This window comes from Varanus komodoensis, unplaced genomic scaffold (assembly GCF_004798865.1).
Source record: "Varanus komodoensis strain SLA01 unplaced genomic scaffold, ASM479886v1 scaffold2, whole genome shotgun sequence".
NCBI classification, from domain to species: domain Eukaryota; kingdom Metazoa; phylum Chordata; class Lepidosauria; order Squamata; family Varanidae; genus Varanus; species Varanus komodoensis.
In genome coordinates, this window is record NW_025335568.1 from 23,940,013 (window position 1) to 24,012,101 (window position 72,089).

Sequence of the window (72,089 nt, forward strand, 5' to 3'; positions counted from 1 at the left end):
TCATTTAGTTTGTACCAGTATTTTCAGAGTGACTATCACTTAATCATAATGCACAGTTGCTTGTAAACATTATACATGACTATTTTGTAGATACTTATTTTCAAATGGTAAACTTTGGAAGAGATGCCTTCTTTTATTCCTGCCAGTTTGTGTGCTTGTCAGTTCATTTCCCTGGGGACAATGAGAAATAAGAGTAAAATAGGTTTGGGACAAAAGTAATCCATAATGATCCCAAAACAGACATCAGATTACTAAATGGACATAGCAATAAATTATTCGCTCTTACCATTTTGTTATCTTGATTCTTTCATTTTTATTTATTCATTATTAAAAAAAATCTGTTAAAGTCATAGAAAATATGACACTCAGTAAAAACAAACATTAAAAGGTCAATAACATTTACAGTGGTTGGCAACATAAAGACAATTGATGGCAAAGTGAATTCATATTGCATGATTCCAGTTTTAATGAACAAAGAACACATATTTCCTCCAGCATTTACAGTTAAGAATATATTTAATCAAGCACCATCTCTGATTTAATTGCGTAAGTGCATTTTAAAATTTGTACTTAAAAAACTTAAACATATAGAGTGCATGTAAATCATGAGCAACACTGCCTTGGCAAAAATAATAGTTTTTACTTTCAGTAATGAATGTTCTCTAACTATACAGATGTGATTTTCATGCATATGGTAGAAATAGGGCAAGCAAAATCATTCTTAAACTTTATTTGATTGAAGAACAAACAGACACTATTTACTTATATTCAATGAAGAGTTTTATTTATGCAGTAATATGTTGAGAAAATATGTTAACATCATGGGAATTTTTAAAATCTAGAGTGACTAGTCACAATTGGTTACACTGAATTACAGTTGAACTATTAATATCAGGATGCCTATTTAAAGTAGGAAGCCAATCTGCTGTATATCTTTTTTCATCCCTCAAATTAAAGCAGTTATGTGAAATTACTAACTCCCAATAAATGCTATTTTTATCAAAGTGTGGCATTACAGGCGAGAATACATGGAAGTATATTTTTTCTACCTATGCAAGAAACAATTAATAGTAAAATTTCTCCATATATTTAAACAATTCAGTATTAGTCCAGTCATATTTAAACCGTATTGAACACAATGGATGTAATTATGGAATACCCCCACCTAAGCATACTATATTTATATGTACCTTTTATGTAAATTGATTTTATCTCAATGTGTTCCTAAATAAAAGGCAGAAATTGTATTATGGAATAATACAATTAAAAAATGTAAGTTTTAATTAACTAGCAAACAAAGTATTTCATGCTGCTGTTACTGCTGTTGTTTATTCCATAGTTCTAAAAAGTGTACTTGTTATTGATTGATTGTATAATAAGTTTGGATCTTTAAAAGCTTATTCAGGATAAGGATGGCACATCTGATTTATTGCTAATGTAAAGTTTGTTATTATGCAAACTGAAAATATTTGTTTTAGCACAAACATGCAGAATAGAAGGTCTTGGTTATTTATCTGATTAAATGCAAAATTGAGATTGCATGAAGGATGATGTTGTGCTGTGAAAGAACTTATTTTACCAGTCACTTTCATAACCTTTAAAGAGCCTTAAATAGTACATATGAAAAACACATTCATATCAGGCTCCCCTTAGGGAATTTTCTTTGGTTTAAGAAAATTTTATTAAAGATTGGCATTGCAAATAACATTTTTCATAACTATATGTAGACCTGTTAAAATTTTTATTAAAACTGGAGTTTGGCCTGTTCTTTTTCATCATTCTATCAGATATTAAACTCTAGAAGCAGCTGTAGGAAATAGAGAAAGGGATTTTCGAAGGGATTTGAGTCTCCCTGTCTCTGTGCCTTTAGTGATCATATTATCATACCTATCACACATAACAAAGCCCTAAATCTGTAATTCAGATAAAGTAGTCAGGACTTTGAAATACTAAAATCCAAACAGATGCTGTAACATTTTTTTTCCTATGCTGGTTCTTTTAACATGGATTTTGTAAACCTGACCAGGCATTCTGCAGATGTTGTATACTAACATATATACACTAAAGGCCATTATCACTTGTTTTGTGTGTATATAGAGGGAGATTTAATTAAAAGGGTACATTTGACTATATCTGCAGTGGTTCCATTAAGAGACTCCCAGGAAAGAGTTCAACTAGACCACTAAAGGTTAATAAGAAAGGATGCAAGGAGATTGTTTTGAAGGGAGTTATGTAAGCTAAAGCAGCTCTGAAGGCAAGTCTGACTTCTCAGCAGTGTGGGGGTCTCATTTCACGAGGACACAACTCAGCATAAAGAAGTACTAAAATGGTAAGTGTGGACACAATTTTCCGCTGAACAAAAGTACAGTATAATGAGAGCTGACTGCAGGTTAACTCTGGATGGGGAGTACAAAAGGAATTGGCTGCAAAGTTCTTTGAATCACTTCTGTGAGATTATTTGCATTGACAAGAGTGGCTTGGGAATTGAATGTTGGGGAATCACAAGCACTGTATTGTAAAAAGTTAGTCAAACTTCCAGTCGCAATTTCAAAACCTGCTTGTAAATGAGCAGTAGCATATATATTTATTGTAACAGTGCCTTCTGCTGGTCACACCTCATTTAAGTCAATGTGCCTCATGATAATGAAATGTTGAATTTCTCCAAAGGAATCCTCACATACAGTTTATTCCTCATTATTATCCTGCATTTTATGTTCTTGAAGGAAAGTGAGTAATGTGGGGATGTTGGCTATGTGTGTGCATAATATATATTTATTGGATCTCTACATTATAGCTTGCTTTTAATTCTGCAGATGATGAGCATCTAAGGCTGATAAATTTACCTTACAAGGGGAATCACTAAAGAAGAATTGATTTTACATTCCATGTTGAAGTTGGATCATGTTTCTTAGTATATTGATTGGGATTCCACTCATTTAACTATTAGTTTTTTCGACCAGAATTCTTTATATTAATAGTTTCTGTTTGAAGCTTTTCATCAGACCTTGATATAAGTGTTCTATTTACTGAAAGAAATGAATAAGATAGGAACCACTGAAATCAAATTTTAAAAGTAACATTTCTGTACACTGAAGCAGAAATATGTCCATATATCTAAACAATTAAACAATATATAATTCAGTAATTGTAATCCTTATGGTAAAACACTAACTAGATAACAGCTAGCAAAAGCAAATGACCTCCTCCAGCACTCTGCTTCAACATGGTATCTTTGCAAGTAAATAGACTATTCTAGAATATTCAAGGAATAATATATATTTCTCTAGGCGTATCCTGATCAGGGGGCCCAGATAGAGGGATTCAAATGCGTTATACAGACATAAATTTATTACAGTGATGATGAATACATGTGTAATTGCACATGACCAGCTATGTGTATATGTTAAGATTAGGAAATACAGTGGAATATTTGGCTATGAACAACGAACACAACTTAAGAAGCTGCTAAAGTAATGTAAATGAATCGTAATTAATTCAGCAACCTAAACTAAAAGTCAAATATTTGGCTGGAATTATCCTGAATTGAATAGACCGTATTGGTTAAACCACACATTTACTCAGTGAAAACAGTGGCTTGTATGTCTGTCTCCAGTAACATTAATGACTGGATTGTGCAGTGTGGGAAAAAAATTATTTTACTTTGGTTTTCTTCAAGAAGTCAAATCCTGCTTCAGTTGCCTGAGGCAACATTTTTAAGCACCTTTAGTGCAGCGCAGTTAAAAACCCAGATATCTGACAAAATGCATTCTACTTTATTACAAAGGATTACTTCAAAAAGCACAATTCTGTATGTGGTAGGGGATAATTGAAGCACAAAGAATTCCCTACTGTATGCTATATCAGAAATAATTACACATAAATGCATACTGGAGTTGCATTTTAATGAGCCATCCTATGAAGGATGAAGCTTCTCCCATCTTCAACACATTTCAGTTTGCTCATTTTGCCATCTAAAAGGAATGGTGTCCCAACTCCATTGCGACTTGATTCTTGACTAAGGAACTGGATCCACGAGGGATTGCAATTGTCCCTTATGATTTCTGGTCCATGCATCTTAAGTCATACATAATCAAAGGCTGGTTGACCCCTATACAGTGTGTGTTTTTAAAAATATCCAGCAGCTATGTTAGGTGTGACATTAATTAAAAGGTCACTTGTTAGATAACACACATAATCAATCTTGTAAATTAATGTACATGTTCAAATCGGGATGCCTCTGAGAAGCATCTTGGCCATGAGGCTCTGTAAAGGACTAAGAATAAATCCTGCCAAGAGGCAAACAGAGCAAACAGAAGACAAAATCAAGTGATACTTGACAAAGCAAGCAATACTCATGGAAGGAACAGAAAACAATTGGAACAGGACTGTGATTTGTGCAATGTTATTCACAAGCCTATTAGGCTTTTTTTTGGAGCAATTGGACTCATTGGCCATATCAAACTAGCACAGAATTAAGCACTTCAGCCAATTTACTCCACTGATCGTAAGAATGCTTAATTTTGTGTTGGCTTGTGGCCATTCGCAAACTGATTCACAGTGCATGCATTGTAGCTCTAAGACTGCACACATGCACAGGACTTCTAGCTTCACAACAGTGTCTGGGGCAGCCCCAAGTGTGCAAAGCTTTCTTCCTCTCCCTTCCTTTGCTGTAATGAATGAAAGAGTCCATTCAGGTTAAAGTGCTTGCAGAGGCTTTGTTGGTTGTTATGGGCACTGTTTTCATTTGGATGGATCTAACTGAACAGACTGATGAACACTGATGTGGAGGTAGGAAAGAAGCAGCAGCTAGATCTTCATGAGCCATACTCAATGGCTTGGTTAACCTAAGGTTTATGTTCCAAAGCATGTTTGTAAGTGGAAAATAGAAAAATGCATTCTAAATACATTTTAGAACATTCTTAAATACCATACATATTTACTATGGGTAAAATTCAATGTAGGTTCTACTTAGACCAGGTTCATCAAAATGGGATTCCGTTAAGTAGAACCTATGTTGATTTTTACACACAGTAAATGTATATAGTTGTATCTTGCCCTATAGCTTGGCCTTTGGTTCCCACAGATTTCTGATCTGTAAGTAGATTAGGAACAAACGGAATTAACAGGACTCGGAGCTTCCCTCTGTGCTCTGGCCGGCACTTTCAGTATTTAACCTACGCTGCCCTATTATTCTAGGATTGGACAGCATATTTCAGGTTAAAGAAGCGGTATGCACCTTCAGAGCATGTATATATACACACCTTTGGGTTTCATTTGTGGCAGATTTTTTGCACTTTATTTTCTTCTATTGAATTCCAGAGTTGGACACATTGTCTTCCATATGAGTTTATTTATTTACTTATTAGATTTCTATCCTGCCTTTTCTTTTCTTTTTCTTTTTTGAAGAAGTCAAAGTGGTTTACATAATGCTCTTCCTGCTGTTCTGAATCTTATCCCCACAACAACAACCCTGTGAGGTAGGTTGTGCTGAGGGCCTGTGACTGGTCCACAGTTGTGTATTAGGGTTTGCACTTTCCCCAGAATTGGATAAATCCACTTAAATGAGTTGTGTGATGCTTTTAAAAAAGGAGAAAGGAAAGAAGGAAGAAAACAAGACTTCACTTTCTGGGGTGTCCTCTGTTAATCTGACTTTGGTTTTTGCACAGAAGAATTGTGCTGCCGATAAATCTTCCATTTATTACCTGTATAAAATACCAGTTGTGTGTCAAGTAGTACCCTTCTGAAGGACTGTATGGATTCCACAATCACATCATGCAAGCAAAAAAAGTTACCATGTTCACTGGAACCACCATCCTGAGAATTTTTGCTTTCCTTTTGTTCCTTTAAAACATGTTTCTAGGTCAGAAGACTGTGAAGTCAGAAAGTGTGGTGAATTGGTTAAAGTGGTGAACTTGTACAAAGGCAATGCAGGTTAAAATCTGAGTTTGGTGACATAGAGGGCCAAATTTCTTCTTAGGAATGGTGGGTCTTCCTGGAACACGTCCAGTTAACCAATCCACCGCAAGGACAGTCTTCTTCACAGCGCTGTGGACTAGAAGCTTGCTTTAAAGGCATGCTAAGAGTCTCATGATGCTGGCCTATTCAGTCTAACATTCCTCATATGGTAGTTGTGAAAATAAATGGGATTACTTATTTAGCAAAAGGGAGATATACAAACATGATAAATAGATACACGAAACTGTTCTTGGAGCTATTGAACAGTATTTTAATAATCATTTTAAATAGTAATAATAGTATAATTCAATAGAGCTAGTAAATGGTATAAGAAAACATTAAATGAATAAATAAAATAAAAAACTATATAGATTGTTGTTTTAAATGTTGGAGAGTGAGCAGGCTTTATAGTATATACTTTGCCCTTTACTATTATCAACATTATAGGCTTATAATAAAAGTATGTGAATCTTCTTATATTGCATAAGATATGAATTAAAGAATCCAGCTTTTGCTTAATAATACTACTAGTCTTATCTGAAATGCAGTTCACTTAACTTTGTTACTGCACAGGGCCATCCTTGCTACATATTTGCACCTTCATACTAAAACACAGTATGGAGAAACAGTCCTTTTAAAAGCAGCAAAGTATGCTATTGGATAAACTATGCTAGCAATACATATTCTGGATTTCTCATACTTGCAGCACAGAAAGCTGGAGAGCCATCTAAATACAGGATACAAGGATCTGGAGAGATCAGATGTTCTGAAGAAAAAAAAAACAAAAACCCATCCAATCTTCCCAAAATGATGCATGCAGATGTATTTTCAGAGCATAGCAGTGGTTGCAAACGTGTCTTGCCTCCCAGTCTTCAGAATGATGGACACATTGTGTTAGACAAATAAAATTATGATTCATATTATTATGCTTGTGTGACTCCATAGCTAGTAATGTTAAATAGGGCAAAACAATACTTTAAATCCAATAGCACTTTTAAGTGGAAATGTGACTGGTGAGGAAGGCTGGAATCTATTGGCATTATCCAGTGTGGCTGGCACACTAGTGTGACACATACTTGTGCAATGGGAAGCTAGTGGAGTCTACCGCAATCAGAAACAAGCTGAATGTTTGTTTCTAGAACAGGCTAGGTCAGTGAAGCTTGCAGAAGAGATCCACTGACTTGTCCCACTGCAGAAATAAATATGTCTGCTCAGGATTCTTGTGGGAACTGCTAGTGGTGTGCAAGTGGTAGATCCTGCTAGTGCAAGAGAAAGACTGGGAGTGCAGCACCATGGATACTGCCCATACAAAGGGAGGGGGATGCCTCTTCTTTCTCCCATCTGTTTTCTGTCCAATGTTCTCTTTCTGGGTTGCCTCTGTTTCGCTGGAGAGCTCTCAAGGGGATAACCATGGTTAGTGCAGGGCAGGAAATGTACCCTCCACAGCCTTCCTTCTGGTCACACACTGTTGGTTACAGGTCAAGATGTGCAGATACCTAAGCAGCGGTAGTGAAATTAGTGTGGCTGTGTGTTCATCTGCTCAGCACAGGATTGCACAACCTTTTCAGTCCTAAAGCTATCATTGCTGATTCATGGTTTCCATGCAAAAACACACATTCATACACACGTCAGTGATCTTGACATGAATAGCTCTTTTTTCACTGTTAGTATTATCGGGAAAAGATCTCTGGGCAGGGAAATGGGTTGCTTCCTCTGCACTCCCTCCAGCTTGGTAGTCTTAGACCCTGGATTAATGTTTTACACCTAGATGCCTTTGGACAGTCATCTATAGTATTTCAATTGGGAAGCACACCTTCAGCATTTATCTTCTCACCACAACTGTAATTCCATACTTTACAATTGCTCTTACACATCCGATGTGTTGGAACAATGCAACAACAAATGTTTCCTGAGTGTGATAAAACAATTGCTCTAAGCAAGTGCACAACAAATGTTTCCTGAGTGTGATAAAACAATTGCTCTAAGCAAGTGCACCTTTGCATGTTATGCCTATCTTAATTATGGCAACATCATGATTATAAGAGCAACATGGAATTTGCCAGCCTAGCTGCTGACCTGTTTGCCGCTGCTGCCTCATTTGCTGCTCTGCGGGTAGGCTTTGAGGAGGGTCGGGGGCTCAAAGCTCGACGGCGCTGGACTTTGGTGCTGAAGTCCAGCCCTAGCTGAACAACTACCCATTTTCCCAGTGGTTCCAATGCAGGCTGCCCTTCCTCACTGCCACTATGCTTTGACATGGGGTGAAGATGCCACAAAGCAGGGTGGTTCAATTCAGGTTCTGGAGAGCTGCACTTAGTCCTCAGGCCACAGCTTGTCCACCCTGGTTTATCACTTAAAATATACATAGTAAAAAGTGATTACAGAAGCTTTGAAAGGCCATTCTCCCTTTCTCAACTATAAGAATATTCTGCAAGCATGTTACTAGTTTTTAGTTATGGCCCAAATTCTGTTTGTCCATTTCTTCCACTTGAATTTGTGCTGTGAAACGTATAGGAAAGAGAACATGCGTGACCTGCATTGCGTCTCGTTGTAACAGAATGAAATGACTACAAGCAACTTCACCCACACCCTTGAAAAGAAGAAGGAAAAGGAGGTCCCGTAAATTGTTTCTTTTCTAAATGGAACAGGATAATTGCAGATTTTCAGGAAAGTTATTCTTCTAAATCCCATAGGCAATATTGTTGTGATCTTTCTTGGGCATCAGACAGGTATTTAACAGTTGAGTTCAGGTTGTCTAGGATAACAGGAATGCTGTTATGCTGAATCTCTCTGCTGCTGGGATGAAATGAGTTGTGACATACCAGTGAAGATTAAATTTGTAACAGATAGAGCACGTCTGAAACACTAGCTTATGATTTCACAGTGGCATTACAAGTCTTACTGCAGTATTTAGGCAGTTAGAAAGAATGCCTGTCATTAGCACTTGAATTTTATAAAATAGGATTTTATTGTCTTTCAAAGAGCCATGAGAACGGTTGGCATGAGCCAAGCACAACATTTATATTGCCGCTTTGTTGCTGTTGGCCAAGTCTTGTTTCACAGCCTTCCATACACAAGTGAGATCCTTAAACAAGGTGGGTGAGTGTTGTTTCATCACCTCAAACAGCCACTGACCTTGCTGAGCTAAATCTCAACGTCATGGATAAGCCTGTACATTTTGGTCAATGGGATGAGTGAGAAGGAACGTAAACCATCCCACTTTTTTTCTTTTGCAGTTGTAAAATTGAATACCCATTAATGTTCCCAGCCTATACGCTTACATAGATACACATTCATTTCTTTCAGAACACTTCTTTCCTTTAAAATGTTAGTTATAGATTCTGCTTATATCCTAAAAAATACTGATGTAGCTTTAGTAATATTTCTTTCTGTTCCTTTATTATGTAGGTAAATGTTGCCCTATGAGGCAATGGAAACTGGAACACCTTCTGAATATATATATATGCATCCAGAGGATCTCTAGAAATAAGAGAGTGATCCAGTAGTACTGGAGAGAGTGTGTCCAGGGACAATAAGGATTCAGCAGATTTTCTTTCAAAGGCCATAGACAAAGTTGTTAGCGAGAGAGAAAAAAATAGGATCACTTTGTTTCTGAGAGAGAGAGAGAGAGAGAGAGAGAGAGAGAGAGAGAGAGAGAGAGGTTTTTAATCAAGGGTTTTAATCCACAGAGTTTAGACAACTGTAAGATTTTTCAGAGACCTAGCTCTAAGTTCAGTAAACCACTTTACTTTGTAGTTCGGTCTCCGAGTTCAGAGGACCTCACGATTCCCTTGGAGCTGGCACAACATGAATTGTTCTCATTGCATTTCTAGATCACAAGAGCAACCTCAGAGATAGGGCTGGGGATGTTCTGGAGACCAGGAAGGAGAGGAGAGAGGTGTCACTATGATATGAAGTATGCTGGTGGTGCCTCAGCCTCATTCTCTCATGACCCAAGGCATAGCCTGCTTAGGATGCTCATAGTCTCCAGATTCACAGGGTTACAAAGATCCAGATGGACTTGTGCCCTAATGTTTTCTTTTTGACAACTGATTATATATATTTGATTCCTTCATGCAAACATGGCATTTCATTCTTGCATAAAGAATTCCAATGTCCTGCTCATACATGTGCATATAATACAAAAAGTGCCAATTAATAAAAATAAATGATAATATATCAACAGTGGCAATATTTTCAGGCTCTCTAATAAGGCCTTTCCTAAAAATACATATAAATTATGCATTCTTCCCTTGGACTTACAGGATTCCAGGTAACATTGCATGAGCAGGCTTCCACCTGGGCAGTGGGATTTCCACTGGGACCACCCTTTCTTCCCCTCATTACTGGACCTTACACTCCTGCTTTCAGATGAGGTCCACAAAGTCTGCAGCCTTAGTGTGCCTGCTACAGAAGGGGCTACAGGAAGACAGGGAAATCTGTTTCACCAGTGCTGCCCCCTCCATGCTGGATGGGCGATGCTGGCTGACATCCTTGGAGTGACTGTAAAGGTGCACAATGCAGTGCAACTCTATGCATTTTCTTTCCAGATGTTAAGTCTCACTATATTGAGCAGGGCATGTTTCCACATAATTGCAGCCTTAAAGAGCACTCGGATGTTTAGCACATTCAACATTCCCAAAGCCCTGCTGAGCTTTTGCTACTGGAATGGAAGAGCCAGTTTGTGCCATTTTCCCATTTCCTGGGGCGGTTTGCCCATGAAGACTAGTCTAAATATTCCCTTGTGTTTAGGGGTGCGGTTGTGGGTTTGGAGGGCTGTATTCACATCGACTTCTCTCCCTCCCCATCACCAACCGCATGAAACCTCTTGCAGTTAGATTTCCAGCTGAAGAATCCACTGTGGAAGTTTCTGCAATGGCTGAAGGGATGGAAAAAGAGTCTGTCTTCCAATTTCTCTCTCTAAAGCCACAGCCTTGCCTTTGGCCTTACAAAGAAAATCCACAAAATCCTATTGCCGTGGGACACTCTCCCCAGTACCAGAGGATCACTCTGTTAGATTATAGTCCTATGATGGTTAGACCAAAAAAGTCCTATGACTCCTTTTTTCCTGTCTAATATGCATAGGATTATATCCTTATACATTTACATGCAATCCCAAGGGATTACTCTAATTAAAGCATAATTCTTTTAAAAAATACTCTTTAATCTGTGTGACTTAAATTTATATGGTAAGTTACCATATAAAAGTTACCTTTGTGTATGTTGCATTGATTGTAATAGAATTTTTAAGGAATTTCTGCAGAGGTTACAGTACAATTCGTTAAACTATCAACTAATTAATCCAATTGATGGGGATGTTCTTTTCTAATCCTGTTTATAGAGAACATTATGAATGAATTATTATAGATCTAAGTAATTTCCCAGACATTTGTGAAATTCCAATACTTCCAACCTGTAAAAAGTGGTGTAAAAAGCTGCTTATTCTTTGAGGCAATGAATCTTTCAATGATTCCATCTGGACTGCCACAGGTTAATTTTTCAATGTGGGTTGGGTTTTATATTTATATTTTCTTAGCCTTGGTCAGGAGAAGTGGGCTTGCTTGCTCTTGTGTTGTGCCAGAGTGATAGGGTTTCATTTGTTTGAAAATCTAGCACATCCCCAGAGGTTACCTTGGTGTAGATTTCTTTCTCTCTGTATTAAATCGCTTATTGTCGCAAACCAGACTAGCGCTGCTGGGCTTTGAAAAGAACTTCTAAGAAGGAGTCTTTCTTTTTCTTTTTCTTTCTTTGGTTGGAGTTAGGGAGCTTCTGTATTGAAGGGCTTCTCAGTTCGGCAGACAGGAGTGCAGTCTGCAGCTGTTTCACTTGTGACAGTGATATGGATCCGATTGTGCACAGTACACTTAGGAGCCATAGATGCAGCTGGAATAGAAGTTATAAATTTTAAAGTAATGCAGATTTTGCCATTAATTGGCCACTAATAAAAGGAAACTTGACTGCTCTAACTGTGGGAGCCCCTATAGCTCTGTATCTGATAACAGGAATTCATACACATTACACAGTTTTAGTGATTCAGACCACGACTAATTGAAATATGAGGCCTAGTGATCAAATTTAGCTTTACCAGCATGCACTCTGTTTTGGGACTGTATGATGGCAAGGTAGCATTTATTACTGATTCCCCATAACAGTGCTTGATTGAAATATCTAGCTATGTTGTCAGCAGGGGCCCAGCTGGGTTTTGGAGCAGCTAATTAAGTCATTAAAAAAGAGGTCAAGCAATCTAACTCTTGCATACTAACCCACAGCAAAACCTGTCTTATATTCTTGAATAAGTCAAGATTTGAATTTTTGAAGAGTTGTTTTACCAAGGAAGATCTTTATTGTCTTTAGTGCTTTACTGAAAGAGGGTCTTACAAGTAAGGAAGTAAACATTTCTGAACCTGTTTTAATCTATTTTTGATCATTACAGTGATCTGCTACACTCAGTGAGGCTGACCAGTTGTGTATTACCAGATAAGAGAAAGTACATCACCAAAAATGGCTACTTGCATAAAATTTGGAGCTACTAATTTAAAAGTATAATTTTAAAAAATTGAAACAATTAATATAATTTAAATAGGAAACAAATTTAAAAAGAGAAAATGGTTTTTCAGCTAGCATTGAAAGTGCATCAACATAAGCATTACGTGAATGTCTAGGCAATTCCATACCTGGGTTGTTGCCAATCTCTCTCACCTCATGCATTGGTATCGAGCTGGAGATCAGGTCCCTAGGACAAAAGCTTGCACAACTGTGCAAATGCTAATTTTCAAAGATATGTGCATAATTAGAAATATTTACTATAATTTAAATTTTATAGAAAGCAAGCCAGTATCTTAATTGCTTTCAGGAAAATAATGAAATGTCCAGAATGCTACTTCCTTAAAACTTACACCCTATTCACCTCACTTTTCTTGGCTCCTTGTGGCTGACTCTAGATAGGAAGGTCAGGGTTTATTTATTTATTTATTATTTATTAAAACATTTTTATGCCGCCCCATTCACCGAAGCCTCGGGGCGGCATACAACATTAAGTTAAAAAAATACAAACGTTAAATTATAACATTCAATTAAAATGTTTGTAAAGTACAAACATTAAGTTAAAATGCAAAAAATAACAATATAAAATAAGTCGCCCTGGCCAGATAAAATCCAATAATATTAACAATTAAAATGCTGCTTAAATAAAAAGGTCTTCGCTTGGCGCCGAAAAACAAATAACGACGGCGCCAGGCGGACCTCTCTGGGGAGCGCATTCCATAAATTAGACGCCACCACAGAGAAAGCCCTCCTCCGAGTACCCACCCTCCTGATTTCTTTCACGGAGGGTTCCCGGAGAAGGGCCTCTCCCGCAGACCTCAAGGGGTGGGCGGGCATATATGGATGTAAGGTACCTTTAAATATTTGCTGAATATTTGTAAATCAGACATGGCACACTGGTAGGGAGAGTGTGGGAATGTCTTGCAAACCGTGCTTTTAGGCACAAACCTATTTAATTATTAGGGAGTAATCCCAATTAAATCAACTGGGATTTACTTCTTTGTAAATCTTCACTTACTCTTTCCGCACCTTCATTACCAACAAGCACAACAACACTGGACAGAGATCCCAGGATGGGAGGACATTGCTTTCCTGTTTCTACTCCATGTAGCAGGTGAGGAGTCAGAAAGAGCCATGGCCAAAGATAACCCCTCATTTATTTCAAATATTTAGAGAATCTAGAAGTATAGGGTTCCTTTCAGATTTTGTAATATTCAATATCCAGCAACCTCAACATCATACAACTATTTTAGGAAAGTTTAAGGAATCTGCTTTGAGGGTAGGAATCCACTGGATTCCCTAGCTGGGCTTCCTGGACTTCTCTCCTCTTTGAAAGGGCCATGGGTCCAAGTTCCTGGTGAGTGTGCCCAGCATTTGTAATTGTCCCCCATGTGAACACTGAAAAGCCACATCCCCTTTCAGTGCCTTTGTCAGTGCTGCTACATGTAATGCAGAGGAAGGTTGCTGCTAATGCAACCTTTGCTCCAGAAGCATTCTTGGACTTCCTCTTGACTCGGCTCACTTTCAAGGCAGGGCCAAGCAAGAGGATGGATGGATCCCACAGAGCTTTGTTGCATCCCTCCTTGAAGTACCGAACTGGATAGTTGGGTACTCAATCCAAATCAGCCCAAATTCCTAATAGAATTATTGCTCAACTGCAGTTTTTTCATGGCTACCTTTGCTTTTGGTTGGTTATTTTTTAAATTTACAAGTTTTCAATCCATGGTATTTTTTTTTTTTTTGTAGATCCTGACTTTGGAACAATCTTTAGGGTGAATAAGAAAAGTCACAGCTCTGAGTACATATGCTAAAAATTAAGACTCCAGTTCTGCATATGCTTGGCCAGGACTAAATCCCACTGTATTCAATATGATGTAACCATGTTTAGAATTACATAGTCAGTGTGATGTAATCCTGAACATGTTTCCCTGCCCACAGAACTCTGTATCCTACATAATTTCTTGTACCCCCTCAGCTACCCTTTCCTACCCCACAGGTCTCAATAAGCATGTTCAGGTCTTGCATTAAAACATTTTTTCTGCCTGAGGCTGAGCAGCATTTGGCACCTCCCCTGGGTCCACAGAGTCAAGGGACAGAGCAATACTTAAAGGGAGGGCTCCCATGACACAGAAGCTCTTGCTAAGTAGAAAGCCATGCAGTGTGTCTTACAACTCCCCCGGATCCTGATGAGCCTGGACACAGTGGGGTTGTGGTGCCTGGCCCTCTTCCTTGTTCTTCCCCACCTCAGTCTTCACACAGGTATCATAGGGATTCTGCAAAATCTCAACCATCAACGCTACCACTTGTCAGCAAGAGTGGGGGTGGTGATGGAGAGTGGCCATTGTTTCAGCCTCCTCATGAGTAAGCTGAAGCAATGTCTGCCACTATGCCCAGTTGAAAGTGGTGGCTGTCATGGTAGCTGGGGGCAGGAGATTCTTTCCTGAGTTGTGCTTGGCCTTCTCTAGAGGAGACTGCTCAGGGGGCACCCTTCTCCCATGTCGAATACCATGGCTCTTTCAGCTGGAAGCCACAGCATAGCTGGCTGGACAACAAAGCCACGCTCTCCTCTGCCCACCAAGCAGAACGGGGCCTATTGCCTGACCGCCTGCCCACTGTGATGCTGGGACAGAGTGCATTCTGCTTGGCTTTATTTCTGCAAGCGCCATTTTCCTGAGTTGCATGACAAGCAACATCTTTCAAAGAGTTTTCGCTACAATGGGCTTCTAGCCCCAAAAGCTGAGCATGGCAAGTAAATTTGTGAGCTCTTAGGATGCCACAAGGAAGTATAACTTTTGAATCCAAAAGAGTGCCTCTATTCCTCCCTCATCTTTCTTTAGCCTAGTCCATTCATACAAAGGAGGAGTGTTGGCAAGACAGGTCTTCGTAGAGTCAGGAACACTCCAAGAAAGCCGGGTGACAGTGGTGCATCAATTTCAGACCCTGAATTTAAAGAAAATAATGAACAGAGTGTGGGAGGAAAGGGGGCAGTCTTCCCTCTTGCTGAAAACAATCCTATAGTACAACAAAGGCAGCTTTGGTTCCTGAAGCCTGACTGAACAGACCAAGAGCATCTTTGGCTGAAGAGCAACCGCTTGCCTGAGCCCCATTCCCAGGAATGGGAAATTGGCCTGTAGTTGTTTAGACTTTTTGGGTGCAGTTACGTTTTTTGGAGCAACCTGAATGTAAGCACATGCAAAGCATTAGTGCTCTCCTGTCTCACGGTGGGATTTTCAACTTCCAGGACCCCCCTGGATAAATCATCTATATCAGATGCAATAAGTAAAACCCAGGGAACTGTGTTCAGAAGTTCTCTGTATCCATATGTAGAAAATTTGTGTGGACTGTTTTGACAACATTTGAAAACATTCCAACTCATTCTGTTGAAAGTATAAAATGTATTGATATTTATTCATTTATTTAGTGTGTGGAGGGGGAAAATGGGGGGGGGACTTCACCCACTTTCTGACTTGCATTATAAAATGCACGTTGCAAAAAGTACCAGGGGATGACATCAAGAATGCAAAGTAGTGAAGCCCTAAATGTTTCTATGGTTTTAAAGTGCTTACTGCAGTCTGTTCAGTAGTGATATCCAATTCCTTGTTCATCCCCTATCTAGTAACATTTTTATAGAGTGGGGCAACCTAGTTTTGGACATGTGCGTGTTTCATTTGCTGTTAAGTCAATTAGAAACACAGGAAACTCCACTATCATAGGTCAGGGGAAATTGTCCACTTTCCAGCAAAAGCTTTCCCATCACTGGCTATCAGGTTCTTTTTTATGTGCATAGAACTAGAAATGTCAGGGTCTGAACGTGGAACCTTCTATGTGCAAAGTATGTGTTGAACCAAATGTTACTTTATTATCAGCTAAGGAAAATAGGAGGAAGCAGTACTTATTGTTTAGTTGTACAGTGATATGCCATCTCTTGCTCTAATATGGTTAAAGAGTGCTTGCAATCAAGTAATCAAAACTCTTTTAAAACCAGATGTGAGAAGGATCTAGTCCAAAGAAAACCAAAAATGACAGCACAATAAAGAATCAGTAAACAAATAGCTGCAGGACCATAACCTAGAAACTGGAAGCACATTGAAACAAAAGTGCATCGATACACCTGAAAAATGCTGAAAAGGAAGCGGCTCAGTTTATCACACTTGGAGCATTTTCTTGAGACTGCTCATCCATTATATCTGCTCTTAGTTTTGTCACAAAACTGAGCTCTGACCATCACACAAAACTGTATCCTTTCCCACTACATAACCTATCAGAGCTTTTCTACATGAGTCATTTATTGTGCTGTTGTAACTTCAGACTCAAGGTTGTTTACAGGTTCTTTAGATGATGTCCCTTTTGTTTTCTAACAGCATCTTTCTATCTGTCCTTACTCAACCTGGACACACAGGTTCGGTATTTATTTATTTAAAACATTTCTATGCCGCCCCATGGCAATAAAGCCTCGGGGCAGCTCACTACATCAATGAATAAGCCATACAATAAAACCCCAATACAATAAAACCCCAGTGCCATAAAACCTCAATAAAACCTCAGTGCATTCTCGGCTAAAAATTTAAAAAGAAAAGGGGAAAAAAACCTAGTTAAATAAATAAATTAACAATTAAAATAAGTTTTAAATAAAAAGGTCTTAGCCTGGTGCCGAAAAACAAGTAATGATGGTATAAATGATATAATTACAGCTAATTCGTACATAATGTCCAATAGATATGGTGTATTGCCCATATACCTCATCTGAACACCCATTTCTAATGTACAAAATGTGTGGTTTTCACTTTGTTTTCTCTGCCCTGCTGTCATCTCCCATTCATAATGCATCATAACTCAGCTGGGGGATGAAGGGGATGGCAGTTCCAGTTTAGCAAATCAGACCTGAAATAAGATTTTTCTGTCTGGCAGCTGACCTTCCTGATTCCTACCATCTACAGGATTATAATTCTTCAGTTAATATGCTTCCAGATCATAATATGAAAGAACCTTCATTAACAGAACTGTGGAAGTTATGATACAATACATGATATATTATGAGATAAATTCTGGAAGAGACTAGTTTGGCTAAAACTTATAGCATTTGCAAGATGAAAACTTTAGATTTATTTATTTTATTTATTTATTTAGAATTTTTGTATGCTGGATGGAATTGTATTGGTGTTTGAAAGTCAGAACAGGTTAGAATTACCATTAGCAGTTTTTTCGTCATGTTGCTCATATATGTAGGTGGGAGAGGGGCTTGTATGAAAAGACTGATAGTTTTTAAATGGATAATTTGGTTCATGGCCTCAACACACATTTTCCACTACATTTTTCCCCTCAATGTTGGGTGCAAGTTTTGAAATGTGTCAACATTATGCAATACTGCAAGTGTTAAATTCATCTTGTTTTACTTATTTAGCAAGCTAGCTAAATTTGTCTCTTCATGCTTTGTAGCGCTGAAACTCCCATGCCCCTGCACTTGCTTTCCTGTTGCCAATGAACTGGGTGGTGTGGTGAGGGCCAAGCCAGAGCTTAATTGTGTGGAGGGCATGCATTTCCAAGCCATGATTTAGAAGCTTAGAAAAGTTTATGTGCACACCATCCAAGCGTACAAAATCTTGAACCTATTTCCAATAAAGGTAGTTGGCTGTCCCCATCTGCTGAGTACAACCACTAATAAATTTATAAGCAAGTGCAATTTGTTTCTAAATGAAAATATTTTTGCTACACAAAAATGTCAAAAAAGGTTAAACTGATCATTCTTAGGACATCCTGCTGAAATAGGGAGAGAAGGGACATGCATCTCTCCCTCTATGGAAATTGCAGGCAGGGCATCATTGTGGGAAAGAAAAGCTCATCCCTGGCTTCAGGAAGGATTGCCTATTTTGTATATTCCTTCTCATGTACTCCAACTGATGTTAAAAGTCTTGTCCTTTGTTCCTCCACTGATTGAATTTAGGCATGAAGCCACAGGAAACAGGCCTTTCAGTTGTGCCAGTGATATTATGGCCTCACCAGGCCTCACTGAAACATCTTTTCTGCATGGCTAAAACAGGTTTGTTTTGGAAGGCACTATCCACTTTATTTCTTTTGTGCACTGTTTTACCGATCTTTCGATTGTGTTACTTGCTATTTGTAGTGTTAGCCATCATTCCTGTACAAAGATTCTAAGAATGAATAAAGAAATCATGTAATGTGCATAGTGCCTTTCTTGAGTACTCAAGAGTCAGAGGTCCACAAGTTTTGGCTCGTGTTGATAGTCTCAGTTTGTGATTGCCTTGAACCCTGTCCTCGCCCAAGGGGTTCTTGACTCCGGCAATGGCCTGAGCTTTAGATACATGTCGAGAGTGAGAAAGATGGCTGTCTTGGATGCTTGTTCTCAAGGACCGATGTCTGGTTTTCAGAAGAATCAGAACCAGAATGTGAGGCAGATCTAAAGGGAGTTGGGTGGGATGGGCCATGCTGAGTCACTGCGAGGCGCTTATCTCAAGGCCAGATTCTGCGAGTAAGCAAGCAGCTCATGGGAATAACCAAGTATACCACTGGTGGGAGGGGACTCTGAGAATGAGTGTTTCACAGCCACAGGCCAGACAGCCCTGGCTCTTGATTCCATGGTGCAGTGTCAGCACAGGAGGATAGCTCAGTTAGAGGATCAGCCTGAAGCAAGGAGGCATGCTTGCTTTCAGAAGATCCCTCCTGAAGGGATGAGATCCAGGCATGTTCACAAGGGGAGTTCCTGGCAGTAAATACTATACTGGGTTCAACAAACTGTTCTGTGCATGCTCAGAGATTCATTCAGGGTGATTTGTGCTTATGGATCAATAAAGAATGCTTTGCAAGAAAAATGGTGTGTGGCTTTCTAATGTTCAAAGGGGGAAACTTGGCATGAGACATTGAGAAGCAGCAAGATGTCTTACTGTTTCTTTGTCATTCCAAAACTCATTGTAGTTAAGAGATGAGTCCCTGCACTTCTATCACTTTGAACCTTGCAGTCTCCACCAATGTGTCCACTAACATAAAATATATGCTTGTCACTGGGAAATGCATGTGTGTTGTCCTGCCCAGCACAAAGTAGATTGCATGTTGCTTGTCTCACTCAGAGACCTTTTACACAAACATTTGAGCTCATGATAACTAAGGACATTTCCTTGTGATGCAACTGGAAATAGGTCATGTAAAGCTTATTAGATTTCTCTCAGGTCTATTTTCAGTTTATTCCAAATTGTAGGGCTGTCACAAACATGCAAGAAGGTCACTCAAAAATGCTCCACCACCCCAAAAATACAAAATAATAAATTAATTACATGATTAATTACATTACATTACTTTCCCTGTTATGTGGTCTTACATTAATTAATTACACCTATGGAATGCGCTCCCCAGAGAGGTCCGCCTAGGGCCGTCGTTATTTGTTTTTCGGTGCCAGGCTAAGACCTTTTTATTTAAAATTTATTTTAAGTGTTAATTTATTGGTCATTTGTAGAATTTTAAAATTATTTTTAAGCCGAGATGTACCGGGTTTTAATATTTTTATTGTATAATTAGGCTCTTGCTGTAAGCCACCCCAAGGCTTTGTTGCGATGGGGGCAGCATAGAAATGTTTTTAATAAATAAATAAATAAATGATATTTGCATTTCTGTGTTTAGATGGAAATTAAGCAATGGTGCTGTAATTTGAGTAAAAAGACAATACATCTTACTAAGTGGGGAAGAGTGATCAAGTAATAGGTGCATCTGTTTGGTTTCTGTCCAGGTGCTAGCTGTTGATGGACAGTTTCAAGGCCCCTGCTTTCCCTGTTATGTGGTCTTATTTATTTATTTATGTATTTAAGCAGAGTTGGGCTGGACAGAACATCAAATACAGGGCAACTTCCAATAAAGGTCTGTTCTCTGTAAAGTAGGAAATTTGTCCCTCCACCTACTAGATTGACTACTTACACCTGATCATAGCTGATACTTTATCAGCTCACAGTAATTTTATGCTTTAAATATCATCTCCCAGAGCAATCTTGAATAGGCTTTATTTCTCAATGGTAAACTGTAGACTGTATAAACTTTTCGCAGACTTAGCAAAAGGGGAAGCGTAGGCAACCTACAGTGTAGGCCTTCTGTGTACAGAGACAGAGAGCCTAGTAATTTAAAATAGTGGGAAATGTTTGCATTTAAGACTGCAGTCCTATACAGGAGAACCTTAGAATATGGCCCATGAAGTCAATGAATAGTCAGAATGAATAGGCAGACAATATTTCTGAAAGGGATTAAATGTTGAACAAAATGTCAACTACCCAAATGGTTTCACTGAAGCTTTAAACCTCTGAAGAGAAAGCCTGAGTGGCACTTGTGAGTGGTGGATGCTAATATAATTGCAGAAATCAGTGAAGCTCTGAAGTGTTTTTAATCCAGTAGTTAGGCATGCAAATGAAGAACTGCTGGCATGAATCTTTAGAAATTAAAATTGTGATACTGTTTGTGCTTTAGGAATCAAACTATAACATTTTAATAATTTAGTGATTTCTTTCTTTGTGTTGCTTTAGACATATGAAATTAATTGCAATATTATGACAAATCAGAATATATTCAGGATAAAACTCAGATATATTTGACATCTGCCAGCTGTTTTATTTAAGGTAATTTTTGTAAGCATTTTTGTTTTGTTAAAATATTTCACGCTAAAAATCAAGCTGCAACAGCAGTCCTAACATTCTTTGTCTGAAAAGTGTGTGTGTGTGCTTTAACCGTCTGAGAATATTTTAAAAAATCAGCTGTGGCATTTTCAGTTATATCATATTTCAAATACCCTTTTATTCAGTGCTTTTATGACCAGTTGCTTGACAACGAATAGATATAGTTACTTCATGTGAACAATACCCTTGTGCAATTGGGGTTGGTATGATTTTTTTCTTTTAGGGTAGACGTCGATATATGCAACAGCTCCCAGCTGAAAGAGGTTTTAAAAGGGCTTTGATGCAGTGAATTTGGCATGGCAAAAATGATGTTTTCACTGAAACCCTTCCATACTAGACTCTTTTGGTTTCATCTGTTTTATGAGCCTGGTTTTATTAAACTTGAGCGTGCTTATCCTAATGGTACAGTAGTTCAGCATCTAAAACATTCTTTTTCATATGCCTAGAAATATTAAATGCCAGAGTTGCATCATTTACCATAAGCATTTTATACAGTATTTTCTAACTGTGCTATAGGCGGAAAAAAGCCCCCAATAATTTTAAAAATCTGTTTTCAAAGTCTACCTTTCTTTGGTTGCTGTTGTTTTTTCAATGTTGAATATGGTAGGAATGTGAAATGAGAAGAGACATAATTACATCTGATCTTACTATTGTCTGTATTGAAAGGTTTACAGGTTTTCGTAGCACTTCAAAAACTTGCAATACCTGTTTGAAGAAAAAACGGAGGGGCAAAAGAACTATGTGAGCATCATGACTAAATGTTTCTTTGACTTACCATATTCTAACTTGTTTATCTCTTCCTAAAAGAGCAAAATAGGTTACCCAATCATGACTGAAAAGTCTGTAAGTCATTCTCTCTCTCTCTCTCTCACACCCACACAGGCAGGCAGGCAGACAGACAGACAGGAGAATTCCTATGATGTATATCACCCACTGCTGATTTCTTATGAACAATGCTGTGATATACAGTGACAGCTTTCCCACCTGACAAGGGATCCTTCCTTCTTTTTCATACATCATGCACATTTTTCTGAACAGAGATACACTCCAAAGAATGAATGGAGAAGCCTGTATGTTCAACCATTCCAGGAATACATAAAAGTATACAAGGCTATAGACAGAGGTATTTTTTAAATTGAAAATTCATCAGCTTCTGGAACTTAGTAGGTGACTTACACCTAATAGAATGTCATTTTTCAAAATAAAACAAACTTATATGGATATCATTTTATTAAATGGTATCAGAAGCTATATATTTGTTACAGTATTATTTATTTATTTATTTATTTATTTATTAAAACATTTCTATGCCGCCCCTTGCCGAAGCCTCAGGGTGGCTCACAGCATAGAATAAAATACACAATGACATAGATTTATGATCCACACTTTTTCCTGTGATGCGTCAGTGAATGCAGTGGAAGTGATTGGATGTAGACAGCAAACATGATTGCATGAATTTGCATGTGGCACATGGATTCAAAAAGAAATGTTGCTTTAAAGAATTCAATGTATATTTATTGTCAGGATATCCTTGGAGTTATTCTCTACGTCTTGTTATTGTTTACCAAGCAGTTACATGTTATCACAAAAATATAACACTGAATTCTTCTGGAAATATAATTTTTATTACTATAACCAAAGGACTGCTTTATTTACCTTGGTAGAATGTGCATTCTTCTGATCAGCACAATCTCATATCAACATGTGATTAGAGTAAATAATTTGAGACAAGTAGAATGCCATGAATTCTACCAGCCACACAGCTGATTTTAATGTTTTTCTCTTCCTTACACTTTGAAAAGTGTGTGTTTGCAATAATGCGTTCTAATTCACAAAAGATTAGATTTATGTAAAGGAAAAGCAGTTGCCAGGAAATGCAGAGAGTTGATACATTTTCAAGAACTAGACTCACGCTCTTGTGAGAGATGATAGATATGTTTGAAATATAATCCTGATTAAAAATGCATGTGTGAAGCCGCTTTGAACAAAGTGCGTGTCTGATAGCATGTTCAGAGCTCTTTTACGTGATGTGAGAAAGCAAGTTCTAACAGCCCATGCTCAGTTTCTCATTCCTTCATCATTTCCTGAATGCTTTGCTTTTCTAGAAGAATTTTCTAGCAGACACAGACAGTGTTTGAAGCCCAAAGCTAACGGTGTGTTCAAACCAGAAAAGACAAAGGGAGGAACAGCCTAGGACAGAGCCATTTAAAGCGAAGGTCAAAATCTTTGAAAGTATTTTTTTTTTTAGTTTTTTTTTTAATCTCTCAACATATCCAGATTTTTTTATTTATGCTTAAGACAAAGAGCAATAGGTTTGGTGCTGACTTAGTTTTCAATAATTATGCCTACTTTTAACTAATGATCTTCAGCTGGCAATTGTTATGGCCAAAAATTTATATTCTCACCTCCTGCATGTCTCCATGAGTATCTGTCAGCATTCTCATTCATCTGAGCAACATAAATCGCCTGTTGATTCCAGCCAGGACAATGATAGATATTGGCTGAAAATCTCTTTTGGTGATACAGGGAACAGGAAAAAGATTTCCTTAGTCCTGAAATTATTGTGCTGTACATTATTGTAAGAAAGTCAGAAGGAAAAATCGTACTTCTAAAAGGTGGAAATTGAAAAAGGAGTGTTTGGAGCGGGCCAGAATAATCTTCAACAGTGCTTCCAAATAGACTACTACTATTCAGGTATGTAAATGCTACAGACACACTGTTTTTCCTAACTCACAAAAAATAGCGCAACGTTTGATTGCATTTTGGAAGTCATGTGCATGTGTGTGTGTGTGGGGGGGGGGTAATTATTTTAGTCTACAGAACCTTAAATAATTTACAGTTTCCAGAAGGGTTACTCTGTCAGTCTGTTGCATCAAAACCCACAAAAGATATTGTGGTACCCCGAAGACTTCAGGCAGAATCCAGTGCAACACTGCCACCAAAACAAACTGTGTTGCATTACTATAAACAACCAAGAGTGCAACAGCAATGATTTTTGCTGCCACAAGAAGTTTCCCAGGTAAACCTATCATGCCAGCAAGGAAGACTGGATTTTCCTTTCCTCGAAACATTTGCAGTATCTGCACTCGCTCCCAGCTCTTTCTCTCTCTCTCTGGGGGAAGGAAGAGACAGAGAGAGAACATCAGCTGATGGTATTAGACCATCTGTCTCATCCTCCTGTGGTTGCCCTTCCACTTCTACACCTGCCTACTGGGCCATGAGATTCAGTCCTGGGCCAGGAGGCATTATCAGTTGCACCAGTACATTTTGTTACTCTGGCACCTCCATTGTGCTGATTATATCTGTTTAAAGGGCTACTTAGATTGTAGTCCCCTTCTTTTGGCAAGTGTTTCTTTATCATCCTTCCATCAGTGACCTTAAATCATGCACTATTTCTGCTTTTCTTACTTCTCTTTACACCTGAAATGACCACGTGACATTTATTGCTATTTGGTTTCTCCACCTTCTTAGGCACAGCTGGGAAGACCTGGATACTTTCCTGCCCTCCTTCCTTCTCATCATAAGTCACTGTAACTGACTGTAAACTATAAGTTAATATCAGTAAGTAAATTCCCCACCTTCTCCTAGGGGACCCTAAGGAGCAAACAGCAGGATTTCAGTTCCTGGATGACACCTGCTCTGCTGTCAGGGCAATTGGGGTCTTTCTGCATTCCAAGGAATAGGAAAATGATCCCTTAGCATGGACCCATTCTTTAGAAGCCAGGCGAATATCCCTTCAAAACAAGGATGTGCCTCCAGGAAGAGGACAGCTTTTCAGAGTGGGAGAGTCATTTATTAGACAGCTGAGTTTGTGATGGGTGTGTGGACCTCATGGTACATTGTCTGCCTGGTACAAAGGTTGGTATCACATGGTGTCTAGATAGCTTTGAAGAAAGTGCTGGGATGGAGTCATGGATGTTGTCCATGTTGGTACAAATGAAAGTAGTCATGAGGTCCTAAAAGCCAAACTGAGATTGTTAGATGGAGCATTGAAATCAAGGACCAACAAAGCATCTTTCTCTGAAATTCTACCTGTTCCATGTGCAGAGCCACCCAAACAGGGGAAAATGAGGTGTCACAATGCATGGATGAAATGGTGGTGTAGGTAGGAGGGGTTCAGATTTGTTAGGCACTGTGGAACATTCTGGGACAAGTCAATCCTGAGACAAGACGAACAGGCTCCTCTTGAACCAAAATGGAACCAGATTGCTGGCACAAAACATAAAATGATAGCAAGACAACTTTTAAATTGAATGTTAGGACAAAGCTGACTGAAACTGGGAAGCATCAAGTTTGGGTGAGATAATCCCTAGGGGTTGAGGATAAAAAGTTTCTGATTGCCCCAATGTAGGAAGGAAATAAATGAACCACAAGTGTATGGTGTAAGATAACAGCCAGCCAAAGAGGCCTCAATGTCAGAATAAAAGTTATTTCTGGCATATGTGTTCTGAAGAAGAACTGTGTGTGCATGTGTTTCTATGTAAATCCTAAAACCTTTAAAATAGTGGAGTCCCTAATTTCAAAGGAGAACCTAGGTATAATGGGCATGTTATGGACATGTTGAAAGGAAGAGAAATAGTAGGATGCAGTCATCTCTGGTTACACACTGTGTAGGAAGGACAGGGAAAGGCATCCTGGAGGAGGTGTTGCTCCATATGCCAAAGGAGCCATAAAGTCCAACAGAAGAACACCTTAAGGGACAGAGTCTTCAACAGAAAGACTGTGGGTGAGAATACCTGGTTCCAAAAATAAGCTAGTACTGGGAACATGCTATCATCTCCTAGACCAGAATGCTTAGGGCGATCCTGAGAAGGTAACTGAAATCAGGGAGGATTCAAAACAAGGAAGGGCTGTAATAATGTAGGACTTCAATTACCCTCATATTAACTGGATAAATACATGTTCCAGTTCTGATGGGGAGGTTATTTAAAACATCATAGAATGTTTATTGCTATGCTACAGCAGTATTATGAACCACAAAGATTTAGGCCTGAGAAAATAAATGTCGCAGAGGATGTCCAGTCCCTCCCTCCTTCCCTCACTTATTTTGGATATGTGGCACCCATTATACAGTGAGGAACCTGTCTGCTTAGTATACAATTATACACTTATATAAGTGATATAGGTGAAGTGCATGACCATTAATTTTCTTAAATGCATTTTAAAAATTGGTATTTTTAACAGATTGTTCTTTTTGTTAGGGATGTTAGCAGATAATAAGAACTATACAGATATAAATGCAATAAGGAGAAGTAAAGGGACTTCTGCAATTTGCAGTCATGCCGGAAAAATATTCATCTTAAGTTTTTCTCCACCATCATGAGAAGTAACTCCTTCTAATAAAAGTGGAGAGAGAGACAGCATTCTGAGAAGAACTAGCTTAAGTTCTGTGATTGGTAGCATGGACAAGGCCAACTCAATTTAGTGTCACCTTGACCTAGAGACTGCAGTGAAAAGGATATGTGCCAAATTTGCTACTCATTTAGTATACTTTTGCTATTCATTGTGGCTGACAACCTTTAATTAACTCTCATTTTTAAAATGGAAAAGAACAAAGGGAACTGGGATTCACCACTTGCAATATACTTTTAGTGAGTTATGGAGGTCATATGTTATCAGGTGCTAGAGGCAAGGTCTGCAACGTAGGAATTGATCATGCTTCCCTGTATAACACCTCATATAGTCGTCCTTAATACACTGGGCATTTAGGAAAGCAAATGCTTGGTTCAATAAATGCCCCATAAGGGACATCCATGTAAGGGACAATATTTTTCTATGCTATGTTTGAACTGAAAAGGAGAAGAAAAATGAGCCCAATATTTCTTTTGAATTATATCAGTATAGTGCTAGTTGTCTGATAAATGTCTTAAGGTTTACTATCTGTTGTGCAGTCTGATTCTATCTCTGTTCACTCATAATAAATGTCACTGAGTCCAGCGGGACACCTGCATATACACAGATTTCAGCCTTAATTGTACAGTTTTAAAAGCCTAGATATACAAAGTCAGTCACTGTTGATCTAAATTGTGAACACTGAGACAGCAAAGAGGGTGGCTGCAATGCTCTGGTGTTGGCACCAGACAGATAATTCAAAGTGCTTCCATCCAATAACTTTAAATGCTTCTTTTGAGTTCCTCTAGTTGAATAAGTGGGATAAATCTCTAAAACATGCAAGTATTAGTCATTTTCTATTTTGTATATAAAGATGTATTTACTAAGGTTGTCCCATTAAATGAAACATTGCTGTAACTTTAGGACAGCAGACCACGTAGCAGGCATCCAGATCTCTTGGCCACAGTTTCCCACGCGATCGTGAGAAGTACTGTTTTTTCTACTTACATTTTACTAATTATTTCCCAATTTGTACCTATAGTTATAAAACACCATATGCGATTTCATGAAAATGACTCTTCATTTGTCTTTTTTTTTTGAGGGGGGGAGTGATAATTTCCTCTATTTTGGTGATTTATAAGTGGCCACCATGCAAGTCCTGAAACTACTATCAGAGCAGCTAGTTAGCTTGTGAATGTCCGTCAGTCAAGATCATCCATTCCTGATGTCCTGCTGGTTACATGTTGTACTGCTAGTACCAAATAGGGCCAAATAGCTACCAGCTCTGTCATTAGGTAGAGGGAAGCAGCTGGCTCAGGTGGGGAATGCTGGAGAAAGGGAGCTATGATGAAGGAGAAAGAAGTGCGTTGCACAAGGCCTGATGGGTGCCCCTGGAGTAGCCTGCTGCTCCCAAATGCGGTAGAAAGCACTGTCCTATCTCCAAATTAATGGATTAAGAGTCTATTGCCATTCTAGTTACTTCTGTATGTGACATGGCAATGGGTGGGTGGATGGATGGTGGAGACCCTGACTTGTTTTGGCCCAATAGCAAAACATTTGGAGTCACCCCACTGTCAAGAGAGCTTTGAGATACCCCTCAGCTTTTAAAGAACTGCTAGGGTCACAGCTGAAATTTTAACTGTTCTTAACATTTCCATATGACCTAGGTATGCTGGCTTTACCATGTGCTGGTGGTCCAAATCAAATTCACATGCCTTTTGGACTTTGCAATAGGCAGGAAAGACTTGTAGGACTCCAACTATGTACTTTAAACACAGAGATGATCCTAGGCCCAGCTACAAGAAGTACTTGGCCTAGAGAAATGGACCAAGGAGACCTGGGTTGGAATTCCCACTGAGCCGTGAAATTTAGCCGCTGACCATGGCTAGCCAGTGTTCCGGTTGATACAATGACAGAGTTAATAAGCCACCAGTGGCTTGTTAATCACCCTGTGCATGCTGAGAAGATAACATAATTCCCCTCAGCGACCCAGCTTCTCATGCTGTGTGAACATCTCCAGTGTGGCTTGTTGCCACAGGTAACAATCCACCTAGAATCCATGGGATAGTATATGGTTTTGGGTGGCTTATTCTCTATAGCAAGAAGCCACCCTGCACAGGTTTGCACAACATGCTAAGCCATTCTGTCAATGGCTGTTATGCTAATCCACCTGGCATGCAACTGGCACACATGGCAGGGGAAATAAAACACGGTGGCTTATTTCCCCAGCTGCTCTAGTGCAAACCAGGTTACTGTCTCTTAGCCCACAGTCCCTCAACCTCACAAGTTTACTCTGATGATGACATAATAAACTCCTATGTTCTGCACAGCAGAATAAGGTAGGATATAAATATCATTTTTAAAAGAACAAAAACAGTAACAAAAGCTGTCTTGACTACTGGTGCTCCTCAAGACCACACAGTATGCTCAGTGTTGCGGCTGTTCTGATGCAATTAATATTTGTACCTACTCAGTTCCATAGGCTAAAAATATTTGTTGAATCTTAAAAACAAAAGCCTCTTCCACTTCCAGCTTAGCAGAATTACTTACATGAATAACAAGCTAAAATCTGTGACCTCCAATGAATTACTATGGCTGTACTATTGTAAATAACTTTTTTATCTGAATGCATGACTCAAAATAATATCAAAGAGGAAATATATATTTTGTTCCTTTTACATGCTGTCTCCTGGTGTTCCTGGAGGCATCTAGTTTTGTCATAATTTATACAATTATCAATAGCCCTTTTTTAATTTGACATTTTAAGAGCTGTGTTAGGTAAGGGATAATTAATAGCACTTACTTGCTTTAAAGTTGAGCTTTGATTTATATATAGCATAATTACTTTAAAGCCTCTAACTCAGTGCTTACCCCACTAGGTATCTTGTGTGTGTTTTGCTTTAATATGTCTCTTTCCATATAGCAGGACTAATCCTTTACCTGGGCATCTTAAGCTCAGAAACACTGATTACATATTGTGATCTTCTTGAAAGCACCTTAATTAGTTCCTGATTTCTATCCTTTTCTTCAGTTATTTTGTCTTTCAGAGAATAAAACGGTGGATGAAATTTCATAACAAAATTTGTTGCAGGTAAAAATCCAATACATAAAAATTACTGTGTCTTCAAGACAAAAACATAGCCATCTTCTAAAACCCTGATTTTCCCCCACTAATCCCTTGGTGCCTTTTAACAAGTGAAACTATTCTTTATACAATTGTCAATGGCTTTTCTTTAGATTTATTGGAGCTCCTATTCAGCCCATTCCTTGCCTTTTGCATGCCAGGATATGCACAGTAATTCATCTGTTTCTGGTTGGACATTTCTCCCTTCTACTTTACTGTAAGAAAGAGTAATTAAAAGTTCAAAACTCCAGTGTAAATAGCAGAATCATAAACCTGAACAAGTATTTATTCATTTGTCATTCCACACAAGAAAACTCTTCTAATAAAGATGTGCCTATCATGATAATGAAATGTAATTTATCTAACATTCTCTATATTATCTTATGTAATTAATTATCTTACTAGGTTACATTTAAATTAATATATGTTTCCTATTAAATTCTAAAGAGAGTAGTACCTCTAATTTATTTCCCATCTAGGAGCTAAGTTAAGCAGGGTCTTAATACTGGTGATCTCTTCCTTAGTTACAAATACACACCATGAGCATTCTGAGATTTATATAAGCAACTGGAATGCAGATCTGGGGTTTTAACTTGCTTCTCCAGTTAAGATTAATTAGCCATTGTTAATAAAATTCATGAAGATAGGCAAAGTGTTATCTTTGTGGCCTCACAGTCTCTTATTCGGATTTCAAAATTAAGAGATGATGAAGCTGTTTATGTTCATGTTTGCAAAACAGCTTTATAGGAAACATAGTTGCTTTTTATTTTACAAAATCTAAAGGATACATAATTTATATATAGCATGATTACTTTTAAAGCCTGTAACTCAGTGTTTATTCCACTAGGTATTTCATGTGTATTTTACTTTAATATGCTTCCATACATAAGGAGATGTTTGGGGATAGAAGAGGGTGGATTAGAAGCATCAAGAAAAATATTTCCAGAGTGGGGCAAATAATTATGTCCCAGTAACTTAAGTACTAAAACTTGTCTTTAGTGTAAAATATAAAATAAAAGGCTTTTGAAAAGTCAATGAAAATGTGTCTTTTAAAAAATAAACCATAATCAATCCAAAATGTGACAGTTCTTAAGAATAGGAAGACGAAGAGGAAGAAAAAGAAAGTTTCACATCATGTGTTGAGGGTTGTCTTAACTATTCTATCTTGTTTGGACAGCATCTTGACTAGCTGTTGTTGGAAATGCCAAGCTGGGCTAATTGGACTTGACCCAGTAAAAGAAATTTTGTGTGCCTTTAAATATAAGATTAGACAGCTTTTTGCCAGGATTATTTAAAAATAAAACAGAACACTGAATACCCTACAAAAAACTTCATTGTTTATAAAATCTGAAAGTAGTAGACACTAAAGGCAAGAGAATTGTTAACGAGATCTAGACTATAAGACACATCTTAGATTGTATGGAGATGTTGTCTATGTGAGGGAATATCTCCATTATGAGTAGTCTGTTCTTATATCCTTACAATGATCTACAAACAAATTCTAGCCAGTTACAGATGGTTTATCATGCAATCCTAGACAATTCTATTCAGAAGTAAGCCCCTCTGAGTTCAGTGAGACTTATTCTCTGATAAGTGGATGTAGCATTGAACTTAAAAGTCATATTTTGATTGAATTTTGAAGAGATTACACAAACATGGAAGAGACTTTTCTAACTTAAGGGTCTTATGTTTAGGTAACAAAGAGACATTTCTTACTTAGAAGGCACAATAATTTTTTCCAGACATATCCTTGTTGCTTTCTTTTGCAAGTTTGTAAGACTGCTACTCTATAATCCATGAATTTGGAGATAAACTGAATGGATTTTGAATGCAATTTACATGTTGGAAATATGTTTATTTAAGATAGCAACTAATACTTGCAGTCCAAAAGTCATTTATTTCAGAAACTCATTCAAGACCGTGTCAAAACATGTGGCTTGAAGGCTGTCCCTTTCAGTCTTTTGAAATATTATTATACTCAAAAATAAAAACAATATAGGGAAATTGTTTATATTCTCAGTAATCGCCAGCATTAACCATATTTTTCTCGTATTAAAGTATATCATATCATGCAAAACTTGTAAATGTATGTAAGGAATAGGCTAGTTGATGCTCACATATGTTTTGTGCTCCCAGTTCCTGCGTGTCTTATGAAGGCGAGTGATCCTGTGTATATTGCAAATAAGGGTCAGACCCTTTTGGTTTTGATTAACCTTTCTTGCATGAGCTATGGAGCTTAGTCACATGCTGTAAATAGCTTTATATACCCACCATTTATATAAGAAAATTTCCAAGTCAACATGTTTGGTCTTACCCCTAACCAATATCTATAGGGAATGGAAACCGACCTACTAGTCCACCGTCCTTTAGTTAAATCATCAGTTTGTTAACTGCTGTTTGCAATCTAAACCCTCCCTCTGGAATGAACTTCTTTAAAGCAAAATGAAATAAAATAAAGGTAAGTAAAAGTAAATAGATTTTCCTATTGAAAGTTATTACTTCAGGAATGAAGAAGATGGATATTGATCTGCCCCATCTTTTGCCATTACAGTCAGGTTCACTTAGATAGCTCAGACACTTTCTTCTAAGCAAACAGCCATTTTCTCTTCTGACTTGGATTCCAGGGAGAATTGAAAAAAAGCAAAAGGTTTGTAAAAACATTTTTCTGTCCTTCTTACAGGGACAATTTAAGTTGAAGTAACAGTTTTCTGAGATATCTGCACCTGTTATTGATTTATCTCTTCTATGTCATGAACAATCTCCTGTTTTATAATACCCTCATATGCTGCCCTGAGGTAGTTAATTAGAAATAGTTTTTACTCTGAGGAAAGTCAGTGGGGGAGGCTCAAAAGATATGGAACATTCTGAATAAAGCAGACATGGGTACGCTTTTAATTTCATTGGTGCTTGTAATGCTTATGTTTCCACCAATAATAAATGGTACAATATCAGAACAGCCATAACGCTGCCAGCAAGTGGCACTTGGAATCCATTGGTCTGTGGTGCATTGCCAAATAACCCTCACAACATGACCTTGAGAATCCTTGTGCAGGGAAATTGTAAAAATCATGAATAAAGTTAATATTCAGTCTTCCGACACTGCTACGTTCCCAGTTGGAGTGCACATATTTGAACAAAAACATGTATGAATGAAAGAGATGCTAAGTTCAGGTTTATATGTTCCTCTCTCTGTACGCTATTGCTTCCTAGTTTGAATATGGTATTTTTCTTTCTTTGTAGCTTACTGTTTTATAGTTGAGGATTAATACTTGACCTCCAGCTTTTTCAAGGACCTTTTTCTGCTTTTACTTTTTATCACATCTTTTGACATTTTAGGAAATAATATGTGACAGCTACGAACATCTGCAAAAGTTATTGTTATCATAACTTGAGCTCAACAGGGCTACTGGTCCTGATGCTTACCAGATCATATTGCAGAAAAGACCAGGAGCATTCCCTCCCCCCTCCCCCCTCCATGTCTTCTCTGATTTACTGGAAGAATTTCTTTATCTGTGTTCAGGTTTTTGTTTTGCTTTGCTTTGTTTTCCCAGTAAGTTATTTTTAAAGGAAGCATACCTTATGCAGCAGTTACAAGCACCTTATGCCTTTACGTTCCATGTCAAGTCTGAATTTTATAAAATTCTGTGCAAGAATATGCAAGTATCAAAAAAAAAAAAACCTGGGCTTTTTAAATGCATAGGTTAGTGAACTTTAGCCAGGCTTAACCCTCAAAGTAGCTTTTAAAAGTATAGACCTCTAGTTCTATTAGAAGTATCCCACTTTATTATTTCTCTCCTATTCGGTATGCACCCAAAGCACTGAATGCATTATGTTCTCCTTGGAGAAAGCAATAGAGACAGAAATATGCAGTTAGTCATTTATGTGCATATTACAGTATAAATCACAAAGATTAAGGGGAATCATATTTGGGAGCACCGCAATTTTGCAACCAAAAGCACTTAAATAATTACCTTTTTAAGCAACTTTTATTGACTATGCAGAAGGATAAAAAGTAATCTTACTTGTTTTAAATGGTATAAAGTGTCCAAATGCCATTAACGGAGTGTTACAATTCTTATTTCACTAAGATTCTTGAAGCTTACCAGAAAGAAATAAAAATGTATAAATTCAGGAGCACTGGCTAGTAATATCCCAATTTCCCAAACCATTGTCAGTGGACTCCTACTTTCCCCTGCCAAAATATGTGGAAGCATGCATGGATTGTACTAGATTAGTAAGAGGGGCTTGTTTCCGTGGCATTAGCCAGGTATCTTAGCAACAGGATCATACCAGATTCTAGCAGTGCTCTGTGGTGGTGCATGTAATATCCTGGACATAATCTGTCTTTTAATTTTCTTTGGATTGTCGTGATATTACAGATACATGTGTTCAGTTATAGATCTTTATTTAATAAGAGGAATGCTTTAACTGAAGATTTGTACTATGTCAGAAGTGGGCAACTCACAATAATGTTACTGGAGGTTGAGCCTCAGCACAGACTTGTCTCACATAGCAGATTGACAGGAAAACTTACTCCCTTCATTAAGATGTGCCTCGTAGTTCATATCTTGATGCTGTAGAGATGAGCATGCTGTCTGAATTCATAATAGTGAGAACGTTATTTAATGTCAGATAGAATGCAAATTGCTTGTACAATTGAAATGTCATTCGAAAACATGCCACGGTATGCAACACCACTTTATTATAAGTCACTGAGAGCAATATCTTAAGTTTGGAATTGCACTAATCCTTCATCTGCTTTTGTTTACTTTTCATCTATAATAGAGATGTTGAATTTCCTGCAAACTACATTTGCATGGTTTATCTGCTAGCTGACATAGTGAGGACGTGGGAGGGGAAGCGTGGGCTAGGAACTTCCTTTTCATTTTTTGGTTGTTTGTCTAATACAAATTAATAGTAAAAAATGCAAGCTAAAATGCCCTGTCAACGCTTTTTAGGGAATAAGCTACAGCTTAGATATGAGCATTTCATTATTTAAAGGACAAATTGTAATACAAATTTGCCATTGGTTTATTGGTAATTGATTTTCTTGGTAATTTAGTCTCATGAAGTAGTTTGTTTCATTTAATTGAAACAATAACAAGAAGTTTACAAGATAAGCCTCCTTCACAGCATGAAGACAAAGAATCTATTTAAAATCATTGGAATTCCTTGCAAGCAAAAATCTACCTAGAATTTTTTTCCCAAAGTGGATCTCTGTGTGTGTGTGTGTGTGTGTGTGTGTGTGTGTGTGTGTGTGAGAGAGAGAGAGAGAGAGAGAGAGAGAGAGAGAGAGAGAGAGAGAGAACGAACCGAGACTCAGCCATTTTGAGTATAAATATTCACTTGCTTTGGGAAACAGTTGTGGAGCATATCATCATTATCATCAATATGCCCAGGCTATCTTCTTCCTACTGATATTTGGTATTAGGGTGATAGCTCGTGACTTCATGGCCACCATGACTACCATGGGACTGTCCCACTGTTTTTTCATTACAAATTTGGCAAGTCCCATGGTTAATTTTCTGTATTAGGAAGAAGGAAGTCAATTGATGGGACTCTATTGTCATGCTTAGAGAGATCGGTTTATTGGTTCTCTGGGGCTGGTGAAACCAGTAAAGATGGCCCAACTTTGAAGACTAATAGATCCATATGCTTTCCAATATGCTCTTAGAGATGGTTCTGTTGCCATGGCTATCTATCTGACAAAACCCAAGTGACATCCTAAAACAGGAAAATAGCTTGGGATGTTGACACATTGGCTCTATGCATCTCCTTCCATTCACCAAAATGATGGTTTCTTCCAATTTTACTTGAAAACTGAGTAATGAGATAGAGGAAACAAAAACAAAAATGAAGAAGGAACATGAGTCATGCTGAAACTCAAATCTCATCATGTTTAGAACCAACTAAAGGCCTGATTCATGTTAGTGACGATAGCAAAGTGCACATATTTTTCTGCCAGTATTGCATTCACATACATGTGTGCCTTTGTACTATTTCAAACTGAGTGGAGGTTATTACATGCTATACACACTGTGAATTGTGGGCATTAAATGTTAGTGTTTCATATTTTGTGTGTGGATACAATTCTTTGTAATTAGATGCTCTTGTTCAGTCTAAGTAAACAGCATGTTCCATTGAAGCATGTTCTAATGCTCATCCTTTAACTAGGTCTTGGTAGATAGCTTACATTTTTATGGTACCCAAAGACACCAATAGGGTGCTTGATATGGTTGTGCTCCATCTTGCCTGTTTCATGTACGCTTATCTTGAATAATGATAGCTTGTGGTGAGGAATTAGTGAACTAATGCACCCTTTCCGAACATGGTGCCCTCCAGTCATATAACTCCCAGAATCCTCCACCCAACATAGTCCAACACATGTGGAGAGCACCAGGTTGGAGAAAGCTTCAGCCTATATTAAATAAAGAAATGCCATGGCCTTTATTTATCTTTTGTTAAACTATATCCTTTGGATCCAAATAAACTTATAGGACAATTTTTAACTCCATTATTGGAATACATGTTACAAACCTACTCCATTCCGTTACACTGATTCTGCACATGATGGATTGAACCATAGTTGAAAAAAACCTCGGAGCTCTGACTTAAATCATTGACCTAGACTGATTTCAACCTTGTTTCCATCTACACTTCAAGACTGAGACCACTGTTTTGCCCTGAGGCCATCTCCATGTTGCCATGTTCACCCACTTCAACTATGATTTCTCTGGGGTGGGGGGAGATGCTGTTGGTGGTTTGCTTTGACTCTTGTCACCAGCACATTTCAGAAAATGTTTCCATGAGATTACTGATGTTTAGTTTTGCGGCAGGGTTTGGTTAAGCTCTGTCCCATCCCCGTGCTGTATAATATCTGTATGTACCAAAATAAAACATTTGTCCAGAGATTTGTGCTTATGTGTAATGAATATGTTGATGACCTTCAGTTTCTGCTTCTCCTGATGCCAGATCCAGATGTAACAGTTAGGTACCAGAGTGCCTGCTTGCAATCAGTGGTGGGCTGGATAAGAGCAAACTTGCTGCATAGGAAGGTTAAGAGTCCTAGAGGCAATCTATACTAGCTATGTTTACTGGCATTACGGACTCATTGACACAGCACATGTTGTTCATCCTAACCGAGCCTCCCCACATTACTTCCACCATTGTATGCTCAATTTCTTCAGAGTAGCTGCATCGTTACTTTGTTATATGGGCAACGATGACAGACTTAATGAAGAAAACATGTGAGTTAAAACTGAGAATGTGTCCATTGTAGTCTAAAACACAGGACTGGATTGCCTACCCTGACACTGTGTACTGTAGGCCAGCCTTCCCCAAACTGGTGTCCTCTAGAAACACTGGAATGAAACATAGAAGCAATTGAGGCTTGGCCTAGGCTACTTGAAAGACAGACTTTCCTCATTTGGACTTAAGTGAGATTTTGTCTCTCCAACTTCCACCAATTCTCATGGAATGTTTTAAAATATTCTAGTAGCTTGATATAAGTGGTTTAGCTGTGAAATGGACACCAACACTAGAGCCAACATGCATTGCTGAACAAGGCAATTTATTGAAGGGATATTTGACGCATAAGGGAATACTAATATTTACTTTGGGATTCTGAAAAGACTGCTTAGTGACAATTCTTAGGGAGTCAAGAGACACTGTTGCTGTGGAAACCTCTTAAGTATTATTATTACTTTAGGCCAACTTCCCTAAACCATCACCCCAGTCAGATTCATTCAAAGGTAGGCCAGCTTGTGAGCAGTGTCTTCTTTTGACATCAGGGGCAAAATTCAGTGTAGCACTTAGGTTTACTGAATTCCTTGCACCCCAGTAGTGGCACCCAGAAGCAGGACCAACTGCTTGTGGAAAGAATATTTAGTACTGCCAGGGCTATTGGAAATGATTGAAAACACTTTTTTCTGTAATGCAGGTGGTCAGTGAAGGTTGGATGGAGGAGCTTCACTGACCCCTGTCAAGAAACAAGTGTTTCTGCTTGTTTCAACACTTCCTCTAGGAAGTGCTAAATCTCTTTTTCCAGGAGGCTACCTTAAGATCTTGTTAAAAGAATGTTAAGCAAGCATGGTGTGTCCTCACTAATGGAATACAATTGTCAGGACTCAGCACTCGAGCAACACAATCAGCAAGAGCACAATCTGTGGAATTTAAGTACCTGATTGGGTTCCAACCAATAGCTCCTCCTGTTGTATTTCTGGATGCTTGGACAGTTTATCTGGGACATCATGTGTACTCTTTTTAACCTTCCTTGAACAAGTTCTTAGGGCAACTGCCTGGCATAACGCAGTCACATAACCGAACCTCACAAAGAAGAAATAGCTTAAAATTCAGACCTTAGCGATTTACTTTCTCCTTGGCATTTTCCTAGTCCTTCCATAACACAACCCACCAACGATCAGGCTTTCTGCATCCCCAATTACTAACAGGTTCCTTCAGTTGTCAAATGCCATTTCCAAACCACTCACTTCCACCTAGTTCAATCTTCAGTCAAACAGAACTGAATTGACCTGATCTAGGCCCCATCAATAAATATTCAGAGAGATTATCTTTCTTTCCCTCTTCAGAAAATCACCAATCAACTGTTACACAGGTCATTGACAATAACAACAACCCTCAAGTCTACATGACTGCATTATTGCCTCTTAGAGGCCATACAGACTAAGTATTACAGAACACCAACAGTTATATACATGAAATTTCTTCACATTCTAACCCAGCACCACCTTTATGAATGGGTGGGACATGGTCTTCCATTCTAGGGTATTGCGTGCAGCATTCTAATAGCTTACAAGTATGAAGACTCTGTCTTAGATAACCTATATCTTAATGCCTTCTATATGCCTTAACACTGAACTCTTACAGAAATATATATTTCTGCAATCAATTTGTATTCTCATACATACTCAGTATCATTGCAGTTGTTTCCAGTCTGAAAAATACATTCTGTACCCATGTAATAGTTCTCAATCTGAAAAATATATTCAACAGTGTAACTGCCAACACAATATTCTCCACTGGAACCAATGTAACAGCTGTGGGATACCTTATTGTATGATTTAAAAAATAGTTCAGGGGAAGAACTAATCTTGATGTTAGCAAATGGATAAACCTGATCACCAGGACCCTGTCATTTCCTATCACAATTCTTTTTTGGTTTCTTTTTCTTGAATTCAGCACCAACGGAAACCAATTGTTTGATAAGCTGAGGATACAATCTTTTTAGCTTTTTCTTATTATATACAGGACACTATTGAAAATGTGTACATGCACCATTTTAAAATAAAACACAAGCACCACAGTTTTCTTTTAGGATACTTTTGTACACTTGACTAACAACAGACTTGTCTCTGGCTATGACATGCCATACCTGTACAGTAAAGTTGCCTGTTTTCTTTGTTCCCTCTTTTAATTGCCAAAGGCCCTGCACAAGGAACATTGCAAGCTTTTTTCAAAAACTGTTGTCAGTGCCTACAACTCATTGTTTTAAAAGTTTTTATTTCAGATCTCTATTTTTAGACTATCACATTTTGTGCAGTAAACCATATTTCTGGGTTTTCTGTTTTCATTGGAACCTGATCAATAAGCTTCACTGAGACAAACAACGACCCATTCCATCCACTAGACTCCTTCAATAAGCTGTTTGTAGACCTTTCCATATTCAAGAACACAACTCCATCCATTTCCAGGATCTCAGTTAGTTTGGCATCATTTACCAATCCTCAATTCCTTACCAGCCCTTACACCTCTTTGCCATGTTGTATGTTCTAATTACCTTCTCCTTCATCATCTTCAGTCAAAGCAATATTATGGTTATTAACCTGAGGATGTGTAGCTTGAGCACCATTTCCGTGGCAGAAAGGCATGAACTGGATCAATAAGTGAAATCCCTTATACCCAGCCAGCATGAAGTTGTAGTCCTACACATCTAGAGGGCACCAGCTTGGGGAGGCCCAGAGAAAATTAAAATAGGATAACCAAAAGAGGTTGCTCTCCTTGTTCCTGCCAATCATAGTATTAAATATGTTTACTGATTCTGGGCTTGCATTTCATGTAAGGAGCTACCTGCATGACAGCTATAGGATTTCTTCATCTTTATACTCTCTGCTAGCACTGGGAGGCTGGGGCTAGCCACAATTTAAATATTCCTTATTGCACAAGAGTGTCACTACATCAGGATCACTGGGGGAACTTAAAATGGTCACTTTCTCCCTCTGTTCAATCAGCTGGGCTAAGGAAATCTTATAAAAGTTGCTGGGCCTTGGCTTAATCATGGATCCAGGTGAGACATTAGGTTCCTGACAGCTGCTCGTGGATTCTAGAGCTCATGCCAACCTTACTACATTGCTTGAGAGTTGAAATGGCTGCTTTTATTTCCCCCCTTCTCTGGTGGCTCCACACCCATTCAATCACCACAAAAAATTGCAGGTTTGTAGGGTACTACATTGATGAGTATTGATCAGCAGTTGGCTGCAAAATAGCACCTGACCTAAGTCAGAAGGCCTGATGATGGGAAAAAGAAAAAGAAAGAAGAAAAGAAAAACAAGAATGGTGTCGATACATTACAATCTGCTGTACTCTCAATCAGTAAATCTGGAAATATTTGAAAGTTAACTAAATGCACCATTAGTTGTATCATTTGTTACAAAAAAAGCAACTTATGCCCTCCGGTGGTTTATTTTGCCTGACAATTGCCATCCTTCCAATCCCAGCTGGCCAAAGCTGAGTTCTTGTTGGAACTGCAGCCCAATATAATAGGAGGTCATCCTGTCCTTGCACTCACAGTTCCCTGATGCACCCAGTGCTGTTAATGTTATCTCCTTCAAAGCCACCTGGTTATTGTGCCTTCTTCTGCTTTAAAACTCCAAAAACAAATTCACCCTTAGCTAGCACATCCTGTTGCGGTGTGATCTGTTGCCATTACTGTACAACTCTATTGATGATGCTCGTTTTCACTTTTAGTAATCTCCCATCACATGGTTTCTCTTGGCTTTATGTATTACGGCTTTATGTATTATTATGCTATGGACCTTGATTGCATGTAGAGAAGAATAGGAAGAGTGACTGAAAATGCTTCATGAATATAGATATGAATGCATGTATGTACTGCATAGAAATTCTAGGATAAGTTGACCCAATACATTTATGTTTTATTTTTTTGCTTTGATTTTAATCTTTTAGTTATTTCATGTGTAGGAGTAAAACAGAAAAGCGAAACACCGGGTAAGTGTGTTTTTAATTCATTTTAATCTTTGCTCATATTTTCCTTCTTTTTCTGTATCATTTTACTCACTGAGAGAGAATTTTATATCAAAGCATAATAGAATGCAGACTTCAATGGTAATTGGAAAAGAGTAGGATAAATATAAAATAGCATAGCTTGGGAGTATTCCTTGAGCTAAAGCTTTCCTTAGAATTCCAGGTGGCATCTGTGGCAAGGACTGCTTTCCACCAGCTCAATCAGTTGCATCCTTACCTGGATATACAGAGCCTAGGAAGAATGACCCATGCATTAGTAACTCCCATTTGGATTATTGCAATGTGCTTTATGTGGGGCTGCCCTTAAAGACAATCTGGATACTTCAATTGGTAAAAATTAGCCAAGCTACTGACAGGGACCAGCAGATGTGATCATATAATGCCAATCTTATGCCATCTTCATTGGCTACCAATTGAAGTCTGGGTCAGATTTAAGGAGTTGTCAATAACATAACAATCCCTAAACAATTTAGGGCCTGGTTATCTAAAGGAAGATCTCCTTCTGTATACACCTGTCCTGTCCTTAAGATCTACTATGGAGATCCTTCTCCAAGAGCCCTCTTTGAAGTTAGGAGGGCTGTTACAAGGAATAGGTCTCCTCAGTGGTGGCGCCTCACTTGTGGAATATACTCTCCAGAGAGGTTCATCTGGCATTGACTCTTTATTCTTTCGGGCACCAGACCAAGACCTTTTTATTTAACCAGTATTTATTCGTGTGTGTGTGTGTGTGAGAGAGAGAGAGTTAATTCGATTTTAATCAAGTCTTGTAAATCATTTTGATGTTTTTACTATTGTAAATCATCTAGATATTTCTATGGAAGTATAAAAAAATAAATAACTGAGAAGACTGGTTTGTGCTGGTCTCCAACAATATTGCTTTAAAAATCTACTCTTTTGAATGACAGCTTGCTAAAATTTAGGATTGGAATAATTTCTAAGACAGGGAAAACCTGACCCATATTTAGGGTACAGTCTTATGGCCTTGTCTTTGATGCATACAAGCCTCCAAACTCAAACGGTTTCCTGCATCCAGCCCTTGAACAAGGCATGGGAGTGGTGGTCTCCACCATGTGTTGTGCCCTGATTTTCTCTATACAGGCATTCTTGGTCATCTAGATTACATGCCATGAATGGGGAGGGAAGGGGTCTTCTTATGTAAAAGCCTAAGTCCTCACTTCCAAGCTCCTCCCCACCTCTGGCATGCCACTTTCTCTCCCCTCCAAGGTGCCCCTTTCTCCCCATGAAGGAGGCATCCGGAGCAGTTCTTTGCATGCAAAGGAACATGGTGTGGGCTTGGCCTTTGGAGACCCAGCTCTGAGTTTACAGGTTCTTATCTCTGGGACTCTGAGTAATCTTATGGCCAACCGGCCAAAACTGGAGCACTAGGGTGCATTTTTCGGGTGTAATTCACCTTAAGTGTAAAGAAAAAGGATGCCTTTCAGATCCCATCATTAACCAATCAGCCCTGCTGACTGGGTAATCTGTCTAAATATGCACCTGAATGCACCCTTAATGAACTAACAGTCATTATCCCATGATGGGGGAAAGAAGGGCTGCATTTGTATGTAACTTATGAAGCTAACATTCCACCAGGACAACTAGTCCATGGGTAATTCATGCATCCAAAACAGGAGACACAATGTTCAGCATGGATCAGACTTACCTATGCCTGGGCATCCACACACATGCACGGGTCTGCGTGCGAAGGAGGAGGACTGTGGATCTGCTTCTGCTGGACAAGATCTCCAGCCTTCTGTGCATAAAATCAAAGATTCTCAGAAATGGCCCATACCAGATTACAACATGCAAAAATGTCATGTTACTCGATAGTTGCTCTATGCATGCCTTCTAAGAACAGCCCTTTAACTTAAACTTGATTTATAGTATTAGTCAAGAACAAGATTAGCATTATTCTTCTTAGACTCAGATACCTATGCTGTGTTTGCTTTAGGAAAACTTTTTTATTAAATCAGTTTTAAACAGCAAGACCTCTGCACCCCCTACATACCCCCAGAACACATATAAGTCATTTGTCCAACTATGGCTATTTGGCAATGAATGCCAGTGAATATTGCTAGGCTCTTACACTATCACCACACCTGCTGGACTTTGTAAATCAATGTTCATTTTTTCCCAGGCACTGTTCAACAAATACAAACCTGGAAAGAGGTGACCCTTTTAATTCCTTAATATAGGCTACAGTTTAGTTTGATTTATGAACGCCGAGTAGTCTATTCATAAAACATGTATCCGCAAGATGCAGTTTATGAGAAACTTGGCTTTTGGGACACATTAATTCTAAGTGCAGATCCAACTTTCATGTTTTATAATATAACTCTGACAGCTGTAATTTCAGATTAAAGATTTTTCATTCACATTCCCATCCTGATTGCTCAGCATGGGCCTTGTATTACCTTATTGTCAATAGCAAGTGTTCATCCTATTGGGAGTCATTTAATAACCAGCTGCCATTTAAAGTGGAGACAGAATATTTGTCTCGGCCAGCTCATCTCAAGGATAGTTTCTTTTCACAAGAAGCTGGGACTTCTTCAAGAAAAACAACAGCTGGACCCTCTCTATTGTCCTCTTGTCTTTTGTAGAGCCTTGTTGAAACAAACACTAATGCTCTTTGTAAGCTTTTTAGAATGCATTTTTAGCTGTCCTCCTCCTTTTCCTCCTTCTTTGTTACTCTCATTGTGAATACTTTCATTGCTCCTTTATTGTAGAACCATGTACTGTTTCTCTGCTTAACTTAGGGTTGTGCATATCTTTAGTCATTATCTGCCTTCCTTTATATCATCATTCTAATTTGCCATTCAGTTACTTCTCTACTGGTGAAAATCAAACCACACATATACCAGGTATAACAAATAAACTTGTTTCAGAAAGGTCTTGCTTCTAATAGGTCAATATGCTTGGTCTGCATGAAAATGATTTCATGAGTAGCAATACCTCTATTTAGAAGCTACCTTTTAAATTTTATTAACTTGACAGAAAGGGATAATCTTTTGTGGCTTTGATCTGTAACAAAACAAGGAGAAAAGGAGTGTGAGTGTGTGAGTGTGTACACGGGAACAAATTTCAGGGAAAAATAGTTTCTTTCATGGCTAATTAAACTGGAAAACAAATCAATCAGCACAAATAGCTGATTAATTTATTATGTCTTCGGAAGCTTACTCTATCTTAATGTTCTTGATGCACACTAAAATTACTATTCCCATCATCTTATAGAGTAAGCTTTTACCTTTAAAGCTTTACATTTATCTATAATATTGATCGGTGAATCTTGGGTAAGTAATGGAAGCTCAGGTTTATAGAAGTGTGCTGGATATAAATGTGAAAGCTGTTAAAACTTAGAAAAATTGACCCTAGTGATTAAGCCCACCTTTTCCTTTTTAAGATGATTTTATATATTAGTATATGGCTTGGGAACCTGTGAACAAACTAACTGCAAGTTAATGGCGCTGTGGTAGCAGAAGTATAACCACAGTGCAAAGCCTTTGTCCTGCATCCATAAGCCACTTTGCTGTTTATCATTTGCCAGTTTGCAATGCTCATATGCATTTTGAATTCATCATGAGGATTTTGAATGTATTATTAAGAGAGTCTGGGAAAATACTCAGCCTTTGTGGGTTACAGTGATAAATGTAAACCACAACATTGATGTTTCCCATTGAAATTTGAATACCCGGGTTAGCCTATTTTCTGGAATATTGTGGTCCATTCTAGGCTGACATGTAATTTGTTGGTTGGTTAAGTATACTGACACAGGTTTTTTTCAAAGAAAGTTGAATATTTTACAGATGAGGAAAGAGTTTTGTTCTACATCTTGTAAACATGCTTGGATTGTGGTTTTGAGCTTTTAAGAAATCTACAGCTCTCTAACCAGGGAAATTATATTTGCTGTATTGTACTATCTATTTTTGTTTCTTCCTTTTTAGTTTAATTTATGCTATCTACTGTTAGATTATACTGGCTATGCATCATTGCTTGTATGACATTGAGACTATGAGGAATATCAATAAAAATATAGCAAACTTAATACCACTGCGTAGTATCTCTAACGTGGGTTTCCTGAATCTCATCATCTTAAACAAATGGCTTCCTCTTTGTTTTATCATGTATAGTTAGCTTCCAACAATCTGAATGTTTCAGGCTTTCCATATTCCCTTTTCTTTTTCTCTACACATGCCCTAAAGAAACATCTTATACATCAACATGACTAAAACTACAAGTCCCAGCAGAGAATTATAACATATTCCAGGGTAATCCTTTTGAGATTGTTTAAAGTTTTTCCCCCCTTCTATTCTTAACATCACTTGCCCATTTGCATAGCACTGTTCACCACTGTGCCATGTGTCACATGGTAAGGCTAATAATGAACCAAATCAGCTGCTCTCTATGTAAATATCTTAGGATATGAGGAACATCTGCATTTCAATTACACATATGTGTGAAAAATAAATTATGTTGTCTTCATTATCATGATAGAGTTGTCGACCCTTTCTGTGTAACGGAAGGGGATGCATCAGCTTCAGAGAATGAAGCTAAGGATGTATACAGAGAGAAGCTTAAACATGATTACATGCAACACTGATTACAAACATATAATCTAGGAAAATGAATGAAATATTTTTACAATGGAATTGACACAAACACAAAGAGTCATGTGCACAGTATGACTTGGCGTTTTGCAGTCTGTAGTAAAGAGTTCATTTTAACAATTCAGCAGCCCTTCTTTCTGGTTTTCAGTGTTCTTGGCTGTGCCAATTCTTTCAGTTATGAAAAAGCTATGGTAGATGCTGGAGTCTAGGGTACAATCCATTGTAGCATCGGCCTATTGTCCATGCATGGGAATTACCTTAGTGCTCAACAGGCTTCAGTTTTCCCATCTCTTCATTACATATACATAGATCCATACACACAAGGAATGCTGGGTCATTGCATAGACCTGGAGGCTTCTTCTTGCCATCTGGGTAAGTCAGAGAAATCAGTAACAGATTCATATGAATTTGGCTTTCTATTAATCTGTCCTGTGAATGCCACAGCAGAGCAGTTTTTTCCAAGTTATATACATTCTGCAGACTTGACTCCCCCCCCCCCAGCTTTTTCTCTTTTTTGCGGGGGGGTGGAATGTACAAGTTTGCAAACAGGTATGAAATTCTCATACATCCCTAAAGTAAATCCATGTCCATCAATAAGTGGACAACGGAATGAAAGTTACCTGAGAATTTTCAAAACACAGATGGAATGGATTTAATAAAATTGGGACATCCTGAATGCCGCCCACTTCAGTTTTTGGTTTAGAACAATTTGAACCCTTGGCGATCCATGCAAGAACATGTATTGCTCCTCCCCTGGAATGGATGATGCTTCAAGATTTTAAGCTTGTTTACATATCTTAGAATTTAGAATTTAATGCTTTCTCACAGAAAGTAGAAACAAAACATGTCAGAACACAATCTCCATAATAGCATTCAACCCAGCACCTCCTCTCTCTTAAAAACGTAACATTGTTAATATTGTATTGCTAATAGACTTCAGATTATTCAAGGCCTGGTTAATAGAAGGCTGGGAGTCCAACCACTAAGACTGTAGGAAATCCAATGTGCCTCATTAAATGCCAAATCAAGAGCAACATGACGTAATGCTCCTCTGCACCAACTGCCTTGCTCATAGAAAACAAGATATGAGGAAGATTTTTTTTTTTTTTGCCTGGCCTTCTCCCTGGCTTGTTGGTTTGATATAAGAAGGATGTTTTATTTTTATTTATATGGAAGAGTATTCTAATGTGCGAGCCCTGCAGTCTCAATTGGTGCAGTCAAGATAGCACATTTACTGCCGAATCTACTGGCTGGGAGAACTAGGCCTTGTTCTGCTTGCTAGCAAAATCATGAGACAAACTGATTGCATGGACCTGTGCCTAGGGGCTGTCCTCTGTAAAGGACAGTTCTGTGCAGTTCATTCTTTCTCTCTTCTCCTGGAATTCACAAATGGGTACAATCCTTATTTTTGTAGAAATGCCTGCACAAGATTGCTCTACATTTATTTTGAAAGGGAAAGAAATAGACAGTTGGAGAAATGAACCCCTTTGATCACTACATTTCTTCTAACAAGAGTATTATAGGAACCTTGGTGGTACAAAATTTAAATCAGTGGCCTTTACATATACGTGTCATTTCCCACCACAAAAACCTATCAAGGTGACTTTCAGAGACAATACAGAAATCCATGATTAATATGGATATGGAAGAAAAAGATCCTGAAACTCACTATAAACCACTATCACCACAATAATACAAATAAACATGAATACTATGAAGCCATACTCTACAAAGATTAGAAAAGGGTTCATTCACAAATACACAAATCTCACCCCCACTGATTCACAGTATAAGTTTCCCCTACCACAAGGATCACAGATTAGCAGCTGTGCATGATACATGGCTGAGACTTGGAATAACTCAAACAGCAGGCAGAACCCAAGTGATTTTAGTTGTACACTGGGGAAATAATGGACAGAAAAGAAAGCAACAACCATTAGTTTATAATTCTCTGCTACCTCTCACCACACCTCAACATGCTGAAAGATAGACATTCTTGGAGGATGTTGAAAATTATGCTGAAAAACATGGTGTTGATGATTATCAGTGTGCCATTGGCTCTTAATTCTTGAATCTTGCTTGGTGTGCCTTGAAATTTCCTTCATTAAACTAAAATGTAGCTGCTGCTTTCTCACCATAGTGCCCCATTGTGGAAGAAACTATATCCCATAGTTTGCCCCAATCTATTAAAATACTAACTAAATTCTGATGTGCCCTGCTACAGAACTGCTTGAAAAATGAATGTTCTAGACTTTCATCTCTATGACAGGTCACAGTTAGTGCCCCTTTCTTTTAACCATTAATAAAATTTATACAAATATCCAGAAACCATGTGGCTATGGTTTGATCTGTGCAGAATGGGTCAATTTGAGTAAAAGCAAAATTTGTTCAATTTGTGATTTGTACAAATGGATGATTTTGCACAAATCACACTAGACACATTAGGTTTCCGGTGCTACAATGAGCAAACTTCATTAGCCGACAGAGGCCCACAAGCTGCCTCAATGTGAGCCACATCAACTCAGTGATTGCAAAAGTGTAAGAGTTGGGACAAAAGAGCACCCAGAAAACTGCCTTTTCTACATGTTTTCTGAATATATAGAGAGTATACCTGCTTCTTATGGTTCTAGCTAAGCTCCTGGCTAGAGTTGGATGTGATACATGTTCAGGGTACAGATTAGGTAAACAAATGGGTTACTCAACAAAAGAACCCTGAATGCTGTTTTCTACACATTGTCTGAAAGTGTAAGAATTATACCTGGGTGTTAATGTTGGCATTGAAGTTCAGGTAAGGATTAGGAAAACCAAGGTACCCATGTACATACAGGGGCATGGAAATATTGTTGATTGGATATACAAAGCAAGTGATCTGCAAGAACTTCCTGACTGCTGACTTTCTACATTCACGGGAATTATATCTGCATGTAAGTGTTGCGGTTTAATTTCTTCTTAGAGAAACTCTATGCATGTCAATGAATATGAAACAAGTTTTGATTAGGTAAAAAAGTGGGGACTAAACAAGAACACTCCCAGTGTTGAGTTTGTGCATGCTGTCTGAATATACTGGAATTCTGCCCATATATTAGTACTGGGGTTAAGCGTTGAATTAGGGTTAGTAAAATTCGGCAACCTGTGCAAGGTCCCAGAACTAGATCCAATTGGGAAAGCGAAGTGTGTGGTCAACAGGAACACACTGAGTGCTGTCTTTGTTCCTATTATTTAAAAATATATGGCTTAAACCCTCATGTTAGTGTTGAGGTCAAGCTTTACGTTGGATTGGGGTTGGGAGAGCCTGTATCCCATGAGCATGAAACTAGCTTGAATTGGACATAAGGACAGAGCAGTGGACATGGATATTCTGAGTTTTGCCCATGTGCATGTCATCTGAATATAAGGGATTGTGTCTGGGTGATGGTGCTGAGGTTAAGATTCAGGTCAGCATCAGGAAAATTGGCATCCCTGTACACATGCAGGTTAGGCTTCAGGATACAGTTGGGAAAACTTGGAGTCTTCTGCATGTCTAAGCACTTGGAAATACTCTAGCCAATTCAAGCAAAGTGAACAATAAAGCATAATTCCAGTAACAATGTACTGTCTTTGTGCATATTATCTAAAAGCATGTGGATTACAACTGCATGCTAGTGTTGGCGTCAAGCTCCAGGTTAGTATTAGGGTTGGGGAAATCAAGGCCCTGTGCATGCCTCGGGACAGGAAAGAGCCACTTACTCATTCTAGTGGACAGAATAAGTAGGTGGTCAACATGATCCCCTTGACTGGTGTCCTTTTGCCTGTGGTCTGAATACATAGAGTATTATAGAGATGATAGTTTGGAGTAACAGGTGGTGTTTACCTTCAGGTTAGAGTTCAGGTTGAAAATACCTCATTTCCTGTGAATGTCCAGGGATCTGAAAGTAGCCAGAACTGAGCAAGCAAAGTGAGTGATGAACATTAACACTCTCTGAGTGATCTTATTTTTTTAATGTAGTGGGTGTTTGGGTGAAGGTAAATCTTCAGTTAGCATTTGGAAGACCTAGATCCTTCTGCATGTCCAGGGCCATGAAATATGCTAGACCATTAAAACAAAGTGAATGAACAAGAACCCCATGAGTACTGGCTTTGTGTATGCTCTCTGACTGTATGGAGATTAGACCTGGGAGTTAGTTTTGGGATTTGGTTTCAGGTTATGGTCCAACAGTCTAGGAATAGCCTTGATTAGGCAGAATGATTGAAGGTCAACAGGAAGACTCTGAGTTTTTCTTTGTGTAAAGTGCCTGAATATATAGGAGTTATATCTGGGTGCTAGGCTCATTATTAATCTTGAGTTTTGCATCATGGTTGGATTCCTGATCCAGGAACCTGGGTTCCTGGGTATGTTCTGAGGTCTCAAAATTGGATAGATGGAGCAAAAGGAACGAGCAGTCAACAACCCTCTGAGTGCTTTCTTTGTTCTTGTTATCAGAATGTTTATGGACTAACCTGGCTGGTATGATTTTGGTTAAGGTATGGGCTCAGATTCAGAAAGGTTGGGCCCCTGTGTGTATGGAGGAGCTTTCAATTATCCTTAAGTGGCCAAGCAAAATGAGAGATCAGCAAGAACCTCCTGAATGCTAGCTTTATGTATTTTTTTCTAAATGTATATGGATTATACCTGGTTGTTAGGGTGCATGTGACCCTGATCCATTTCCTTCTTCCTTTTGATCAAGTTATTCAAAGCAGACTAAACTGGGTATAGGGAGCGTTTCCACAGAAAAATTGTGAAAATCTGACAGATTGTGATATGCAGGCATATTGTTAACTGCTAATGAAATTTGCGCACATATGCACCCGAAACCCCACCTGGTCCCAGCATGACTTGTGCAAAATTGGCCCATTTATATAAAGTCCTAATTTGTCCAAATTAGAATTTGTGCCAATTATGCTTTGCACAAATCTACTTGTTCCGCACATATCACCTTAGAGTCACATGTTTTTTGGTGTTTATTCATAAAAAATCAATAGTAGTTGAAATAAATGTGTAAACTACAGTACTTACCAGAAATGGATACCCTTGATCCGACTTAACTTACACCACAGTTAGCTGATACCTGCACAGGACTGATGAAGCAGAATCTGGGGGCAGGGAGGGGGTGGTGTGCAAATTTTGCACATCTGTCATTTTTCCCCCCTCTCCTATCAGACTCCTCACACATCCACCAAAGTCTAGGGAGCATAGGATTGCTCTGCCACTAACTATATGTATATGCATATGTATATTTAATATGAATTCAAGGTGATACATGTTTGGAGAAACCACTTCTGAAAACTCCAGAAATGATGAACCACTTCACAAGAGAAAAAAGGAATTAACATACAGTGACAATGTAACGCAATAAACGAACAACAACCAATCAAGCGTAGTATATAAAAACAGCAGTTTCATTTCAGGCTGTGAGCAGAGCAAGGCATTTTGGCATGGTATGTTGAACCATTACTTAGCTGGAGAGAGATGCAAAAGGCAGGGCTGCAGCAAATTAAACAGTGTACTTGAACAGCTTCCAACACTCTTCACCAAAATCTCCAAATAAATAAATAAAGTAAAACTATACTAAGAGGTAAATCTGGCTGTTCCTGCTTAAACAAAGAAGGCAGCACATATGAAGTGGGAATTCTTTTCAGAACCTTCTCCCCATCCCTGTACTGGCTGTGCTTACGTATTTACTGTAAACAAACTGAGCAGACCTCTGGAGGCTAATAGGACTGTTGATGGGTGTTTGTTCAGCACAGCAGGGCCTGGCGTGTGATATTTGGGCTTCTGTGTATTGATGAGTGTGGGCTGCTGGTGGGAGGTAGCATCTGTTTGTGGGCTGGAAGGGGCTTGCTGCTTTTTTGTGGCTGGACGGAATGAAAGATACCTGTTTATTTAGAATTCTTAAGTCCTCCAGGACTAATGTGAAGTCTGCTAAGAGTCTCTCTTCTTCCACAGTGTTTCTCAGTGGAAGTATCTGGTGATGAAAGAACAAGCATGATTTATCTGTGCCATAACCTTCAGACATATACCTTTCCTTTTAAACTTTCTTTCTACAATCTACTAACTATGAATTCCAGAGCAATCTCCAGCAACTCTATGGACTGTTTAAAGCAAGCCTACTTTTTAACAATGACAAAGAATATTTATATCAATGTAAACTGACAGCATTTTAAAGAGCAATTTCTAAGTAAATATAGGAGGCTAGAAACTTCATTCCATTTGCCAAATGGTATAACTCCAATTAGAAGGGCAGTAAAGAAGCAAAGTGGGTGGGAATGTGTATCTTTTGTTTTGACCTTATTTGCAGAAAGTTATTTGATATCTGATGAACTTGTGCAGTGGAGATGTATTTCTTTACTGTATCATATTTCAAACCAAATTAATTAGAAAGATATATTTATAGTCCCTCTTTCTCAAGAATCAAGTTATTCTATCAACTCACTACATGTGAAATGTTTGTGTGCTGTTAATTACTAAAATGAGTCATATGCCTAATATCATTACTTTAAAAAAGTAACATTCCTCAAGAAAATGTGTAAATTGTGTGTGCTTGGTTAATGCTTATTTTATATCTCTGTCAAGCTTAAAAACATTCTTTTAAACTTGGATGAATATTTTAAATAATATAAATGCAATGATAACTGTTATTCTAAGCATATGAACCATATACTCAATTAAAGTTATTTTTAACAAACTGAAATAAAGTTCTCTTACACCCTAAACTGCATACTGGTTCTATGAATTTCAGTGCTTTTCTTCACCCCTAATTCAGTTTAATCAAGGCTAACATAAGCCTTCCTTAACATTTCAAAAGATGGCAAATTACAAAGTCAAAGATGCACTGGTTTAAGATTTAAGACAACCCACTGCAATTTTGTCACATTGTGTACCTTCAAAGACCATCCCATTTTAATGAAGCCTTGTTGACCTTGTTGATGTAAACCAAATGTTGTCTACAACTTAGTTCATTCAGGCAACAGTTAGTGACCCTTAACCACCACATTAACATGTCTAATTGTAACTGACAGGGCAATTTCCTGGTGACCATTGTTTGAGACAAGCAGAGTCTACAAGCTACTAGCAATCAAAGACCTTTGACTGTCATATTAACACTTCTAATTCTAATTGACAGAGCACTTAGGCAAAAACTATCCAGACACAGCTAGACAGACATATATGATTGTCACCTGATAGAACAGCAAAATGAAAAGAAAGGAAATAAAATCTATTGCTTTGTTTATTTAATAAACACATTCTTCCTTAATAGGTCTTGAGAGCCATTATTCAAACTCTTTTGACTGATAATTTTTCATATACATTCACTAAGAAGTGTTTCTTTTCTCCACAGTAACAGCTTAAAAAAACTCTGTTACAAACTATTTTTAGATTTTGTTTTACTCAGACACCAATAAATATCCTCACCATCTTTAAGTTATATGTATAACAATTCTCAATCTAACACACCCAGCATAACTAATAATTTACTTAATTAACTTTACAATTCATTCAACTAGTCAACTAGTTGTTTTTCCCACTGGGAGAAAAAAATGGTCAAATAATGATGCTATTCTTTGAATGCATACTAAAAAAAAAAGTACTGTTGTAATTTCCTAGATTTGCCATAAATGCTAGCTATAAGTGTCCTATTCAAAACTCACAGTCATTAACCATTTTAGGAAAATAATATAAACAGTATTGTGTGTTAAATTTCATTTTCAGTTTAATGTTTTTAATATTTAATTTTATTGTTTGATAATTGGAATTGGAATATAGTAATCTGGTCTGGCTATTTAAATATTTCACACAACAATTCTATACATGTCTTCTCAGAAACAGATCCCCTGAATTCACCGAAGATCGCTCCCAGCTGTATAGGATTGCAGCTTTAATTATGTGTTGCTACATATCTCATTCACTTAAGGTACAATAGAAATGGTTTGCTCAATTCTACACATGCCATGTGCTCTGCCACTCCAGTTAAAGAAATCCTTTGACAAATTAGAAAAGATTCAGTGTGAATATGAAAAGAAAATAAATATTTAGGTTATGAGAAAAGGCTGGAAAATTAACTGAGACAAAGTTAATAAAAACATTTTATACTTTTCATATATTTAAATGGCATTAGAAAGTCCCTTAATTGAATATCTCTATTGAAACTCAACATGAAGAAAACTAAGATAATGGCATCCGGTTCTCTCACTTCCTGGCAAATAGATGGGGAAGAAATGGAAGTAGTGACAGATTTTATTTTCCTGGGCTCCAAGACCACCACAGATGGGGACTGCAGCCAAGAAATTAAAAGACGCTTGCTCCTGGGGAGGAAAGCCATGGCACATCTAGACAGCATACTAAAAAGCAGAGACATCACCCTGCCAACAAAAGTGTGTATAGTCAAGGCTATGGTTTTCCCAGTTGCAATGAAAGCTGGACCATAAGGAAGGCTGAGCGCTAAAGGACTGAGGCCTTTGAATTGTGGTGCTGGAGGAGACTCCTGCGAGTCCCTTGGACTGCAAGGCAATCAAACTGGTCAGTCCTAGAGGAGATCAACCCTGACTGCTCTTTAGAAGGCCAGATCCTGAAGATGAAACTCAAATACTTTGGCCACCTAATGAGAAGGAAAGACTCCCTGGAGAAGAACCTAATGCTGGGAACAATTGAAGGCAAAAGAAGGGAATGGCAGAGGATGAGGTGGCTAGATGGAGTCACTGAAGCAGTTGGTGTGAGCTTAAGTGGACTCTGGGGGACGGTGGAGGACAGGAGGGCCTGGAGGAACGTTGTCCATGGGGTTGCGATGGGTCAGACACGACTTCGTGACTAACAACAACAACATAGATATATCAGATTTATATTCTGCCCCACTGAGGAATGCCTTCAGGGCAGTTTACAATTGCAGTTGAATACAAATACAAGAAGAAGTCAACAAAAATACAAGAGTAATTATTGAAATAAAATAATTTTAAAATATTTAAAATCTAGGGGAGCCAACAACCAAATTAATGCTCAATCAACACATAAAAGGCTAGCGGTGTAAAGAAGAAAGTCTTAACTTGGCAACAGAACAAAGGACAGGGAGTGCTATAGAGCAACCACCCATGTCACCATTGTGATCGGCAACACCCAGAGAAAAGCCCTCTAAAATAGCCTTAGCAATTAGGCAGGGCCTTATGATGGAGAAGATACTACTTCAGGTAGATTGACCCAAAGCACTTGTCCCTTTAAAGAGTAGCACTGGTACTTTGATTTGGCCCAGGGTGTTAGCTACTGGTTTTGTTACTAGTTTTCTGTATGGAAACTGCTTCAGCATAACTCCCCTACTGCACTATGAAGAGCAGAACAGGTAGTGCACCTCTGTGAGTAGTGCAAAACTCGGTCCCTCTCCAGGACAGCAATGACCCAGTTTCTGGGAACATCCCAGTTTTCCACTGGTATTTCCCCATGTGTCCATAAGCTTCTGTAGCTACCTTTGCCATAAGGGAAGGGATGAAGTTTGAAGGAGTCAAATTCTTAAACCCAACGTTTCCCAGAAAAACACATTTTTCCCTATTGAATAGGACTTATTTCTGAATAGATGTGATTCAGACTATATATAGTCCCATGTGGTTAGAGGGCTGGGACTGGGACTTGGGAGAGCCGAGTACTAGTCCTCACTCAGCCATGAGGTTCACTGGGTGACTTTTAGCTCATCATAGACTCTTAGCCTGACCTATATCACAGGGCTGCAGTTGTGAGGATCAACTAGAGAGGAGGAAGAATGTAAGCCACTGTGTGTTTCTTGCAAGAGGAAGAATGGCAGCCTATTAATGCAAAGCAATCTAACAAGAATCAAAATAAAAATTTTGTAAATGAGTAATCCAAACCCTGGGATCTTCAGGCTGGAAGAGTTAGTATGGGGAGGAATTGATACCTGGTGTAAGGCCCTACAGTAGGGCCACAGGAAGAGAGAATGGCCTTGGATTCACTAGATATGAAACCCCATGCTTTATCAGAGTAGGTCTAAAATTAAACACATATGCATGCACATACATGCAGAAACACTGGAACTGTTTAGGACACAAGGGAAACCTACCCTACAATCTTCCCCAACATCCCCTGCTTTGGAATGGAGGATGATTAATCTCTTCATCCTCAGTCCTTTACCTCTAGAATTGTACTGAATGCCACAAACTGATTCAAGCTCAAGCTGTAAGCACAGTATTATGTTTGTTCATAATGAGGATCTCACTGTTTTAAATTAGCTGTAACAGTTACATTTTGATTAAAAGTAGGAAGAAATTACTGAAGAATCAAAACCTCATTCTTTCAGTTAACAACAAATACAATTATTCAGAATACTGCTTAAGGGTGTGTGTGGGGGGGGGGGAATCCAGAGTATATCAGAGTTGCATGTCAATCATGGCATAAAACATGAATAAGATTATGTTTGAACTATCACCCTTTTGTTTGATTATTTGATTAATTGTTTTTCTTGTAATTTCCAATATGTTTCTATTTCATTGAGAGACTTTAGAAGAGAGCCCTCCCATGGCTAATGCAAATCCAATAAATTCCTTTGGTTGTAACCAAACATTGAGTAGCTTAATGGATAATATATCCACTTAAAATGAAGAAAAATGCTATAGTCTTCTGCTCAAGCTTACTCACACAAGTAGTCCCAACGATTTAACTATCACACTAGGGGAGACCAGATAATGAGGAGTATATCTGAGTGCTTCCTTCCAGGTGCAGGAAACGTAACATGATTAATTAGCACAGCTAGAAATGTTTAATGCAAATAACTTCCATTTGGCTGCTCATTATATTATTAACTGAGCTTCCATCTTTGCTGCTAAATTATAATCTGGCTCTAAAGAACCATGTGACTCCTTTTTGCCGCACAATGGATTTGATGTATTCTATCAACCGTTCTATATGGCGAACCTCTTAGTAACTGGGGAGACTTTCAAAATACAGTTATCATGGAGATGGGGAAGAAGTTTGTTTGTTTGTTTGTTTGTTTTTGGGCAAATTGTACCTCATGGAAAGAAACATGTACCTAGACAGCACCTGCTGCCCAAAGCCTGTACATTTCTGAGATTGTTCTGTGATTCATGTAACAGCGTATACACTTAGACAAATGAGTGTGTTTGTAAAGTGTACATGAAAGAATAGGTCAAGTTGAAAAACTATGCAAACTCATTTTAGTCAGTTGCAGAAAAATAAACATTTAAAGCAAGTACACAACTGATGAGTACTTTGGAAGAAATATTCATTAAATTATTCAAAATTGTTCATGCCAAACTGCTATTCCATGCACAAACACAAGACACACACAATTTGCAATAAGATATTGTAAAAATAAGTTTTAAGACAGAGACTGGTGAAGCTCGATGTGCTAACATTTTTTTGAGGTTCACATCTTTAGCTTACAATATGGCATGGCCAACAATTCAAGGCACAGGGAATATTCAGCAAGAATCATTGAACATACTCAAGCCCTTGAGCATGTCTAACATAGCTTTTTCTATACTGGTTTTTCAGAAGACATATCTATAGATCACATCTAGTCTCGGTTCCCATACAGATGGCAAAGGCCATAATCCAGGATTCGATCGAACATTTTTTTTCTATTGAAGAAAGAACTTCATTCATAAAAAGAGTGAGTCCCCCATTTGAGGGAGGAATCTGTCCCCATCACCACTACCACCAGCACCAGCACCACCACCACCACCACAACCTAACCAATAGGTATCCCAGCTAAGGTATCCCAACCTTCTAGCATTTTCAAGGCATTAAAGGGGCTGGTTTGAGGCATTTAGAGTATGCTACAGTAAACCAATCAATATTCCACTAAGGGATATGGCCAGATCTGATATTTCAAGGTATTTGGCATTCCAGAATAAAAAGATGCATTTTCATCCAAGTGAAAACCAGGTACATAGGCACACCCAAAACAATGAGCCTAAATTTTCAAGGGAGTACTATCCCATCCAAGACAGGATTAGCTCCATTTCCCTGATCAACTAACCAGAAACCCTTCTTCCTGTCTGGGTCAATTTTCAATTTGTTCAGCCTCGGTTTATTTATTCTGTTACCAATGCCATGCATCAATATATAGCCTCAACAACTTCCTTGGACTGTAACAGAAAAATTAATTTGAGCACACACTCCTGCAGTTTCATGAATATGTTAAATAGCATGAGGGACTGAGTGGAAACCAATGACCAAAATGCTGAACAGGCATTCCTCAGCACCATATTTTGGATCAGCAGTCAAACCTGGATTAATGAAGGAAAAAAGAGAATACAATGAAGTATTATAAGAAGCATTTCCAAGGCAGGCCAGCTTCCCCTCTCCCTCTTCAAAATGGAGAACGTAATATTAGGCAGCAAGTGACCAAGCATTCTTGGCAGTCAAACTTTGATGTTCAATGGTGGTTGGGCCCCCTGCCATTGCAAGTTATGTCAGTACATTTCCTTTCTAGCATTCCCAATCCCTAACGCATCATCCTATTTCTTGAACCTAGAAATGCCCAGAGGTCACATATTTCTGGGTTTTGATGGAGTGAGCATTTTTAATTCTTTCTTTCTGCTTTCCTTTTTCTCACTTAGACATTTTCCACTGTCTTTTCTTTTGAAGGGCAAGATTTTCTGGCCAGGTGGGTATTCCCAAATTCTCACAACTCTGCTCATATGGTCTTTTATCAGAATGTCTCTGAACAGTGAGAACTCATAACTCATATGAATGGGAAACAGTTGGGGGCTTGCCACACTTCATCCCACTTGATTGTTGACATTGTTAGCAGCTGCTACTGTCAATCCATCTTTTACCAACTGGGAGTATATAAAAATGTTACACATAAAGCACTGGTTCTTCTTCTTACTCTCTTTTAAACTAAGGAAATCACAGTTACACATCAAGGGGAAAGTACATCCTGAAATTGTTAAGTTTTCCATTCATGTTCATTTAAAGCCAGTCAAGGCTAACAAATGTATCATCTGAGCATTCAAATCATTACTCCACAACAGCTGTAAAGTTCAGTATCTACAAAATGAATACAGCCCAGCCGCCTTTCGCAACCTGGTGCTTTTCAATGGCCATACTGGCTGGGAATGGTGGGAGTCTAAAACATCTGGACGATGTGAAACTGGGGAGGGTACAGCATAGCCTCAATTAGAGAGCATCTCCTTTTCTGTGTTCTTTTTGGAAGCTTTGACTCCTCAGAATCCTAATAATCCATTACATTGGAAGTGTAAAGTAGATGCCATATATCACCTGCTGCCCAGAAAAATTGTTTAAATTAAAGTTGGGCAATGGGTAGCAGGAATCAGTCAAGGGAATGCATCTACGCTGGGGAAGAGAGAAGTAGAGCAGAAACTGAGCTCCCATCCTGGTAGAGTAAGCAAAAGCAGGTAAACAATACTTCTTTTGTGTGGTCTCCTGCTGTTGTTCAACTGAAGCTCCCATGAGGCCTGGGCAGCAAAGCCAGGCATGAGGGGTGAGGAGATTTGCATCTGGAGGGCTACAAGTCATTTATCTCTGTTTAGCTAAGCCTCTATTAAATGGAAAAGATTTTCTCTCATCTTCCTTGGGACTTAGAATGGGGAAACTGATTTAGCAATGGCATCCATCCTGTGTAAAGGAGATCTATTCCCCACACATATCTTGATGGTAGAGAAGACAAAAAGACAAGGAGGATCTCAGCTCAGTCATTGTCGCCATATTCTCAGGCACAGTATGGACAAGGCCAGGACTAAACACACACAGGGTTCACAATCTGTGTTTTGTCTTCTGCCACCAGCATGAGAGAGAAAAAGCCGCCAGTTCCTTTAACAGTGCTACAACCTGAACATCAGTAAATGGTCTGATTCCAGCAGTAACTTTTAGCTTGGCTATATTTCCTATCCCATCAAACTGATTTGTGGAAATGTTGGAGTCCTGAAAGCTGCTAGTATGGGAAAAATATTTTAATAATTTAATTTAATTTATATGGTACCCAATTAGTCATAGGTTCTCTGGACAGCTTATATACAAAGAATAAAATAAGACAAAAATATAAATAAACTTAATAATTATGAAACAACTGTTAATAATAAAGCATAATTTGAATATATAAAATAAATAATTAACATAAGTTAATAAACAGAGGGGATATAAACAATAATATAATAAAACAATATCATTAAAATGCACTACTTTACAGTTAAAATGGTAGCAACAGCAAATCTAAAAACAAACTCAACAAATTACCCTTCAAATATATTAAAAAGTCTTTAGCTGGCATCTGTCAGCTATTTAGATTGTTCTGTGCTTCGCACCACAATAAAAATATGTATTGTACTTTATTTTTCATTTTTGTCTGAGCTGATTTGATCATCAAGAAAAAAGACTTGGAATGGCTTTTTCCCCATCCTTCTTCTCCCTTCCTCACCAGTTTTACTCCTGTTTACTCCTGTTTGCACCATTCTGTCTTCACACTGAGTATGCTTAAGTCTTTTCAGAAGTTCCAGCTATGTTTGAGCCCTTCTCAGAAAAAGCAATTAGCAATCAATTACATTAATTAAGGGGTTTGCCCACAGGAAAAGGCCAAGCTTTAAACAATTATCAGGAGGAGGGTATTTTTAATCAATAGAGTTCTTTAAAAACAACAACACCTGAGCAAAAATGTTTATTTTATCAATGCAATCAGGCATCAGATTTTCCATTCTCCCCAACCTATTTCAGAGGTCTGTAAATGACACATTAGAGCTTCTTGTCTGAACAAAAACTCTTAGCTACAAAGGGATGCAATATAAAGACCAATTGTCTAATGACTGAACTATGCCAATTAAAATATGATATTCAAAAATGCCAAGCAGCTACAGCTGCTGTTGACATCAGTAAGAGGGTTAGATGTTTGACACCTCTGAAGCACAGGGCACTGCAGCTCTTCATGGAGTTTCAACTGGACTGGGAAAGGGAAAACAGGAAGACTTATTCCCTAGAAATCTGAACACAAGAAAATCCAGCTATGTCTGAACAAAATGAATGCCTAGAAGATGTAGGACGATAGTGGTTCTTTCTGAACAACCAGTAAGATAAGTTATTTGCTCACTATGGTGTGTAAAGTGCAACTTGGCTGAAAGTAGCTCTTTGATGTTTTGAGTATTTTTTAAAGCACTGAATGGCAACTGTATAGCTCTAACTGTACAAGGTCCATGTCCCTTGAATTTTGTGCCCATAAAACTGGTACTGCCATTTTCCATAAACCATGTGGATGCCACTCCATGCAGTGATTGGAATCTCTGAAGTGGCTTCAACATGCCTCAGGGGAAATTTTCAACAAAATAATTTAAGAATTAGGACCTGAAAATTAATCCTGAATTTAATAGCATCTTCCACAATAAAAGTTTTAACCTGCAGTTTTAGCAGTCCCATGAAAGAAAGATATATTAGTAATTTGGTACTACATATTAGTCAAAGGCTGTCCCAACACATTTCTATTCATTATTTTATATTTTTCTTCTTCCCCATCCCTACCTGTTTTGGAAGGTTTATGAAACACTGGAATCTTTTTTTTTTTTTGGGGGGGGGAGGTGTCTTTGCCTTTTTTAATTTAAAAATCTTTGGATGCATTAAATTACCAGTGGAAGATAGACTTACAGGTTGTTTGTCTCATCAAAGTCAATAGACAGCAAAATCTGAACTTGAAAATCACTCAGTTAGAGCTAGATAGTTTCTGCCACCTTAACGAATGTATGCATGTTACATTTGCTACACAAAGCCTTCTTATGGTAGACTGAATACAGTAAAAACATGAATAATAATATTAATAGTAATAATGGATTAAAAACCCCAAAATGAGTTTATATAAAGCCTATGCTCTTGCACTTACCATGGTATAGATAAAAAACCTCCAGAGTTCTATTAATTGGATTGAACTGGGTTTTGACATAAAATGTTTGTTTAAAAATTGGATAATACAAAATGAAGAGTGTAGGCACACTCCTGGTAACTAACACTAATGAAGTCTATGGGAAGTTTAGTATACACTCAATTCTCTTATTGCAACTAAGACTAAAAAAGTCTAAACTTTGTCGCATCAATGCAGTACATTTTAAGAAGGCTACAATGCAACCACTTCTCTTTTTCATTTTTGAATTTTGTTTGTTTTAGGTGGGAAGTAGAATATTGCAGGGAAATGAACAGGAGCTTTGTGCTGATTTATGCCATTCATTCAGTCAGTCTTGCATGAGATCCATTCCCACACGGACTGCACTTACAGGTAATTTCTAGCAGTCCCTGTTACTGCTTTAGACGAAAGAATACAGTAGTACAATGGGCAGCAAATGTTGCATATGTGCAGAGGCAGCTTGAACAGGCCTTAGAGGTTGAGAAACATCGGCATGCTGCCAAGCCTTATGCAGCGAAACATTTAACACCTTTATAACTCAGCTAAATCTGGAAGGAATTATACCGGGCAAAGAAAAGGCACTTCTCCAGCCACAGGGAAATGGGGAATTCCCTCTAAGCAATATCAAAGCCAGGTTGCCTGCAGAACAGAAGTGTGAGATTCTTATGAACAAAAGGCCCAACTATGAACAATATATATTTAACAGAGTGCTATGGATAATAAAGAAATAGGTAAACACATGATATTTTGGAGTGGTAAGGACACTGTATGATGAATAATGGCCACAAGTTCATTTATATATCAAGCAGCTTCTTGCCAAGCAATATTTGGAGTGTGCTTTATATAAAATATTGCAATAAAACTTGCTTGTTCACATCTCTTTGAAACACAGGGAGGAAAATGAAATAGAAAGGGAAGGCAAAGGAAAGACATAATGAAAAAAGCTGCACTCTAGCCCCATTAAAGTGTTTATTTTATCTGCCATTTTATCTGGGCACACACAGATGCGTGACATGGTTGCTAGCTTCATAACCCCAACAATAACAGTGTTACATCACTTAAGGCACAATCCTTTGCCTTTTAGATCTACAACTCCCAACATTCTTCAAACAATCATGGCTGATGGGAGAATATTGGGAGAATGTTGGGAGTTGTAGGGCCTCTTCCTGTCTTTTCAGACATAGGATTGTACCATTATGTATAAACTTTGGCCTAACCCTACCCCTAACCCTGGAGCTGGGAGATTGAGACAGAGTGGGGTATGGAAGTGAGAAAGCCCACAAGTTATTAGCTTGTTCACACTGTGTGTGTGCACACATGCATACCAGTTATTAGCTAGCCTTCCACCATTTAAAGAGTAACGTCTAGATGGAGAGTTACATCTCTCACTAACAGAGCCCATCACTGGAGCCAGAAGAGGCTTCTGTTGGCAGAACCAGGAGGAAAGTGCTTTCTGTGATATTCCCTTCCACCTCCCATACTGCTCTGAAAATTCTTCCACCCCTCCAGAGCAATTCAGAACTGTAGTTGCCGGGGTGATTGAGGGAAATTGCATCCCTCCTTGTTCCACTCATGGGAGCCATTGCTGATGAAAGCATTTTGGAAGCCTAATGACACCTGTTGAATACTACATAAATTCAGTATCCCCTATGAGAAATATTGCAGACTGGAGAAAGTTACCAACAGAGTTTGCTCTTTATGTAAGAAATCTTATGACCATCACAACAGTTGTTAAAACTTAACTGGGCAGAAAGGATATTGAACAAAGGAAAATGCCAGTTGGGCTATATAGGCATCTTTTTATTATCTGAAAACTAGGACTAAATGGAAAAGTACTTATTTTATCCAGGTCAATTTCCCATGTATTCATTTATATGAATGTTCCATCTCTTTTCTGCACCAATCTGCAAGTTTTGAAAAATACATAGAAATTACACTATTTTAAAATATTTTTTCCAAAATATGAAGTTTTGTTTACATTGTCCCATAAAATGAGAATGTGTGTGTGTGTGTTTTACCCAAAATACATGCATATTAAGTACAATTTGTTTTTAAATCAAGAAATGTACTGCAACATTTGGAGCAATGTAAAAGCCAAAGAAATTTGATCTGCATATTAGTCCAGGAATTAAATAACAGGTCACTTTCCTTAACAATGCAGACCAGACAAAACCCTTGAGCACTCTTACTGAAGAAGATGGTAAAAGGAGAACACAGGCCATGCTTTGGAAAATATGTTATTAGCAAAAGGAAGCTAAAGGATCTATTGGGTCAATCTGGAAGGAAAGATATAGCGGAGCATTAAAGATAAGCTGAACTACTTAATGCCATTCCCCTGCACAGAGGTAAGCATGTGATGAGACTGACAGAATACAGGCAAAAACAAAGATAGGAAAAGGTCACCGTTCTATATAATGAAAGAACATGTCAAGGAATATTTGGACACACTGAATGAATTCAAGTTGGTGGTGCTTGATGGCATTCATTATTGGACTGGGGGACCTAGAGGAGCAAGCTAGGCAAGTCTCAGAATGTAAGAAAGGAAAGGAAAGGAAAATTGCAATGGTTAAACGTCTGTGAAGCATTGCTTTGTTATAGGTAGCTGCCAAAAATATCTGTGCAACAATTTCATTGTCACCTGAAAGTCTTGGAACACAGATGACTCCCAGACAGGTTGCAGGAGGTTCTTCAAGTAACTTGATTACAAATCATTTAGGATAAGGGTGTCACTGTCAAACCTATTTCTGCCGGGGGGCCAAATTCAGTTTTAGAACTGCTGAGGGCCATATTCCAGTGGTGATTTGAACAGAAGGCAACTGGGCCAATATACTAGCATAGTGTAGCTTTTATGTGGAATGCTAAGCATGCTTAGACAGAAAAAGGATTTTTTGCTGTCTAAATATGCATAGAACTGCACTTGAAAGCACTTACTGCCAGTAACTAATCCTTATGAGGGGCAGTTCAACCTTTAAGAATGAGAAAAAATGCACAAAAGTGAGTAAGTCATTGAACAATTGGGGGTCAAGGTAAAGAAGGTAGGGGTAGGGAAGGGATGGGGGTGGGTTCAGTTTCTGACTTTAGGTGATCTGGATTTGGCTTGCAGACCTGAGGTTCAAGCCCTTGATTTGGGTTAAGGCCAAAGCAAGCACTCAGAAGTGGGTCTGAAAATGAAGATGCTATCAGACTAAATAGAAGCAACATGTTCTGAATGCCTTGTTCCCACCAGCACATTCTGCAGTAGCTGAAAATTCAGAGCTGTCTTCAAAGGAAATCTCATGTACATCGCACTACAGTTGTCCATCCTGAATGTAACTAGATTATGAATAACTGAGCCAAGATCTGCTGCATTCAGTAACAGCTGGTACACAGCCTCAGCTGATCAAGTTGCTCCTAGCTACCAAAGGCACTTCTGCACTTCCACAGACACCTCCAGATTCAAGAGGACTCCCACACTGTGAACTGGGTCTTTTTGAGTTAGTACATCACTCCTAGAATCACTTTAGCCCTGCCATCCAAATTTGCCTGCTTTCCTACATATAGTGCTTTTGCCTTCTTGGGATTAAATTTATCTTCTTCCATCCCAAAATGGCAAGTAGACAGGTGTTCCACCACCTTCCAAGTATAGTGCAAATGCAAGGAAAGGGACATGCATGGGAAATCTCTGCATCATCAGCATTTTGGTGGCACTTACGCAGAAAGCCTGGATAACTTTCCTCAGTGGCTTTGTGCAGATGTCAAAAGACAAAGGAAACAGCATAAGCACTTATGGTGGCTTGTAGCCTAAGGGTCTGGGGTGGAAGAGATGCCCTATAATAAGTGTGCCCTACCTGGAGGGTATGAAACCCATTTGATAGCAAGCCATGCAGGCTCATATGAAGGACTTAGACATCATAAACAGAATGTTCCATTTTTACTCTGGCTATTGATGTTTTGAAAGGCCACATGTGAAGCTCAGATTTAGCTACTCCCAAGGCATTGTTGGAGGTAGAGAAGAAACAGTCTAGACATGATAGTGGATTAGAAACTAGCAACAAGAAGTTAGGGGATTATAACAGAAGGCAAGTATAATCTCCAAAATCCTTTGTTGAGCTTACTTTGTATCAAATGTCATCTCTTTTTCTTGAACACTTTCTTAAAGACAATGCCTTTGTTGACAGTCTATCCTGAGCATTTGCTCAGGTACTTTGTTGGGGCCAGTTTGTGTTTGGCATATTTAGGTGCAGCCACAGGCTTGTATATGGGAGAGGAAATGCCAAAGACATTTCTTCAACATCATGTCTGTTTACATTTTCCTACTTCTAAAAAGTGACTCGTTTAATCATGAAAGAAACCACTGAATATACCCCTACGTCATAATGGAAGTGTCACACAAGGAGAAGCTTTCTATTGCCACAGTGATGAGTTAATGCTCTGCTAAAGATGTTTGAACAGTCATAGCACCTTGGGCACTGATCTTGTCAGAACATATAAAGCAAATAAGGTCAAGCACAGTCAGTGCCTAGATGGGCCATCTTAAGAGAGAGTGCAAGGTGTTACAGCAAAGGGATGAAATCACTCATTAGTTATCTATGACAGTAATGATCTCATACCCCCATGTAAAGGAAGTCAGTGATACAGGAAACTACTTTTTAAGAAAGAAACATGACATGATGGACCTCTACATACTGGGTCTGCTTTTCAAAGGCTTTGTTCAGAGGGCAGCTGTCTTCAGCAATGGTACCATTGAGCTCAAGGTGGGAGGTGAAAGTGCCTTACAGAACAGGTACTAAATTGCATAAGGATTGGAGCCACCATCACTGATTTGTAAGTGATGTGGTAAGTAAGATATACTTGTACCATGCATCCTTATGCTGCTAATCTGTTTGGACTGGCGGTAGTAACAGGGATCGCCATAGTTTGTAGTTGTAGTGGTGGTGGTTGTTACAGGACACCCTCCAAAATGTCCTGTTCTTGAAGGTCCTGCTCAGCTCAGTTCTGCTCAGCTCTTCATTGTAAATTCAATGTTGTGGCTTCCTGTATGGAAATAATCCAGCTCATAATTGGCCTTCCTCTTTTTCTTGTGCCTTCAACTTTAACTAGCATGATTGTCTTCTGCAGTGAATCTCCCCTTTCATGATGTGCCCAAAGTAGGGCAGCTTTAGGTTTATAATTGTTGCTTCAAGGGAGATTTCTGGCTTGATTTGATCTAGGACACACTTCATTATCTTTCTGTTGGTCCAAGGTATTCACATAGCTCTCTTCCAGCACCAAGTTTTAAATGCATCAATTTTTTTCCTGTGAGTTTTCTTCACTGTCCAGCTTCCACACCCATACACAGTGATTGGGCATGTAATGGCATGGATGATCTTGGCCTTGGCCTTCACCCTTGGTCTCCAGTGAAATACTCTTATACTTGTCAATCTTTCCTAATCCCTTCACTGCTGCCCTTCCAAGCCTTTCTTGTATTTCTTAGCTGCAGTCTCTATTTGAATTGATGGCTGCACCAAGGTATGTAAAATGTTTTGCAACTTCAATTTCTTCATTGTTGACATACAAGTTGTTTAATTCTTTTGTCGGCATGATTTCTGTTTTCTTAATGTTCAGTTGCAGGCCTGCTTGTGCACTCTCTTCTTTCACTTTCATTAGGAGTCCTTTCAATTCATTGCTGCTTTTTGCCAGTAATATGGTATCATCTAGCATGTCCTAAATTATTGATGTATGCTCCACCAATTTACACTCTTCCTTCCTCTGATCCAGCTTTCCTTATGATATGTTTTACATACAGATCAATTGTGTCCAATAGCCAATAGCAAACAGAGACCTATCGCCATGGTCAATTTATTTATGTATGTATTTATTCATATGAGGGCTTTTATCCCACATTCTCTACTCCAAAATGGAGGTGCCCAAACAGAAACAAGCTGCAACAAATAGTCAAGTGCAAACAGAAGTGATCAAATGAAACGAAACCTACAGCATAAAGAGACAGAACTAAGGACTGTTTCAACAGGAAGAAAAAGTTCTCCAAATCCCAGCATTCCCCAGCCATAAGCATACGTAGAATCACATGCTTAAGGAAAACATATTAAAATCACAATGGAACACCAGGTGAATTATCCAACTTCTGCCTGAAGAACTCCAGGAAAGAGGACACCACCAATTAGTAAATGGTTCCTTTGTAGCTGTTGCTACTATCAAAGTTTCTCCTAATCATTAACCCAAATCTCTCCTCCCATAGATCTAAGTCTTGTCCTGCCTCTTAACACAAATCATTGCCCTCCTCTGTCTGACAGCACTTCGGCTATTTGAAGAATGCTATCAGGTCCTCCTTCAGATTTCGGATCACCAGGTTAAACACACCCAGTTCCCTCACTGTTGTCTCATAGGACATGCTTTCCATATCCCTTACTATTCATTGCTTTCCTCAAGTCAAAGCAGGTTATTCAACAACTCTATTAGTTATTTATTCGTTCAACAAGAGCTGTTATTGTTTATTTATTACACCACTATCTCACCTCCCCTCAAAGAAAGGAAGGGACTTGGAGCATTAGAAAGAGTACTCCTTCTTTGCCTGTCACAACTCCATGAAGTGCAGTTAAGCTGAGTATTATGAGCTATCTAAGATCACCCAGCGAGCTTTTAGAACTGGACTGGAATCTAAGTCATTTTTGTTAAATTTCAACAAGCTATCTTCTTAGTTCTCTGACTCACAAGATAGTATCATATGTTCTAGATTAAGAGAAAGTTCTTACCTTAAGAATGCAATAAATAGGAGAATAGAACACTAAGAAAACAGCATTCCTTTTAATGTCTGCCCATTTTACATTAGCCTACATCAGGGGCAGGGAACATGGTCCCCATGCTTCATGTGACCTCTAGAGCCCTCCACTGTGTTCAACTTCTAATTAATTCCCATAACTTAAACTTATTTTTAAAAATGTAAACAAAATGAAATCCATAGCTACTACAGGGCAGCAGAAGGGTCATAATTAGCTTGTCTGGACGCTAATTGCAAGCCTCCAGGCACTCTGTGGCAGGAATGGATACTAGTTACTATTTATTTATATCCACCCTGGTTTTGGCATGGTGTGGCCCCTGGAGTGAGTGTCCTGGGGGGTGAAAGCATCTCCTCGATCTCCTGACAGCTCTGCTCATACACAACACTCATCCAAGTGTGCTGAAGAAATCTGCGTGCGCTTCCTTCTCACAATACTCCCTCTTGCTATTCCTACTGATCATCTGGTGGAATCAAGGTCTCTACCATAACTGTATAGTCTGCCTGCTATGTCTTAAACATAAATCACTGGCTTCAAGTGATCAGTTACAGTGAAAACATTAATGTGGCCTATTATAACTCTGATAAAGCATCGTGAATGTGCATCTAATTTGTTATATCCCACCTGTCCGCTCAAGTGCTAATGCACAGCTTTGAAAAAGCAGCTCTCGGACTTGTCTCCATCTCAGACTCCAGTGCAGTGAGAAGCCTGTTTTGCCCCCACTGATGTGTTTTCTACTAGTTTTCCATACCTCACTGTGTTATGTACTAGGGAAGGCCTGAGGAGCAGCACTTGCTCAGAGTTCATATGATCCTTGTGCAAAGTATAGTCTTTGTAATTAGGGTTATAAATTGTACAAGGAACCTATGTTTGTAGGCTAGCCGTTCATTGTAGACCTTCCTCCCTTTAACACATGGACATAATTGTGTCAGATGCAATGCATAAAAAGGGATAGACTCTTTTATACTCCCAAGAAACTACCTCAGTGCTTAAAAACAAAATATTAGACTCTTAAGTATGAACTAGCTTTCAAAAAACAAAAACAAAAAAACCAAAAAAAACAACACCAGCATCAAATAGAAAATTGCCCCCTAACAACCTTTCAAATAGAACACTGTCTTCTGTAAAGCGCTCTGCAAAATAGCACACTTGGAATCACTTTAGTAGATGCCCAGTTCGAGGGAGCCCTAATCAAAGTTCCTTTTTTATTTTTCATTTCAGAAGACCTGCATGATGGTTAAAACACCAAGGTTAAAAGGTGATTTAACATACACCTTTAAACCATGATAACTCCATTCAACATGAATGAGACTATAGGTTCTAAAACTCCCTAACACTTGCATTTCCCATATTAAACATGAAGTCTAACTTGTCCATTGTATGAAGTAAGTGAATCTGTACACATTAATCATAATTATTAATTCAGAGGCCATGACATCCATTTGAAAAGAAATAAACAATGGCTCTTCTGTAGCAAGAGTAATTTCAGTCCATTAAAGAATTGATTTGATAATGCAAACCAGAAATTGCTCCGGATGTTGAACATATATTGGACCCTTTCATATGCTAGCAGTACGCATGTGAATTTTTCCCACATTGCAACTTACTGACATGATTTTGTAATTGTAAGTCCATGGACTAGAATCATTTTTTACATCAGTATCACACATTTCTACAAGCATTTGTCAGGCTGATGTTTTCTCTTTTATTTTGGGGAGTTTCATTCCATGAAAGAAAAGTTGGTACTAACGGGAAAGATTGTTATGTGAAGGCAATCATTCTAGGACAAAACTGAACTTCAAAGAAGAAGCACATATGGTTTTGACTTTTATAAAGATGGCAGGTGGACATGAAAAAGCTTGATTTCAAAATTTATTTTCATGATAGCAGGAACTTCTTAAAAGTCCAGGGGGAAGATTAATTTTCAATTTGGAATTCCTAATAACTGAAACAAGATCATGGTTTTACAACTTCCTGAGATAGACTTTGAGAGAGACTAGGTCATGTTGATATAATAAACCAATGGTAGGACAAAATGTAAGAGCCAAGAGTGAGCAATGTTTTGGGAAAGCTGTTTTAAAAGCAAACCACATGTAAAGGGCAAATCATTCCATTATTCTTTCTCCTTTAATATATATTAAACAGAAACTAACCTAGCTAAATGAATGCCTATATTAGGAATAAACCTGGAACATGCTTTAATTAAACAGTGTTTTAAATATGGCTGATTTTGTTGGTCACGCTAAGTCATTCTGATTTTAAGGACTTTGCCATCTGTTAAATAGATCCACCAACTTCCAGTTTTCATTTTCATGAAGCTGCTGATTCTCACAAAAGCTTGCATTGCAAAACTAACCTCCCCAAATAAATTTAAAAAATAAGTTAAAGTTAGCCTGAAAAATGCTACAACACGGTATCATTATTTTTTGCATGTGCAGTATAGTAAGAATATTCGCAGCTTTTAGACATTGGCCATTACAGCCACTTACCAGTAGTGGCTTACCAGTAGTGGCTAAGTTCTCTCTTTTCAATGGTAGTACACAGAGGTTGGAACTGGAAATCAGGACTGACTCAAAGCATATTACTGCTCAAGGTGAGCAACTCAGCCCCCGTTTACTACCATGTACAAACCCAACACTGATGAGGGGTTGCATTTGATGGCTAGCTTGGAGATACAGCGTTTAGGACAGGAAGTGGCACACACAGCTCTGACCTTCTCATGATAATTTTCCTAGCATCTGCCTGAGGTGGCTGCTTGACTCTGCCTAGTGGTATGCCTACCCCTGCTAAGAATACATCTCAGAGGGACATTTTTAATGTCCTAGTTAGACCCAGATGATAGGTGTTGAAGGTTAGCTTCAAGATCCCTATTCTCCTTTCTTACACCTACTTACAAGTAGTTCTTTATTTTTAACTTGCCTTGGACTGGACAAGGACCCTTCAAACAGAGGATATTTGTAAAACAAGGACTATCCTGACAGCCTTAAATAGAGAAATGTTACACATATTCATCCTACATTCATAGACTCAATTGACAACATCTGTAATGGGCAGAGAGCTGGGAATCCTCAAATTCTGTATGGGAATTCTGCTCATAAAAGTTGCAAGTCTCTCTCTTCCACATACACACAACTTCTACTCCTCAGTTATAAAGCTTCCTAAAGAGGGTGGAACATATTTGTGGACTTGTTGAAGGTTTTAGCAATTGTCAAGCTTTCATAAATTGCAGTCATGAGTGAGTTGGATAAACTGCCAGCCTTCAGAAATTGTCTTACCATTTGAGGATAGGCATATTCTGTGGGTCCAGAAATTACTGCACAGACTCAAAATGTGATATCCTGTGAAACTCAAACAGCTTTCATTTTTAAGTAAGAGTTCTTAGTCCTTGTAGATACCAGGAAGGATCCAAAAATGTGTTGGCTGTTTTTGATGCTGGTTTTATCATTATTAATTTAGTATTATGGTTTTATGGAATTTATATATTTTATATTGTATATTGCAATGTTAGATGTTGCTTTAGAGGACTTTTACCCTAAAATTGCCTAAAATATTGTAAATAATTTATATAAAGCATAAATGAATAAATCATATGAGCTTTGGAAACCAAAAAGAGCTTTGTGGAGCTTTCAGAACTTGAAGGGAAGGGGGGCAGTTTGCAAAACACATGAAACTAATACGTTTATACTAATAGGTAGCTAATACAAGCTACCATTTAATGCCCAGTTGTACTTTTTCTTAATGCCCTTTCCATTTTCTAATCCTACCTTGTGTTTTGCTTTATACAATTCCAAGTCAATTTACACAATCACATTGAATAATGAAGGCAGGCAGTTTTATATAAAATTAGCATAAGAGTATCTGCTTAAGGGCACAATCCTGTGCAATTTAGACAGAAAAAGTTCTACAGGATGGTTGTTTCAGAAATGCTAAATTTTGCAGGACATATTTCTTTCTAAATA